The sequence below is a fragment of the Capricornis sumatraensis genome, chromosome 11, assembly GCF_032405125.1.
Source record: "Capricornis sumatraensis isolate serow.1 chromosome 11, serow.2, whole genome shotgun sequence".
NCBI classification, from domain to species: domain Eukaryota; kingdom Metazoa; phylum Chordata; class Mammalia; order Artiodactyla; family Bovidae; genus Capricornis; species Capricornis sumatraensis.
In genome coordinates this window covers 43,814,682-43,886,770 of record NC_091079.1, presented here as the reverse complement: position 1 = coordinate 43,886,770, position 72,089 = coordinate 43,814,682, and the positions used below count along the sequence as shown (strand labels likewise).

The following is a 72,089-nucleotide window of genomic DNA, read 5'->3' as shown; positions in this document are numbered from 1 at the left end:
TGCAGTGATTTTGGAGTCCAAAAAAATAAAGTCTGACACTGTTTCCACTGTTTCCCCATCTATTTGCCATGAAGTGATGGGACCAGATGCCATGATCTTAGTTTTCTGAATGGTGAGCTTTAAGCCAACTTTTTCACTCTCCACTTTCACTTTCATGTGGAGAGGTAAATTCATTGCAGCCAATCCTTTAAAAAGATATCGTTTTCATCATAGGGGACTGGAATGGAAAAGTAGGAAGTCGAGAAACATCTGGGGTAATGGGCAAATTTGGCCTTAGAGTACAAAATGAAGCCGGGCAAGGCTAACAGAGTTTTGTCAAGAGAATGTACTGGTCATAGCAAACACCCTCTTCCAACAACACAAGAGAAGACTCCACATATGGACATCATCAGATGGCCAATATCAAAATCAGATTGATTATATTCTTTGCAGCCAAAGATGGAGAAGCTCTATACAGTCAGTAAAAACAAGATCGGAGGCTGACTGTGGCTCAGATCATGAACTCCTTATTGCCAAATTCACACTGAAATTGAAGAAAGTACAGAAAGCCACTAGACCACTCAGGTATGAACTAAATCAAATCTCTTACAATTATACAGTGGAAGTGAGAATAGAGTCAAGGGATTAGATCTGATAGACAGAGTGCCTGAAGAACTATGGACAGAGGTTCATGACATTGTACAGGAGGCAGGAATCAAGACCACCCCCAAGAAAAAGAAATGCCAAAAAGCAAAATGGTTGTCTGAGGAAGCCTTACAAACAACTGAGAAAAGAAAAGAAGTGAAAGGCAAAAGAGAAAAAGAAAGCTATATCCATTTTAATTAGGAGTTTCAAAGAAGAGCAAGTGCCGGGAGCCACCACGGGAGATCCACCCATGACAAGGTCATGTGGAAGAGAACTGTTAAGCAAGGCTTCAGAACTCAACAGGCTCCCTAGGCTTTCTTGAACATCTACCCCAAAACCAGAATCTGTCTGTTTTACTGTTTCATGACTTTCACCAACTCCTCTGACATTAACAGGGGCTATTCCTGACCACCTTTCTCTGGAGAAAATCAACTTAGGGCTATAGCTAATAAGTCTCTTGGACATGAGAAGAATATTTCCAATCAAAACCCCTCTGTTAGCATTTTAGCTTGCTTGGCAGATATATTCAGACTCTTGCAGCTACGCATGTGATTATTTACAGCCTCCCAACTGTGAGAGGTGCAGAAAGCCTAAAACATAGAGCCTTTCAAAGAGTTAAAAGTTATTAGAGTAGTGCTAATGTAGGATTTCATTATTGGGCCAATGCTTGTTGCTAAGTTCCCATATCTCTTATCCACTGTGCACCTGGGAGTGCATTAGTTAACATAGTTGGAAAGTAAGAAAAACAAGTGTAGCCTTGAAATTAACCACATCAGACTTTTGAGCTAATTGGTTCTTTTTTGTCACTCACTGCACCTTTGCTTCCTGAGAATGTAACTCTATTTAATACTTTTTGAGGCTGACATAGATTAGAAATATAAAAAAAAACATTTCAAGGGAAAATAAGTTTTCTGGTTGAGAAGCCTTTATCAAAAGAGGGTCATAAAATGTTCACAGGCCTCCAAGGCCAGAAGATAATGTACACAATATTGTTTACGGGAAAGGTTTGCAGAAAAAATCCTGGTTTCGATAAAGACAAAACAGATGTAATGTTTGGGCTGACTCTGTATGACTTTGCATCCTTCATTTCCCTCTATGTACAGGTAAAGTTATAAAAGACCCTTTTGAAAATAAAAACAATGGGCCTCGCTTGAAGAAGCTTGGTCACCCCGTGTTTTCCTTTTTTCTCTTTTTTTTTTTTTTCTCTCTTACTTTCTTTTTCAGGCTGATCTCTTGGAGCATAGAGGCTCCCTGCGTTCACTTATCTGCCTGGATTTCTAAGACCTGAATGGGAAGACGTTTTGCGTCTTCACTCCCTTGGGAGAGCGGGAAGGCACCTGTGGCCTCCTTGAACAGGGCAAACTTCTTGTCTCGAAGTTTTATTGGCTTTCTGTGTAAACCAAGGAATATCAGCCTCTTTCTCTCCTCTATTTTCTTATCTACAATAGTCTTTCCTTATCTCTCCCTAAGTCATCCGCCGACGCCATTTTTCCTTCAGGTTCCCCTGGATCCTGCGGGGCTGGACCCCGGCAAGCAAGGAGAGATAAGAAAGCCTTCCTCAGTGATCAATGCAAAGAAATAGAGGAAAACAATAAAATGCAAAAGACTAGAGACCTCTTCAAGAAAATCAGAGATACCAAGGGAACATTTCATGAAAAGATGGGCACAATAAATGACAGAAAGGGTATGGACCTAACAGAAGCAGAAGATATTAAGAAGAGGTGGCGAGAATACACAGAAGAACTGTACAAAAAAGATCTCTATGATCCAGATAATCATGATGGTGTGATCACGAACCTAGAGCTAGACATCCTGGAATGCAAAGTCAAGTGGGCCTTAGGAAGCATCACTATGAACAAAGCTAGTGGAGGTGGTGGAATTCCAGTTGAGCTACTTCAAATCCTAGAAGATGATGTTATGAAAGTGCTGCACTCAATATGCCAGCAAATTTGGAAAACTCAGCAGTGGCCACAGGACTGGAAAAGGTCAGTTTTCATTCCAATCCCAAAGAAAGGCAATGCCAAGGAGTGTTCAAACTTCCACACAATTGTATTCCTGTCACATGCTAGCGAAGTAATGCTCAAAATTCTCCAAGCCAGGCTTCAACAGTATGTGAACCATGAACTTCCAGATGTTCAAGCTGGATTTAGAAAAGCCAGAGGAACCAGAGACCAAATTCCTTACATCTGTTGGATCATAAAAAAACCAAGAGAATTCCAGAAAAACATTTACTTCTGCTTCATTGATTACACCAAAGCCCTTGACTGTGTGGATCACAACAAACTGTGGAAAATTCTTAAAGAGATGGGAATAGCAGACCACCTTACCTACCTCCTGAGAAATCTGTATGCAGGTCAAGAAGCAACAGTTAGAACTGGACATGGAACAACAGACTGGTTCCAAATTGGGAAAGGAGTACATCAAGGCTGTATATTGTCACCCTGCTTCTTTAACTTATATGCTCAGTACATCATGAGAAATACTAGGTTGGATGAAGCACAACCTGGAATCAAGACTGCCAGGAGAAATACCAATAATCTCAGATACACAGGTGACACTACCCTTATGGCAGAAAGTGAAGAAGAACTAATGAGCCTCTTGATAAAAGTGAAAGAGAGTGAAAAAACTAGCTTAAAACTCAACATTCAAAAAATGAAGATCATGGCATCTGGTCCCATCACTTCATGGCAAATAGATGGGGAAACAATGGAAACAGTGACAGACTTTATTTTGGGGGGCTTCAAAATCACTGCATATGGTGACTGAAGCCATGAAATTAAAAGACGCTTGCGCCTTGGAAGAAAAGCTATGACCAACCTAGACAGCATACTAAAAAGTAGAGACATTATTTTGCCAACAAAGGTCCGTCTAGTCAAAGCTATCATTTTTCCAGTAGTCATGTATGGATGTGAGAGTTGGACTATAAAGAAAGTTGAGTGCTGAAGAATTGATGTTTTTGAACTGTGGTGTTGGAGAAGACTTTTGAGAGTACCTTGGACTGCAAGGAGATCCAACCAGTCCATCCTAAAGGAGATCAGTCCTGGGTGTTCATTGGAAGGACTGATGCTGAAGCTGAAACTCCAATATTTTGGCCACCTGATGCGAAGAACTGACTCAGTGGAAAAGACCCCAATGCTGAGAAAGACTGAAAGCAGAAGAAGGGGATGACAGAGCATGAGATGGCCAGATGGCATCATCAACTCAATGGACATGAGTTTGAGCAAGCTCTGGGAGTTGGTGATAGACAGGGAAGCCTGGTGTTCTGCAGTCCATGGAGTAGCAAAGAGTTGGACACGGCTGAGTGACTGAACTGAACTGAATCCTTAAAAATTCTGTGGGCCAGGGAAACATGCAAAACTGGAACCAGGGGATGCCCATGGTGGTGTAGTAGATAGGAATCTGTCTGCAAATGCAGGAGACGTGGGTTCGATCCCTGATCTGGGAAGACTCCACACGTCATGGAGCAACTAAGTCCATGTACCACAGCTACTGAGCCTGTGCTCTAGAGCCCAGGAGCCACTACTACCGAGCCCATGGGCTGCAACTTTGAAGCCTCCTCTCCTTAAGGCTGTGCCCCGAAACGAGAGAAGCCACCAGAATGAGCAAACTGTGCACCACAACTGGAGAGGGGCCTCTGCTTGCTGCAACTAGAGAAAAGTCTGAGCAGCAACGAAGACCCAGCACAGTAAAACAAACAAGCAAACAAACAACAGAATAAGAATGTGTGAACGTGAAAGTCACTCAGCCATGTCCTTCACGATCCCATGGACTATACCGTCCATGGAATCTCCAGCCTAGAATGTGGAGTGGGTAGCCTTTCCCTTCTGCAGGGATCTTCCCAACCCAGGTCTCCCGCATAGCCGGCGGATTCTTTACCAGCTGAGCCATGAGGGAAGCCTAAGGAATAAACTCTGACTTGGCTGTAGGAATGGATGCAGGGCTGGCGAAGGGCTGGGGTAAGGGGAGTAGGGGTAGGGAGGGGACTGTGGAAATCTCTGGGCAGGGCTGCAGCTGTGCACAAGGTCACAATGCAGTGAGTCAGAGTTTTCAGTATTTAGTTATCCGTGTGGGTTAAGTTGTCCAGCGTAACACCTGTGCCCAATCAATACCTGTGGTGGACCAGGTACAAAGAACCTCTGAAGTGATGAACTAGACAGTGGTGTGTCATAGTGAGTCACAGCACGCTAAATATGCATGTCACAAGGAAGCAGCGCTGATAAAAGCCAGATAATCAAGAGCAGGACTTCCCAGGTGGCTCAGTGGTAAGAATCCGCCTGCCAATGCAGGAGACATGTGTTCGATCCCTGGTCAGGAAGATCCCCTGAAGAAGGAAACGTCAACCCACTCCAGTATTCTTGCCTGGGAAATCCTATGGACAGAGGAGCCTTGGCAAGGTTGCAAAGAGTCAGACATGACTTAATAACTAAACAACAATTAAAAGACGAAAACTATCTCAGTTCTAGGGTCTGATATCAGAGACCCATTCTATATAATGATCGGAGATCTGCCCATGAATTTTCCACACTCTTAGAAGTATCAGTCCTTTGTTTTACTTCTAACCAGAGTGTGACTGAGGCCAAGCTCGCTCTGTTCGCCCCATGATAGGCCAATGAATCTGAGAGATGAGGTGTCAAGGCAAGGAAGAGACTTTAACCTGGGAACCAGCAGACCAAGAAGATGACAGCCTATTGCCTCAAAATAACTATTTTATCAGGGTTTGAATACCATGTTCTTTTATATATTAGAGATGACGGGAGGTGAGGAAGCAAAGTAAAAGCCTATTAATCTTGCAAATATCTCCTAGAATGGCAAGCCTCCGGCAGGGGATGTGTTAATTCTTCCTTCCTGCCGTCCACAGGTGGACAAAGTTCTGAAGAAAGGCACTTTAACAGTCAGGCAGAGGGGCAGGATTCTGAGGCAAACCATTCTGTATGATTATAATAACAAAAGCAATGAAAAGCAAGTCAAAGAAACAGTTCCAACACGGAGTCAAAACTGGCTTCCTCCCTGCAATAAGAGGTCTTCGATTTTTGACTTTTGCTGGTGATTCACAGCTAATCCTACAGGAGATCTGACTGGCTCAATTTGGGAACCCTGTCATTCTATCAATGCAACGTCTGAAAAATATCTGCCTTGCTGAAAGCCTAAGGGGCAGTGGGGGCCACATCATACCACTACTGGGCAGGTCTTACAATTGATCCAAAGAACAAGGAATGATGACTTAATGAAAGCAATGAATATCATTATCAAAATTGCTTTGAAGATCATAGCCTGAGAAGCTATGGGAAATACCCCCTGAATAGCTGAAGGAAAATCAGACACCTAGAAAGGAGAATTCGATATGTGGATCAACACTATTAGAGCCAGAAATAATATCACTGGGATCATTGGCTTAAAATGTAGATCATCTTTATCAGTTTAAACCAAAATAAAATAACGTCATCTACTGCTGTATAAAAAGTCAATACAATATAGAGAGTCCATAAAGTTATTCATTAAACAAACCTAAAGACAGGGTGGACACATTGCCTTATTAGTAACCAGTTTTTAAAACTCAAATGGTGATATTTAAGCAGCAGGGTAAACCACCCATGCATGACAGCCCTGCCCTTGCATATAATTATTTCACTGTTGCAGCTGAACCAGATAATGGCTGTCTTTCACTTCGTCTTGCCTAATGGCTAAATACAAGGATTTATCATGCCCCAAAGACAGCCGACAATTTCCAATCAATAAATGCTGAAAAGTAGACTAAGATAAGGAATATTTAGAAACCGCTTCACTAGCTAAGGTTTCTTGATGATCTGCCAAGTCACAGTACTTCCTTCATTTGGGGAAGAAAGGTAGAACACATAAACTGTCACTGAGGAGGGCAGTGCGTGTGAGTCGCTGCTCAGCCTTGTCCGACTCTTTGTGACCCCGTGGACTGTAGCCTACCAGGCTCCTCTGTCCATGGACTTCTCCAGGCAAGAATACTGGAGTGGGTAGTCATTTCCTTCTCCAGGGGATCTTCCTGACCCAGGAATCGAACCCAGGTCTACCACATCGCAGGCAGATTATTTACCATCTGAATTCCACACAATCTGAGACTATTCCCTTCCTGAGAGGAAGTTCATGTAAATTATAGCAAAGGAGGAAAAAAAAAATACGAGTTGTGTTGCTGAGTCATTATAGCATGCTCTAAGTCATGAAAATTCACACTTGCTTGGTGATTCGGACCACATCTTTTAGAAACTTGAAGAAATCTGTCTTCTAGTAGGGCTTCCTAGGTGCCACTAGTGATAAAGAACCTGCCTGCCAGCGCAGAAGACTAAAGAGACATGGGTTCAGTTCCTGGGTCGGGAAGATCCCCTGGAGGAGGGCATGGCAACGCATTCCAGTATTCTTGCCTAGAGAATCCCCTTGGATAGAGGAGCCTGGCGGGGTTGAGTCCATGGGTTTGCAAAGCATGCGACACACCTGAGCGAGTAAGCACACATTAGGAGTGGCAGTTTAAAATAGCTCATTTTTTTGTTCCTGAATAGCGGACATCTGCCAGTAGACCCACAGTGCCTCTCTTAGTTGTAGATTTCAGTTTGACGTTTTTGTGGGCAATTTAAGCCTCTCCCCTTCCATCTGAAAATGTCTGACCTGAGTTTGGAAACCTGCAGTGGAAAAGAGGGGTGCAGTGGCAGTCTTCTTTCTCCTCCCTGACCCCCACCCCCCTCACTGGATATTCGTTGCTAGTTCAGCCCCCACCCCACCCCCGCCCCACCCCTGACCAGGCAGGGTGAGTTGTGGGTGGACTTTATAGACTGGAATGGTGGTTATCTGGTGTCCCAACCTCCTGAAGTCCATTTCCATGCCTCCACACTGCTCATTTCCATGCCTCCACACGAAATGGCAACCAACTCCAGTATTCTTGCCTGGAGAATCCCAAGGACAGAGGAGGCTGGGGGGCTACAGTCCAGGGGGTTGCAAAGAATTGGACACAACTGAGTGACTTTCACTTTACTTCTGATGATGTTCTTTGTCTAATCTCAGGGCCCCTGTTCCTGGGGGGATCTCCTACCAGGAAGCCCCTAAAACAGGTAACCACCTTCAGCTCCTGTTTCTGAAGTCTCAACCCACTTGCACCCTTCCTCTGGAGTCCCTCTCCTCTCTTCGAGGCCATCCTTCTGGGCGTGTCCTTGTCAAGGTGACTTAGCCGGAGACTTTCTCTGCCCAATGCTGGAGGTGTAGGCTGCTTGCTGTGAGGCTGTCTTCTCTGTCAGCCCCCTGGCTCCAGCAAGTCTCTTAGCTGTGTCCCCCAATGCCAGGGGGCACATGAAGTCTCCTGGAGCAGTTCTTTGAAACCCTCTTGTTTAGTTTGAGGTGAGGAAAGAAAATGTCCTCCTCGTTCTTCCATTATCTGGGGAGCACTTAGTAAAATATCAGAGAAACTGTACTGCTGATCTCTTAAAGAATTTCTCATTTTCACTAAAACCCCTAAAATACTAGACAAAATAAAAAAAATTTTTAATGCGCAACTGCACAATTTTTTGTTAGTCCTTTCTCTTGGGATGCGGCTTTCTGAGGGTCAGTTACTAATGTACATGCAATTGGATGCCTAGAAAAAGGCAGGAAAAAATGGTCCTGGGCATACATGCTTTGGTTGCATGGTTCAGCTTGCAGAGAGAAATTCTGGTTGCTCCTCACCATTCTAATTTTCCATTTTCTGCCTCAGCCACAAATTCAAGCGGAGTCAGCTCGTGACCAGAAACATCCAAACCTTCCTACTGAAGCCCAATCCGCAGTACAGATTCTCTCCTTTCTCACAGTGAGTTTTTAGTTCCTGCTATCAAGCATGGATGAATTTAAATCTCATCATAAATAGATTCTACAAAAAGGAAAAAGAATATCAACCATCTTCAAGAAATAAAGTGTTCAAAAGATCCAGACTCAGAGATGACCAAGATGTTGGCACTGATAGGGAATTTAAAAGAACCGCACTAAGGGGCCCCTATGGACCTAAAGCCATTTTGCCTATAGCTCTTCTAACAATCAATTATTTTAATTTGCCTCAATCAATTGTTTTAATTTGTCTCTACACAGTCAGGAAACACGAACAGAGCGACATTTTTCTGCTTCACCCTCGCATATGCCTGAAAAAACTGCTGTTTGGGTTAAATGTCTTAATCAATGGTGGCCAGGAACACTTAAGTTCCTAGGCAAGGGATATTATCTTGTCATTTTAGATGATGGAACCGAGCAGTGGGTCCCACTCAAAAGAGTCAGAAGATGGACAGACCTTGCTCCACACCCCCTGACCGGTCACAGCACTAAAACAGAAATTGCAACAGATGCCTTCTGAGCCTCCTTATGACAACGTATCCTGAAAGAAAAAATCATCTGTGCCAGGGATGGACTGGTCCACCTGTAGAGGAAGGTTTAAAAAAGTCTCTGTTCACGCCAACATGACTTTGTTGACTGGAGGCCTCATGGACTCTTTGTGAATTGCTCAGAATCACAAGAAAATAATAACATCCGCCAATGGTATAATGTTTCAGCACCACATTTTAAGAGAACACAAACAGGACTCTAGCATCAACGCGATGAACTTTTGAACTGGTACAACGGAAGTCTTTCACCTCCCAGACCCCGGATAATCAGTCCAGTCCTGGGGCCTGAACACTGGCATCTTTGGAAAATTCCTGCTGGCTTGTCCCAGTTTAGCGACTCGTATGCTTACACACATGTTTCCATTCCACATGATTATACTATTGAGTATAATTATACCAGTTATGTTCATGCTTGTGTAAATGCGCCCTATCTTTTTGCTATTGGACAATTTAGGAGTAATGGCTCAATTCTGTCCTGTACTGTCATTTGTATACTTGTTTAAATCTTAATGTGCCAATTAATGTTACTAAAGACAGTGTTTTTTAGTCCGGCAAAGAACTGATTTGTGGGTTCCAGTTAAGATTTCTGAACCTTGGTCAGATTCCATGTTGTTGTCTTTTGTTCTGAGAGAATCCCTGAAAAGAAGCAAACGTTTTATTGGCTGGATTATAGCTACCATAGTGGGTATTATTTCAATTGTAACTGTCGGTACCGTTTCTAGAATGGCATTATATAATTCTATTCAAAATCATGATTTCATTACTGCTTGGAAAAAGGATTCTCATGATCTTGGCCCAAGAAGCTCAGATAGATCAACAAATACAAATCACGTCTACCTTCAGCAGCATTCCCCCTGTGTTATATAACACTGACTTCTATAATACACTATCTGCTAGTACTTCCTTTTTGAATCCAAAAAATTGAGAACCCCATACGATGGCTGCTTATGCGCTGATCTGTTTGTTTGTTACTGTTCTTACAGGATTCCGAACATTATGTGCTTGAGCCACCGCCGCCCAAAAAGCGGGAGTAACCATGGCTGCAGCAGTCCTTGCTCTTGAGAAAGAAAGGGAGGAAATGTGGAGGAGCTGGAAGGCTTTAAGCAAATACTGAAAATGTATTTGCTCCACTCATGACGAAGGTTGGAAGCTGGGACGAGCATAACAAAGGGTTATGAGCGTTCACTGAGTGCCCAAAGCTGGGAACGGATGACGAAGGGTCAATACGCCCGGCCTTGAGGCGTTCGAAGGCTTCCTTCTGACCACCTGTTTCTGAGAGCAAGGACTGTTGTTTCATGATAAGACTCCCTTTAGAGTTTCGCCAAAGCTATGTTATGGCTTGGGTGGTAGGAACTGTATTTTATGCTTGAATGCTTTAATGTTTATCTGGAATGGCTACGTGCAAGTCAGCCTTATGCTCTATTCCCTGAAAATTATAAAAGTACACAATTGGATAATAAACTTTGTCAGTCCCCTAGAGGCTGTCCCTGAGTGTCCTTTTCAGAGTGCGGTTCTCCAAGCCTTACAAACCACGAAAGAAATGTCAACAGATCTAGAGGCATGAAAGGACAGCAGACATGAACAGATGGGGAATTTCATTAGAAAAGGGGGAATTTCATTAGAAAGACGGAAACCATAAAACAGTCAAGTGGAGATGCTAGAAACAAACATGAGGTCAGAGATGAAGAATTTCTTCGATAAGCTTACTGGCAGCCTGAAAACTAGAGAAGAAGGAAATCAATGGACTTGAAAATAAGTCAGTAGGGATCATACAGACATAAGGAGAAAAAAATAAGGAACAACTATGGGTTAACAATAAAATGTTCTTGTTACGGTAACGTTGTTGTTAACTATGGGTTAACAATAAAAAGTCCCTTGAATTGCAAGGAGATCAAATCAGTCAATCCTAAAGGAAATCAACCCTGAATATTTATTGGAAGGACTGATGCCAAAGATCCAATACTTTGGCCACCTGATGAGAGGAGCCAACTCATTAGCAAAGACTCTGACGTTGGGAAAGATTGAAGGCAGGAGGAGAAGGGGACAACAGAAGACAAGATGGTTGGATGCCATCACTGACTCGACGGACATTGATTTGAGCAAGCTCTGGGAGATAGTGAAGGACGGGGAAGCCTGGCGTGCTGCAGTCCATGGGGTCAAAAAGAGCTGGATAGGACTGAAGTGACTTAGCATGCACGCATAGAAGAATAGTGACTATCTTCAGTGGAATCTTTCCACAGCCCTACAAATACATACAGGCCAACAGTGACGTCATCCACAACACAACCAGGGCAGCACGGAGCCTCCCTCTCCTGTCAGGAAAGAAAGCTCTCCCTCCTCTTCCCTTCTCCCTTTTCCACCTTCCAGGGCTGCATCACTGACTCAATGGACATAAGTTTGAGCAAGCTCTGGGAGATGGTGAAGGACAGGGAAGCCTGGTGTGCTGCAGTCCATGGGGTTGGAAAGAGTCGGACACGACTGAGTGACTGAACAACAAATGGGTTAACAAGCTAACATACATGTAACTGGAATTCCAGAGAAAGAGTGAGAGAGGGCAGAAGACTACTTGAAGATATAACGGCCAAGAGTTTTCCAAAAATCAGTGAAATAACAGAAGCCACAAACTCAAGGAAGGAAAAAAACCCTAAAAACATGCTGAGAACCAAAGTTTCAAAGGGAAAATCTTGAGTCAGAGGGGAAAGCACATCACACAGAGATCCAGGACCACAGGCTGATCAGCGTGAGTGACTGGCAGGCTGACGCACTGCTGGATTTCTCATCTCTGTCCACAGGCTACAGAGACAGAGAAGCTCATGAGGACTAGTCCTGGCGTCTCCGGGTTTGGAGCTTCTCCAGAGTCCTGCACCTTCATGGTCTTACCACCTTGTTTTTGAGAATACCAGTGCCTTGGCTTACAACAACAGAATGGAGGATCTCCAAGCCTAGGTTTTGCCGGCTCCAAAATGTGGGGTGTGAGACTGGGCTCTCTTTCTGTAAATTGGGTTTATGCGGTGCTTTCTACAATTCTAGTTCAGAGTTCTCTCAGGTGAGAGTTAGTGTTGCTTCTGGTTTCCTTAACTACAGAGGAAGTGTCAGTGCACATAGCTCTCCACTAGAGGGCAATATAAGCATTAGGTTTTTAAAACACGAGGCCACAGATTTCTAGCGAAAGCATACATTACTGAAAAAATTAATGAACTAAATAATACGAATTTAATTTTTCATATTACCTTTTGGTTTGTGCTATGGTTGGAACATGTCTAACATTTCTTAAAAATACACATTAATAGAGGAAAAATCAAGCACATGTAAGGTGAATGGTATTGCTAGGATGATAAAAGGGTTAATCCATCTAGAAAAAAGTTGTAAGTATAAATCCACCTAAAAGTTACAAAACACATGAATCAAAACTGACAGAATCTGAGAGAGAAATAGGCAATTCAACAACTATAGAGCCTTTGATACCTAATTTTCAATAATAGAACAGTGAGATAGGAGGCCAACAAGGATAGAAGACTTGAACAGCGGTGTAAGCAAACTAGACTTGATAGATGTACAAAGGGCAGGTCACACGGCAGCAACAGAATACAAAGTGCCCTCAAGTACGTGTGCAACATTCTCTAGGATAGATATATGTTAGGCCAGAAAATAAGTCTTAAGAAATTAGAAGTAGATTCCCCCCACTCCTCCCAGGGAAAGCAATTTGAGTTCTTCCCATGTGGACAGGAACTCCAAAATATCTGTGGAGCCCAGGAGGCTGGACCCTGGCCAGCTGAAAGATGAGACCACACGTTTCTCATTCTCAAAATCAAGGAAAACTTCCTGACTAGAAAACTCCTTGGAGGTCAGAAGTGGCGTGGTGCGAAGTCTACCCATAGGCCTCTTCACAGGAATACATCTTGGCTGAGAGATTTGCACGCATACAAGGGAGGATCCTGAGATGTTTGAAATATGGACTCAGTGCCAGGCAAATAAAAATGGTTGGCCAAAGGAAACCCATAAACCTGACTGACACCACCACGAGGGCAGACTCTCCCTCTGAGCCGGCCCATGTGTCTACCCACATGTACTCTTTCCTTCTAATGAACGCTTCTTTTGTTTCACTCTGTCTTTGTGGGAATTCTTTTCCGCAAAGCCAAAAGGTCAGGGCCTTGTCACTGATCACTGGTCTAGTGGCTAGGATTTGGTGCCCTCACCGCCTCTACCCGACCTTAATCTCTGGCTGGGAACTGAAACCTCCAGCTTCAAGCAGCAGTGGGCTGAGTTCACCTGAGATCATTACCACTCAACATCCAACTGGAAGCTACATACAGAGCAGCTGGGCAAGAAAAAGAAAGGAAAGACATACACATTTGAGCAGAAAACTCTCTCTTTTCAAAAGACATAATCTTGTATACATTTCCCTGGTGACTCAGTGGTAAAAAAAAAACTTGCCTGTAATGTAGGAGACACAGGTTTGATCCCTGGGTCGGGAAGATCAACTGGAGAAGTAAATGGCAACCCACTCCAGTATTCTTGCCTAGGAAATCTCAAGGACAGAGGAGCCTGGCAGGCTATAGCCCATGGGGTTGCAAAAGAGTTGGACATGACTTATGGACTAAAATAACAATACCCTTGTATACACTGAAAAGCCTAAAGAATCCACGAAAAAAACCTCTGAGTGCTAATAAACAAGTTCAGAAAATGTGAAACCAACACCGCTAAATCAGCTTTTTATATATATTAACAATGAACAATTTATAAATGAAATTGAGGGAAAAAAATTCCTTGTAAATTGCATCAATAAGAATAAAATAACTTCAGTTCAGTCACTCAGTTGTGTCTGACTCTTTGGACCCCATGGACTGCAGCACGCCAGGCCTCCCTGTCCATCACCAACTCCCAGAGTTTACTTAAACTCATGTTTATTGACTCAGTGATGTCATCCAACCATCTCATCCTCTGTCGTCCCCTTCTCCTCCTGCCTTCAATCTTTTCCAGCATCAGGGTCTTTTCCAATGAGTTAGTTCTTCGCATCAGGTGGTCACATCAGCTGGAGTTTCAGCTTCAACATCAGTCTTTCCAATGAATATTTAGGACTGATTTCCTTTAGGACTGACTGGTTGGATCTCGTTGCTGTCCAATAGACTCTCAAGAGTCTTCTCCAACACCACAGTTCAAAAGCATCAATTCTTCGGCACTCAACTTTCTTTATACTCCAACTCTCACATCCATACATGACCACTGGAAAAACCATAGCTTTGACTAGATGGACATTTGTCGGCAAAGTAATGTCTCTACTTTTTAATATGCTGTCTAGGCTGGTCATAGCTTTTCTTCCAAGGAGCAAGCGTCTTTTAATTTCATGGCTTTAGTCACCATATGCAGTGATTTTGGAGCGCAAGAAAATAGTCTGTCATTGTTTCCATTGTTTCCCCATCTATTTGCCGTGAAGTGATGGGACCCGATGCCATGATCTTCGTTATTTGAATGTTGAGTTTTAAGCCAGCTTTTTCACTCTCCTCTTTCACTTTCATCAGGAGGCTCTTTAGTTCCTCTTCACTTTCTGCCATAAGGGTGGTGTCATTTGCATATCTGAGATTATTGATATTTCTCCCGGCAATCTTGATTCCAGCTTGTGCTTCATTCAGCCTGGCATTTTGCATGATGTACTCTTAGGAATAAATTTAACAAAAGAGTGCAAGATTTGTAAACTGAAAGCTGCAAAACATCATTGAAAGAAATTTAAAGATGGAAATAAATGGGAAGATAACCCATTTAATGGGTCAGAAGACTTAATTTTGGTAAGATAACAATACTTTCTAACTTGATAGAGTGAATGCATTCCCTATCAAAATCCCAGGATTTTTTCTTTTTTTTTTTTGAAGAAATTTACAACTTCATTCTAAAATTCATATACAAATTTAAAAGACACAGAATAGGCAAAACATCTTTAAAAAGAACAAAGTGGAATGAGTCAACATTTCCTGATTTCAAAACTGAGTACAGCCTACAGTAATCAAGATTGTGCTTGGGACTTCCCTGGTGGTCCAGCGACTGAGACTCAGCACTCCCAATGCAGGAGTATGATCCCTGGTCAAGGAACTAGATCCCACATGCTGCAACTAAAGATCCTGCATGCTACATGAAGACCCAGCATAGCTAACGAACTAAATAAAAGACTTCGATCCTGGCATAGGGATAGACCTATGTATAGGCTCATGCTCAGTCATGTCCGGCTCTTTTCGACCCCATGGGCTGTAAACCCACCAGGCTCCTCTGTCCATGGGATTTCCTAGGCAAGAATACTGGAGTGGGTAGCTGTTCCCTTCTCCAAGGGATCTTCCCAACCCAGGGATAGACCCCTTGTCTCTTGCGCTCCTGCACTGGCAGGTGGATTCTTTACCATGAGCTCCACCTGGGAAGCCCAGGGATAAACCTACTGATCAAGGGAAAAAAGGAGTTCAGAAATAAACACTTAACTGTATGGTCAATTGGTTTTCAAAAAGGAAGCCAAGAGATTCACTTCCCCAAATGGTGGTGGACACTGAATATCCACATACAAGAGAGTGAAGTTGGATCCCCATTTCAGTTGCTCAGTCATGCCCGACTCTTTGCAGTCCCATGGACTGCAGCATGCCACACTTCCTCAACCTCATAGTAAGTGTTAAGTAAGTGTTAGTCGCTCAGTCATGCCCGACTCTTCGTGAAGTCATGGACTGCAGCCCACCAGGTTCCTCTGTCCATGAGATTTTCCCCAACCTCATACCATATTGAAAAAATAACACAGAATGGATCAAAAACTGTCTTGCTGTATCTTACTGGTTCGATGAATTCAGGGTAGGCAAGGCACGAGCTAGAAAGTGGATAGGAAGAAGCTGGAAGATGATGGGAGGAGCCGTACGAACTGCAGACGTGCTTGTTCTCTAATGGCTGGCACAGCAGCCGTAGCAGCAGACATGCTGTATATCCTCATGGCTGATCCAGTGGAGGCAGCCACAGCGCAGCCTCAAGGGCTTTCCAGGTGGAGCTCATGTATGCCGACCGAACAAAAGTGGCCCAAGGCCAAGCGGGTACATGGTGACAAGCATGTGCAATGCTGTCAGTGACCTCAGCTGTTGCATAATCATCCATTTACAGACTGTGGGGTGGGAGGCTGCAGCACGAGAGAGAGTGACCACTGCCAACTTGGCTGATTTGCCCTTTCCCTACAAGTGCCTATGTAGAAGAGCTAAAACCATATAACTCTTAGGAGAAAACACAGCCTTAAGTCTAGGATTTGGAATGCTTCTCAGATATGACACTCAAAGTGACCAAGAAAAAGACAGGTACAGCTTCCCTGTTGGTCCAGTCGCTAAGATTCCACACTCCCAGTGCAGGTGTCTGGGTTCAAACCCTGGTCAGGAAGCTAGATCCCACGTGCTGCACCTAAGACCCAGAAGAGCCAAATAAATATTTTTTTAAAAGATAGGTAAATGGGACTTCAACAAAATTAAACACCTTTGTTTATCCAAAGATATTATCAAGAAAGTGAAAAGACAATCAGCAGAATGGGAGGAAATGTATGAAAATCATGTCTGATAAGGGTATAGCATCCAGAATATGAAAAGAACTCTTAGAAGTGAACAAGAAAAAGACGAATACTGAGTAAAAAAAATGAGCAAACGGTTTGAGTATACATGTTCCAAAGATTTACAAAGGGCCAATAATCACAGAAAAACATTTTTACTCATTAGGGAAACGCAAATCAAACCCAGAATGAGGTATTATTTCACACCAACCAGGGTGGCTGTACTTAATAATATGGAGACAAAAGTAACAGTTGACAACGACACAAAGAAATTGGAACCCTCTTACCTTGCTGGTGGGAATGTACAGTGGTGCAGCCACTTTGGAAAATAGTTTGTCCGAAAAAGTTAAAAACACAGTATTACCGAACCAGGTTTGTTCGCCCAGCTCGCAGCAAGCCAAATCCTGAGACGCTGAGGTTTGCCCTCAGAGAAAGCACTTATTCAAGTGCTTTCTGCAAGAAAGCACTGCAAGACAGACATGCAGGAAATCTCAGTCCCACTTGCCCAGAGAGGAGGGGCTTGGGCTATTTATGGAATAACCCTTGGAGGGTGGGGAAAGGTGACTGAGGATAAGAAAAAGGTGAAGTTGTCCTGGTTGTGCAGGTACAACTGAGCTGCTTGCTTCTCCGTGGGATGCTCTGATGTTTTGGGCCATCTCAGGTCACAAGGTCATGATCAGACATTTGAGCCTGTGCAGTTGGAGGGTCTGTGGTCCCAACCAGAGTTTATTATAGGCTCCAACTCAAACTGGATGCACGTTCCTGGAAAAAAAACTCCCACAAGCCTCTTGTTTAGGCTACCGTGAAACTTCAGTTCGTCACCAACTCCTGGAGTTTACTCAAACTCATCTCCATTGAGTTGGTGATGCCATCCAACCATCTGATCCTCTGTTGTCCCCTTCTCCCATCTTCAATCTTTCCCAGCATCAGGGTCTTTTCCAATAAGTCAGTTCTTCACATCAGGTGGCCACAGTACTGGAGTTTCAGCTTTAGCATCAGTCCTTCCAATGAATATTCAGGACTGATTTCTTTTAGGATGGATTGGTTGGATCTCCTTGCAGTCCAAGGGACTCTCGAGAGTCTCTTCCAACACCACAGTTCAAATGCATCAATTCTTTGGTGCTCAGTTTTCTTTATAGTCCAACTCTCACATCCACACATGACCACAGGAAAAACCATAGCTTTGACTAGACGGATCTTAGTCGGCAAAGTAATGTTTCGGCTTTTTAATATGCTGTCTAGGTTGGTCATAACTTTTCTTCCAAGGAACAAGCGTCTTTTAATTTCATGGCTGCAGTCACCATATACAGTGCTTTTGGAGCCCTCCAAAATAAAGTCTGCCACTGTTTCCATTGTTTCCCTGTCTATTTGCCATGAAGTGATGGGACCGGATGCCATGATCTTAGTTTTCTGAATGTTGAGTTTTAAGCCAGCTTTTTCACTCTCCTCTTTCACTTTCATCAAGAGGCTCTTTAGTTCCTTCTCACTCTCTGCCATAAGAGTGGTGTCATCTGCATATCTGAGGTTATTGATATTTCTCCCAGCAATCTTGATTCCAGCTTGTGCTTCATCCAGCCCAGCATTTCTCATGATGTACTTTGCATATAAGTTAAATAAGCAGGGTGACAATATTCAGCCTTGACATACTCCTTTCCCTACTTGGAACCAGTCTGTTGTTCCAAGTCCAGTTCTGTTGCTTCCTGACCTGCATACAGATTTCTCAGGAGGCAGGTCAGGTGGTCTGGTATTCCCATCTCTTTAAGAATTTTCCACAGTTTGTTGTGATCTACACAGTCAAAGGCTTTGGCATAGTCAATAAAGCAGAAGTAGATGTTTTTCTGGAACTCTCTTGCTTTTTCGATAATCCAACAAATGTTGGCAATTCAGTCTCTGGTTCATCTGCCTTTTCTAAATCCAGCTTGAACATCTGGAAGTTCACAGTTCACGTACTGTTGAAGACTGGCTTGAAGAATTTTGAGCATTACTTAGCTAGCGTGCGAGATAAGTGCAATTGTGAGATAGTTTGAGCATTCTTTGGCATTACCTTTCTTTGGGATTGGAATGAAAACTGACCTTTTCCAGTCCTGTGGCCACTGCTGAGTTTTCAGTTTGCTGGCATATTGAGTGCAGCACTTTCACAGCATCTTTAAGGGTCTGAAATAGCTCAACTGGAATTCCATCACTTCCACTAGCTTTGTTCATAGTGATGCTTCCTAAGGCCCACTTGACTTTGCATTCCAGGATGTCTGGCTCTAGGTGAGTGATCACACCATCGTGATTATCTGGGTCATGGAGATAGTTTTGTGTATTCTTGCCACCTCTTCTTAATACCTTCTACTTCTGTTAGGTCCATATCATTTCTGTCATTTATTGTGCCCATCTTTGCATTAAATGTTCCCTCGGTATCTCTAATTTTCTTGAAGAAATCTGTAGTCTTTCCCATTCTATCGTTTTCCTCCATTGCTTTGCACTGATCACTGAGGGAGGCTTTCTTATCTCTCCTTGCTATTCTTTGGAACTCTGCATTCAAATGGGTATATCTTTCTTTTCCTCTTTTGCCCTTCTCTTCTTTTTCACAGCTATTTGTAAGGCCTCCTAAGACAACCATTTTGCCTTTTTGCACTTCTTTTTCTTGGGGATGATCTTAATCCCTGCCTCCTATACAATGTCATGAACCTCCGTCTGTAGTTCTTCAGGCACTCTATCAGATCTAATCCCTTGAATCTATTTCTCACTTCCATTGTATAGTTGTAAGGGTTTTGATTTAGGTCATACCTGAGTGGTCTAGTTTTTTTTCCCTACTTTCTTCAATTTAAGTTGAATTTGGCACTGTTTTCCCTACTTCCTTCAATTTAAGTTGAATTAGGCTATAAGGAATTGGCAATCTGAGCCACAGTGAGCTCCTGGTCTTGGTTTTGCTGACTGTATAGAGCTTCTCCATCTTTGGCTGCAAAGAATGTAATCAGTCTGATTTCAGTATTGACCATCTGGTGATGCCCATGTGTAGAGTCTTCTCTTGTATTGTTGGAAGAGGGTGTTTGCTATGACCAGTGTGTTCTCTTGGCAATCTTGAACCTTGAACCATGAACCTTGGCAGAAAAATCAAGCTTGATCAGTGAAGGCAGGTATCAGGACAATTAAATCAAACTTGCTATGAAGTTTATTATTTCTTTAGCAAGTTACAGTTTAACGTAGCTAACTGATGAGTACCCTTACGTTCAATACTCACCATATGATCCAGCGAATCCACTCTTAGCTCCGTGTTGTTCAGTCGCTAAGTCATCTCTGACTCTTTGTGACCCCAAGAACTGCCAGGCTCCCCTGTCCTTCACCATCTCCCAGAGTTTGCTCAAACTCACATCCACTGAGTTGGTGATGCCATCCAACCATCTCATCCTCTGCCACCCCCTGCTCCTCCTGCCCTCCATCTTCCCCAGGGTCTTTTCCAGTGAGTTAGCTCTTCCCATCAGGTGGCCAAAGAATTGGAGCTTCAGCTTCAGCATCAGTCCTTCCAATGAATATTCAGGGTTGATTTCCTTTAGGATTGACTAGTTTGATCTCCTTGCAGCCCAAGGGACCCTCAAGAATCTTCTCCAACACCACAGTTTGAAAGCATCAATTCTTCAGCGCTCAGCCTCATATAGGACCTTTAAAACCTATGTTCATGCAAAACATTGGATATGGATGTTTGCAGCAGCACAATTCATAACAAGTAAAAAGTAGGAAAAGGCTCAGCCCTCCTTACCTTCCTCCCTCTTTCTCTCTCTCTCTGTCTCGTTCCCCTGCTGCTTTCTCCTTTCTCTCTCTACCCAAGTTCCCTTACCCTCCGGGGAGGTTGGTTGGGCCCAGCGGGTCCAAGGGACCATGGTTCTCACTTCTTATCTCTCTCCAGTTGAGCTTCATGGATAAGCTCCAGAGGCTCAGCTGAAGGTGAAACTGAAAAGCGAAGCCAACCACTTCTCTAATTCTAGCCCTCAGACCTGTCTTTCCCTTGGGCAACAGGAGTTCCCCTGTGACAGGCCTGGCAGGGGCTGCGCTGGGACTGGAACCAGGACATTACAGCATGAAGCCACCCATAAATGGGGCAACTGTGTCTGATTCCATGTAGTAGTGTCGATTACATGAGCAAGCACGCGAGGATCTTGGCACAACATGTTGATGCACTGCCTGACCTTTTCTGGTCATACAAATGATGCTTTCTTTATCAGAAACCAAATAGTGGGTTTGTTCTCCTGTCAATTGCCTGTGTCCCCTTGAGCCTGCCTGTCTTACCTATCTCTGTATCTCCAGCACCTAAAAAGTGCTTTACAGCAAGTGGGTGCTAAGTTAACATGAATGAATGAAATGTTTGTTAAATCATCTATCCAGCTTTCCCTCATTCCCTAACAGGGCCTTCCACACACTTGGTGTTCAGAACATGTTTGATGAATCAACTTTACATTTGAATGTGCAGGTGGAGTGCTTATTCTTCCTTAATCTGGAGTCAGGCGCCCATAGGTTCTGAGCTATAAACGAGGAATGTGTGTGTACTCAGTCACTCAGTTGTGTCTGACTCTTTGTGACCCAATGAACTGTAGCCCACCAGGCCCCTCTATCCATGGAATTTTCTAGGCTTCTTGCCAGTATTCTTTACTGGAGTGAGTTGTCATTTCCTACTTCACAGGATCTTCCAGACCCAGGATCAAACCCTATTCTCTTGCACCTCCTACACTGGCAGGTGAATTCTTTACCACTAGCACCACCTGGGAAGCCCATCAAAGAGGAATGCTTAAATTCTGTTCAGAAGATCTGAGGTTGTGCCCTGGATTTGCCACTTACCTGGTGGCTCATATTGTAAAGAATCTGCCTGCAATGCAGGAGACCCAGGTTCGATCCCTGGGTTGGGAAGATCTCCTGGAGGTGGAAATGGCTACTCACTCTAGTAGTCTTGCCTGAAGAATTCCATGGACAGAGAAGCCTGTCAGGCTACAGTCCAAGGGGTCACAAAGAGTTTGACATGACTGATCGTGCAAGCTCACACACATACACACACATTCCACTGATGAATTAGTCTTAGTTGTGAATTCAGGAAAACGACTGGTTTGACTCAACTGTTTAACCATACTGACAGCTTATTTTATTTCGAACAATCACATATATGTAAACTGTGTTTACAGCGTTTCTCAATAGAAGGAACCAGTTATGCCATCAGCTTACATAAGCAGATAGCTTGAGCAGTTCTCTCTACTTTCTCTTCCTCTAGTTTGAGTTCCCAAGTTTTGTATGTCCCTGTTCATGGGATGGGGTGTTGGACTCGGGCTCTGTGTTTTGTGAGGCTCAGAATCAGCTCTTCCTCTGTACATCAGTGTGGACCCTTCACTACCCTATAAATACAGAGGAAATTGATAGACTACAGGGGGATTAGAGTGTTTATATAAGCTTGGTTCATGCTAGGCCTTCTGGCAGCTCAAACATCCTCCTTTCTGCATCAGAGCACTTACTTTTTGTCTTGTTGCTGTGGAAACCCCATAAGTCAGAGCCCATGCGGGACACACATGCTCAGCATGTGTGTGTGTGTGCTTGTAATAAAAACTCACAGTTTGAAACATAGCAGAGAATAAAAAAGTAAGTAAATGACTTTCCAATTCAGCTGGCATTTGCTTATTTTCTGATACTCTGATCACTGCGCTAGTCGCACTGAGATGCCGTGGCACCCAAGCCTGAAACTTAATGTGCTTGACTCCTCAGGAGACCTTGCAGGTATTTACCTGTAACCCGTGAATAGTTGTGATGACATAAGGAGCATCTCAGTCCCCACTCGGCAGATTAGAGATAGCGTGTTAGGGGTGTGACGGATCCTTGTGTGGACAGGACAGTAGAAAGAAGTGACATCCTAGAGGGAAGATGTAAACCACAAAGAAAAATACGAACATGGACATCTGTGTCTCTGCTTTTCCTCAGCCCACTGAAGAAAAGGGGGGTTGTGTGTCCTGGGCTTTTTTGTCTAGAAGAGGGACAGTGAGAGAAGAAGTAGGAGGAACAGATGAGGCTAAAGGGAATCCAGGTTATATGTGAATGGAGCTTCATGGTGTGCTGAGAGGGGATGGGGAAGGCAAGGCGTAAGAGCATTTTCTTGGACTTGGGAATGTACTTCTCCCTTAGCATGTTGAAAACATTCTAATTTTGACAAAATTATAAATGCACTGGAAACTTCAGATAATTTCTAGAGGCCCCAAGTGCCATTTTTTCCACATTTGTCATTTGTTTGCTTGAGAGGTGACTCCCAAGGGTTAAACTGGTTGGCTCTTAGGTTGGTGTTGACTCTGATTGTGACATTCTGTTGTGACAGGCCAGCTAATGTAAAGGTTTCACCTTTAATGAGTCATATAGAAAACAGACACAGGAATTCAAAAAGGCACACCAGTCTAAATGTATTTAATGGGTGCAATGCTCTAAAAATATCTAAATGGACTGAAAAGCCTATGTACTGCCACAGAATGGTGGATATTCATAATTATGATCACAAATCCCCCATGAGAAAATATTTGTAGTTTCTGTTCAAGGAGGCAAAAAAGCATGAAATGAATCTCTGGATTCTATAGCCAAGAACTGGAAACCAAGTACCCACCAGTAGAGAATCAGTTAACTAAGTAATATTACATTTAGTCAATGGATGACTATACACACAGAACAAAAATGAAGAGATCTTACAGATACAGATGCAATACATACAGATGTGTGTTGTCATGGGAAACATTCAAGATGTTCATTTTCTTGTGCTATATAAAGTCTTTAATGGAATCCCATCTTTGCATGTGTGTCTATGTGTGACTCACCAACTATCTCCTCGTTGTCAAATCCAGTGGTCCTTTCTCTGTCCTCTTCCTTGACCTTGGAGTAGCCTGTGATGTACTCATCTTTCTTCAAGGGCATCTTCCTCTTCCTGTGACACTGTATTCTCTCGGTTTTATTCCTACTGTTTCTTCCCCATCTCCTCTTCGTCGCTCTCTGACTGATCCCAAGAAATGGACTGCTCTGGGGTCTGGTGTTGGATTCTATTCTTTTCTTGGGCTTAATTGTCTCCCTGGACTTTCCTGTGGCTCAGATGATAAAGGATCTGCCTGCAGTGTAGGGCACCTGGGTTTGAACCCTGGGTCAGGAAGATCCCTTGGAGGAGGGAATGGCAGCCCACTCCAGTATTGTTGCCTGGAAAATTCCAAGAATAGGGGAACCTGGCAGGCTACAGTCCATAGGGTTGCTAAGAGTCTGTCATGACTGAGCGACTCACAACTTTCTATTTCACATTGTCTCCCAAGGTGATATGATATAGTTTCTGGGCTCTAAACACCATTCAAACTGATGACTTGTGATTCCTATTTCCACCTTTAACTGTTCTCCCTTGTTTCAAACTCAAGTTCAATTGTTAACCTGACAACACAGCAGTCTGTGTAGCTGAAGACACTGTTTTGATCTGCCGCCCTCCAAACTCTCTTTCGCTTCTCTCAAGCGTCCTGTATGTGACCGAGCTCTTGACTGTCTTTTGTCTTACATCTTAACCAAGCTTCCCCTCATTCACTCTGCTCCAATGTATCCTACATCCTTTCTGGCTCTTAGATAGACCAAGTTCATCCTTAACTCAGGACTACTGCATTTGCTCTTTCTTCTTGGATTTCTCGTCTTTCTAGTTTTGTCTTGGCTAATCCCTTGATCTCAGAGGAGCAAGTCACCACGCCTACAGTTGCTCTCATGCCCTGATAGCTCTCTGCACTTTGCCTTATTTTATGTCTTATATTTTATTATCTGTCTCTCGACTAAAATAATGCTTTCATTAAAGCAGGGAATCAGCCCATCTTCTTAATACCTATAGTCAGAATACCTTTAAAGAGTTCTTAGTACAAAATAGACGTTCAATTACTACATAAGTGTGCAAAGAAATAAAGTTTGGGAGGATATACACACCAAACAGTTAACAGTTCTGAGTGGGGAGGTGTGGCAGAGGTAAATTATGAATTGACTTTCCCTTTCTACTAAGATACATTTCAGTTAGTCTTGAATTATTTGAAATTAAGCTACACTTCTTTAGCAATCAGAAAAATTAATAAACCTATTTTCAATTAGAAAGAAGTGGTTGATAAAGTTTTGATGCTTTAAGATAAACTGTGTTGTGGGGAACTTGCCTGCTGGTCCAGTGGTTGAGACTTCGCCTTCCAGTGCAAGGGGGTGTGGATTCAGTCCCTGGTCGGGGAGGTAAGATCCCACGTGCCAAAAAGCTAGAACATAAAACAGAAGGAATATTGTCATAAATTTAATAAAGACTTGAAACACTAGACTGTGTTTAGCTGGAGGATGAATTTTTGTGGGATACTTTCTTTCTTGAGGGTGATAGGTAAGCAACATGTTACTATATATAGTAAAATACCCACGCTTTTGTAAAAGCACTGAAACGTGAAGCAGCAGAAACATTTCACTCAGTTCTCTTTCCTTTGAACTTTACAGCTCTCTCTCTCGTAAATCATTTAAATTGATTTCTTTTTAAAGGTAGCAAGATCAAATCATTAGCTTAGTGATAACTTGTACGTACTTTTCTTTGCCTTATTATATTTTACATCCCTATTTGATATGTTCATCTTGAACAGGTTTATTTGTTCTTTTCATAAGCGTACTAAATTTGTAATACTGGCTGTCATTCCCGGGTCTGAATGTTAAGTCAACATATGTTTGAGTGACCTTCAACTTATCAAGTATGGCAGGCCTCTGATTGTTTTGGAACCTCTTCTGATACTTGTGGACTTAGTTCAAGGCCAGTTATTTTATTTTATTTTTTTACCTAATAGGGATGGTTGTTTGCTTTGATCACTCAAGTGAAGCATCTTACCGTGTATAAAAAGTCTAGCTGGAGTCTGTTGTTACATCCTTACCTTTCTTATCGCAGACGCTCCTCCTCCGAGGTTTCACATTAGATTTGCAAAATGATGAGCCTCTCTTTGACCTGGGGGATTGTTATAGCAGTGTGCTGTTGTTTATACCTACTTCTTGGAATGAGAAGAAGGTAAGTTTTATCTTTAAATTGCATTTTTGTTCATTCATTTAAAGTTATTTAACTTTCATTGTTATACCATACAGTTGGTTTTCTGTACTTACAAATGCTGGCATTTTCTTCCTTAATATTTTTAAATTAAAAAAATTTTTAAGTATCTTTTTTATTAGATCTCACAAGAGATATAATGGCAATGTTTCCTTTTTAGTATTGAAATATATTAGTCTTAATGTAAAAATGGACAAACTTGTTAAACATCACTGACACAAACTTTGTAAGATCTGTGTGTGTGCGTATGTCTGTGTGCCCATGTGTGCATATAAAGTGCGGATGAGTAAGGATAGACGTGGTAAGTGGGATCCGCAGTTGCTATCTTGTAGGTTAAATAGATGCTCTGACTAAACAAATGTTCTCTTTTCAGCTAGTTCTTGTGCACTGTATACATACTCGGGCTAAGCTGGACAAGAGCATAGAGCCTGCAGTGAGCATCCTGTTCTTTCTTTAAGCTTCCTTGTATTTACTCATTCAGTTTTAGCTTCACTTGGTCTTTGCTGCTGCGAGGGCTTTCCCTGGCTGTGCTGAGCGGGGGCTACTCTTTGTTGCAGTGCTCAGGCTTCTCATGGCAGTGGTTGTTGTGGAGCACAGGCTTTGGTGCTCAAACTGCATGGGCTTCAGGAGTTGTGACGTGTGGACTCAGGCGTTGTGACTTGCTGGTGCCAGAGCACAGGCTCAGCAGTTGTGGCACATGGACTTAGTTGCTCCGTGGTAGGTGGGATCTTCCCAGACCGGGGATCAAACCCATGTCCCCTTAACATCAGGGTTAAGACTTGATTACTATTACTAATGATAATCAATCATGGTGAATTGGGAAACTGCCAAATACATGAGACATTACTTATTTGTGTGCATCATTTACAACTGGTTGAAGAAATACAATAAAGTCAGATACATCCACCATAATTATTTAACTTCTGATTGGTTCAAAGAACATTTGGGGGAGGGCATATAAATATTCTTGACTATGTCAGTCTCCAAAACAGAATTACCCACTGCATATCTTCAGCTATGTAGGCTGCTATGGGTTGTCCACCTTTTAACAGGTTTTTTTTTTTCGTTTTCAGTATTTTAATTCAGGCTTGGTAATTTCTGTTTTTAATTAAACTACTTACCTGCAAACTATGAAAATAAAAATCATTATTTTATGCTATATTATTCTACAAAGAGGGAGAGTGGTTTCTGTTGGAAAATATATGTTTATTTTATTAAATGAAAACATTTAAAATAGCATGCGCATTAAATTATAATGCTAGACTATAAGAAAGAGCACTAAATTATAATCAACAACCATGTCAATACCTATCTTATTCAATTTCACTCTATAATGTGCTAATTTCTCAGATTCCCTCTTCAACTATCATTACAGAATAATAAAATGTTTAAACTATGAAGATTTTTAAAAACTTCAATTCTGCAATCCTTTCTGTCATTCAGTATGCTATATACCTTTAGAGAAGGCAATAAAATAAAACATTTTGAGATACTCAGGCAAACAATGCTTAGAAACAAATATAAACACTACAATGTAATTTCATTTCTACATTGAGAGCAAAATTCTTGTTGGCCTTGGTTGACCCTTTTATCCTCCTGATTGGGAAGAATGAGCAGCATATATTAGACATTCAGTAAGGGCTTCTCAGGTGGTGCAGGGATAAAGAATCCCCCTGTCAATGTAGGAGATGCAACAGATGCGGGTTTGATTCCCTGGGTCAGGAAGATTCTCCTGGAGATGGAAATGGCAACCCACTCTAGTGTTCTTGCTTGGGAAACTTCATGGACAGAGGAGCCAGGTGGACTACAGTCCATGGAGTTGCAAAAGAGTCGGACATGATTGAGCATACCGTACACAAACACACATGTGCACACATACACATATGTGTTTGCTGAATGGATGCATGGATGGATGGATGGATGGATGGATGGATGGATTTATCTATCATTTTAACCAACATATCATGTTACTAAGTTAAGATGACTCATTATTTTAGTAAAGGAGCAGGGCCTCACCAACCAAAAAAATATCAATAAACTATAGAGTTTGAAATTTGACATCAGTGGTAGTAAACTTAATATAAATAAACATAAACAAAGAACTATGTACAGTTTTCCATATTTACCATCTCTGTTTCTCACAGGCAGATGGGCGAACCACCTCTGGAGAATGGGCTGATTCCGTATCTGGGTTGTGCTCTGCAGTTTGGTGCCAATCCTCTCAAGTTCCTCAGAGCGAATCAAAGGAAACACGGTCATGTTTTCACCTGCAGACTGATGGGAAACTATGTCCACTTCATCACAAATCCCTTGTCATATCATAAAGTACTGTGCCATGGAAAATACTTTGATTGGAAAAAATTTCACTTTACTGCTTCTGCGAAGGTAACCAGATTTGCATTTACATAACATTAGACTTGTTTATTTTCTACCTTTTCTATGTCAATCTATTTAATCATTCTGATGTACTCCAATTTAAAGACAGATATGTTGAAGAGAGCTACCCTTACATGAAGATTCTTAGAAACACAATAAACCAAATTGGACATAATCTGTTGGTACTAACCATTTAAAAAGTTGAAATAGGTATAGATTTGTCATTTTCTAACCAGTTTAGGAGGGTGAAATAAAAACTAAATGTTTTACTGGACTAGATGGTACTGTATAAGACAGTTTAAAAACTCACTCATGTCAATAATTTCTACACAACACCCAGAGCGCATGTGGGAACTTAACATTCAATAGTTGTTTTACCACACTCATGCCACACAATTGTTTAATTTTGTTAAGGAATTGTCCAGATATTTTGGCATCACTTTAAAAGGCTCTTTTACAGAGCAAAATAAATCAATATTAACTGAGTTTCTGCAAAGAAATATTAGACCTGGTCTCTGCCCCTAAGTAACTTAAAATCTGGTTAAGATATATCTAGAAGGAATATGAAAGAGAACCAATGATTAAAAAAAAATTCTTTGGAATTCCCTGGCGGTCCAGTGACTAAGACTCTGCACTCCCAATGCAGAGGGCCTGGGTTTGATCCCTAGTCAGGGAACTAGGTCACAGACACCTCAACTAAGAGTTCCCAAGTACTCTAACCAAATAAATAAGACCCAGTGCAGCCAAATAAATAAATAAACATTTTAAAGAAACACTCTTGATTAACACCAAATTAACATGCAAATAAATGCAGAAGCATAGAAAAATAAGAAAGAGAAGAGCACAGTAGTTGTGAAGGAAGTTTCACTGATAATCTGGGACTTGAAGTTGGCCTTGAAGGATGTGATTTGGCCATTTATTTGAAGTGGTATTTCAAATACAACTGCTATGAAATTTCAGGTGGGAAGGCTGGTTCCCTTCCCCTCCCCTTTTTTAACAAGTAGAGAATCATGAAAGAATCATGCTGTTTACCAGTCCTGTTGCTAAGTCACTTCAGTCGCATGACCCTATGGACTGTAGCCTGCCAGGCTCCTCTGTCTACGGGATTCTCCAGGCAAGAGTACTGGAGTGGGTTGCCATGCCATCCTCATTTACTAGTCCTGGGTCAGGCTTAATTTCTTTCTTCTCCCACATTTCATTTCCCATCAGGCATTTGGACACAGAAGCATTGACCCGAGTGATGGAAACACCACTGATAACATAAGCAAAACTATCATCAAGACCCTGCAGGGGGACGCCTTGAGCTCCCTCACAGAAGCCATGATGGGAAACCTCCAGCTTGTCCTGAGACCCCAGGGGTCACCACAGCCCCCCACGCCTGCCTGGGTGACCGAGGGGATGTACTCCTTCTGCTACCGGGTCATGTTCGAAGCTGGCTACTTGACGCTCTTTGGCCGCGATCTTGCAGGGCAAGATGCCCAAAAGGCACTCATTCAAAACAGCCTGGACAACTTCAAGCAATTTGACAAAATCTTTCCCGCCCTGGTGGCTGGCTTCCCCATCCATGTGTTCAAGACAGGACACTACGCCCGGGAGAAGCTGACGGAGGGCTTGAGGCTCCAGAAGCTCAGAGAAAGAGACCACATCTCAGAGCTGGTCAGGTTTCTGAATGACACATTCGCCACCTTGGATGACACAGAGAGAGCCAAGTCACTCCTCGCAGTCCTCTGGGCATCACAAGCAAACACCATTCCAGCCACTTTCTGGAGCTTGTTTCAAATGATTAGGTAATCAGCAGATTATCCATTTATTTCTTTATTTTAGTTGAAAGCAGAAATTCAATCATTGTAACTAAAAAAAAAAAAAGACTCATGGTACCTTCTCATGCTGTCAATCATGAATGTGGCATTTACCCTTGTAAATGTTCAATAGTTACATCGGCTTATCCGACCCTCTAAAAATAGCTATGACCCCTAAACACATCTTTATAGGAGCAGAGACTGATCGTCCTGGGGAAAGGAACATACTGGTACAGGGTCAATGAGGCTGTCTGCACCCAGAGCCCTTCTCCTTAAGGCCAGGTTGTTCTTCACGACGCCTGTTTAAGTGCATGAATTTGGTCTTTATAATCATAAAAATATCCTTATGTGATTGCTGATGTACTGTCAGCAAAAAGGACAGTGCGTGCATGCTTGCTAAGCCGATTCAGCCTGCCTACATTAGCTGCTTTTTCACTCAGTTAGTGGTTGCTGTAATACTATTTGACCAAATCTAATACCTATGAATCAATCATAATATACTGTTATTGATGGAATTTAGCTAGATTTTGCCTTTTAAACACTGTATATAAAAAAACTTGGATACAGCATAAACTTTGCATAACGTGATTTCTTTCCCAAAGGTTAGTCTTTGAGGAATTTGACATTCAAATGTTTTATTGAATTATTCCAGTTAAACTGGATGTTTCACAGACACAAAATTACTATGCAATTGGATTGGGAATGCCAAAGTTCTGTTGAGGGCTGCCAATTTTATGTCTTTAAAATATTATTTTTTAATTTCAGATAAAAAACTCATCTGTCTCAAAGATTAAGTGTCTTCTAAAATGTTTACTTCGGAAAGCTCTGTCTGGAGTAAATTCATATATTAACAGCAAGGTTACAACAGCAATTTTATATCCTATAGTAATAGTAGCCATTTCCTGATAGTCATGCAAAGACATCAATCAGATGTTTCTGAGACTTAGTTAACTGCGATCCTGTTCCATGCGCTGAGGATCCAGTGAATGTCAGTGCCCTAAAATGAAGTCGCATTCATTTCAGAGGTCCAAGTGTCAGAGGAATAAATTACCATACAAGTGGAAAAGCTGCTTTATGTGGAATCAGGGATTTTAAGAGTAAATTTAAATTTCCTTTGGCAGTTTAGCTAGTACTTTAGAATCGTTATCTTGGAGGCAACTTTGTCTCTCACTTGCCATGTAATGACTACTTTGATCATTTAATCCTTATTAGAATCACTTATTTAAAAGTCTGGCCCAAGTTTTACTTTTACGTAGTGAGACCCTTTCATCAGTTTTTGCTGATATCCAAGGACTTAAAATACTACAGGGATTTCCCTGGTGGTCCATGGCTAAGACTCCATACTCCTCCAGGGAAGGGGGCCCAGATTTGATCCCTGGTCAGGGACTAAGAGTTCACAACTAAGAGTTCACATGCCCCAACTAAGACCTGGAGTAACTATAAAAATATTTTAAAAGCACAACTATAAAACAGAGTAAAAAATAAATGGGAATGTCCCTTTATCACCGTCTCTGTATCTTGACCTGTATCTGATTAAAAGAAGGAGGAAATGCCTTTTTGCAGACTTTTTGGTAGAGAAAAAGCTTATGCTCTGTACATCTTTTCTTTTCTCTTAACTTTTCATAGAAACCCAGAGGCAATGAAAGCGGCCACTGAAGAAGTAAATAAAACACTAGAGAACGCTGGTCAGAAAGTTAGCTTTGACGACAGTCCTGTTCATCTGAATCAGATACAGCTGGACAACATGCCTGTGCTAGGTGTGCTTGTGTGCGTTGTTACATGTTAATTTCTGTGTCCTCCTACCAGCGGTCGTCAGCTCACATCACACACTTACTTGTTGCAGGCGTTATGTCCCATCTGATCCTCCAGCAACCCTATGCCTGGAGACTAGTACTGTTTCTATATAACAAGTGAGGAGACAGGCATTTAGAGGTTACATCACAGCCTGGGATGGGATGGAGGAACCAGTGACAGCCTGACATGGAGCTCTTGACCCTATGCTCTCAAGCTCTTCTCTGCACTTCCTCGCTTGTTACTGCTTTTACCACTCTTCTTATAGTTAGTACATTATTCGTGTGCATGAAACGAAAGGGGAAAAGGTACCACCATGAAACCACAGTTAGCTGCATGGGTTGGAAGATGGGGTGGACAGTTATTTCACTGAAAAATGTTTGATTCTCTGGATTTATAGAAATACAGAAGTACTATGTTTTTAAGTAAGAACAAAGTTTTCTCTTGCTTTTCTTATGTTTCTTTAGAGGCAAGAAACCAGTGTATGCTTTCAGGGGCAGTGTGTCCTAGCAGAAGGGACGGGGAGACAAGAAGCACGGGCCCCATGGGAGGGCTCTGATTTGCTGTGGAGACCTCGGACATGTCATTTCACTTTCAGTTCAGTTCAGTCGCACAGTCATGTCCGACTCTTTGGGGGCCTTATTTTCTCATTTGTGAAATCAAGTGCTAACTTGCTATGATTTTATGCACAATTGTGTGATGAGCACTTAAAGCATGACAGTTAAAAGGACAGAGACTGGAAGGTCTCATCATATTTAAGCTATTCTCAGCATGTTCTTTGTGTCCCTTTATGTCCCTACAAGAATGCAGGGTGTACTCACACAACCCCAGGCAGTGTAATGATAAGTACAGGTTCTTATAAACACCGAATCCCAGGGATGGAGGAGCCTGGTAGGCTGCCGTCTCTGGGGTCACACAGAATCGGACATGACTGAAGCGACTTAGCAGCAGCAACAGCAACATAAACACCGAAGTGAAGCTGCATCTTGAACAAATATTTCCATATAAAAGTGTTAGTATATTAAATATCAAAAGTGATACACTGAATAATTCACATAAAAGTTATTTACTGATTTTTTGCAATTATTAGATGTCTAGTATCATGTAGAAATAAGATTATTTTTCTGTAAAATTATGAAAGTCTAGTTTCCATTGATGATCAAGATTATATCAAGAGATTATAACTCAGATTATCGGATTAAAAATACACTAGGCACAATCGGATCATTTATCACAGCACATAAAAAAGTTTGAGAAATTTGGATCTGGCCAGCTTCCCCTAGTCTATTTAGGTTTGTGTTACTGGCTGCTAGGGGTATATCAGACTCTAGATTACATGGCCTTTATAAATACTTTGTTCTTTCTTCTTCCTTTTCTCTCCTCCTTTATTCCTCTTAAAATCTTTAGACAGTATCATCAAGGAGTCTCTGAGACTTTCCAGTGCTTCCCTCAACATCCGTACGGCTAAAGAGGACTTCACTTTGCACCTCCAGGATGGTTCCTATAATATCCGCAAAGATGACATCATAGCTCTTTATCCACAGTTAATGCATTTAGATCCAGAAATCTACCCAGACCCTTTGGTAAGTGACTGTTCATCAAAGTTCAGTGTCCCGGTGATGTGTACCCAGACTGAAATAAAAAGGAAATTTACCACTGCAGAATTCATTTGATCATTGAAATCACAGGGATTGTCTCTTTTATTAATGTCAAATATTCATATTATATTTTGGAGAATTTGGGTGATGGCTGAAATTTTAATTTTTATTCTTGGTATTTGCCATCATATCTCTACTAGAGGCTTCCCTGGTGGCTCAGCAGTAAAGAATCCACCTCCCAATGCAGGAGAGGCAGGTTCAGTCCCTGGATCAGGAAGATCCCCTGGAGGAGGAAATGGCAACCCACTCCAGTATTCATGCCTGGGAAATCCCATGGGCAGAGGAGTCTTTTGGGCTACAATCCATGGTGTTGCAGAAGAGTGAGACGTGACTTAGTGACTAAATATCGACAACAACAATCTCTAATAGATTATATCTGCAGTTGCAATAATAAAGCTGCCTCCTTCCTTCCTTAAAAAGTGCCTCTTCCCAAGTCTAGGAAATTAGAGGCTAATATACTGACTCCTCTAATTTCTGATCTAAATCCTTCTTTCTCGTTCTGCCTAAGGGAGGGAGGAACTAGTCACCCAGGTGGGATGGGAGGTATAAAGCTTTCCCATTCCCCTCACTTTTCTTTAAATTCCTATTTCTTATTACATTCTGATTCAAGGTGGGGTATTTGCTATGTTACTCATAGATTGGATTAAAAAAGAAAATTACCCTTTGGAACTTCCAGATTCAGAAAAAGATTCTTTTTAAACTAGCTTATGCATTTGTTTCCTTTGCATCTTTATTGCAGACTTTTAAATATGATCGCTATCTTGATGAAAATGGGAAGACAAAGACCACCTTCTACAGTAATGGACTCAAGTTAAAGTATTACTACATGCCCTTTGGGTCAGGAGTCACTATATGTCCTGGAAGATTATTTGCTGTCCAGGAAATCAAGCAGTTTTTGATCCTGATGCTTTCTTATTTCGAACTAGAGCTTGTGGAGAGCTGTGTCAAATGTCCACCTTTGGACCAATCCCGGGCAGGCTTGGGCATTTTACCACCATTACATGATATTGAGTTTAGATATAAATTCAAACATTCGTGAACATATGCTTGGAGAAAGAGGCCCCCTGATGCTGTTACAAGTCTGCGGCGCACCATCACTCACCAATGCCCTGTGGACAGACGTGTTTAGTGGCAGTGGAACGGTGCAGCAGGTTCGTTCTGCTCACCAGTGCTTGCTTGTGAATCTTAACATTTTGGTGACAGTTTCCAGATGCTGATTCAGACTCTGCAAGTGAAAAACAAAACAAACTAGTTTCTAGAAACACAATAATTTGTTTTCATTTGAATAAGTCTGTGGAGTGTTCACATTGCCAGGGACTGAACTTGATTATTTTCAGAGGAAAAAGTCTTTTTTTTGTTTGTTTGCTTGTTTTTTCCCAGAATATTTGGCAAAAGTTCTTCTTTTTTTGTTTTCCTAAGGAAACTGCTTTATTTTTATATAAACCTCCCATGGTTATGCAAAAGGTACACATTCACGTTTTAGTGAAAATGCATGACTTTCTGATCAGATATGGGGCTCTTTGGGTATAGATGTATATTACAGAGGGTATTTTAAAGGATTATATCATGCCTTTTAATAAAAATTTTTTTCAGCTTTCCTTATATCTAGTATTCATGGCTTTTAAAATGACTGTCTTAATATCTTGAGAACATTAAAGATGGTTTTATTATATTCTCTTTATATTTAATTTATTTTTGCTGGAAACTGTAATATCTGTGTCAGGTTTCAATCATTTTACCTACACTTTTATTAGATTTCATATTAATTGGAAGATTTTTTTTCCAGAAAAGGCAGGTTTTGTTCTGATATTATTAACATGCACCTATGAAAACAATGTAGCTCTCATGTGATATATTTTAAAATTAAAATTGGATGATAATGACCATCTGAAAGTTTTAGATATGAAACTGCAAGGAATTCATTAAATTGGCATTGTATTTTATTTGAAAACTTTTTATCTTTAAACAAGTTGTAATTGAAGGAAATATAGTTTAGGCTATAGCACAGTGTTCAGCTACTGTGTACAACAGTGCTTTAGTGAAATAATTTAAGTATTGGAGTTATGAACTGTAATACTTTACTGATATTTCTTTATGTATATATTATAAATTATATTTAACTTTTTCCTTGCACTACAAATACTAAGATATATTGTAATCTTTGCTAATGTTGAAATGATTCACTTTTCAGAAATAAAAGTGTGAATTTTTGTTTTAAATTTTTAAGTATTCCAAATGTTTAAAGCGATCACCTACTAAGTTACAACAATTTTGCTCATTTTTCATCTCATAGAAAGAGCAAAATAATTATTCACTCAAAAATCTTCTCCATACTTTATAAAATTCATTAAAGATTTTAAATATTTCTATTTAATTTATTAGTAATTGAATTTATTAATAATATAACCATGGGATTATCTCCTGTGTAAGTTATTTTTCATATCAAGAAAATTAAACTCATTTACATGTGGCCCAAGATTAACAAAATCCCCTTTTGCAAAATATTTGTTTTAGACTAAATTTCTAATATGATTCCCTAATATATTTCATATAGACACATCCTGGAGATATAATGGGTTTGGTTCCAGTTCAGTTCAGTTCAGTCGCTCAGTCGTGTCTGACTCTTTGCGACCCCATGAATCGCAGCACGCCAGGCCTCTCTGTCCATCACCAACTCCCGGAGTTCACTCAGACTCACGTCCATCGAGTCGGTGATGCCATCCAGCCATCTCATCCTCTGTCGTCCCCTTCTCCTCCTGCCCCCAATCCCTCTCAGCATCAGAGTCTTTTCCAATGAGTCAACTCTTCGCATGAGGTGGCCAGAGTACTGGAGTTTCAGCTTCAGCATCATTCCTTCCCAAGAACACCCAGGACAGATCTCCTTTAGAATGGACTGGTTGGATCTCCTTTGGTTCCAGACCAACCCAATAATGCAAGTCACATGAATTCTTTGGTTTCTGCTGCTACTGCTAAGTCACTTCAGTCGTGTCTGACTCTGCGACCCCATAGACGGCAGCCCACCAGGCTCCCCCATCCCTGGGATTCTCCAAGCAATAACACTGGAGTGGGTTGCCATTTCCTTCTCCAATGCATGAAAGTGAAAAGTAAAAGTGAAGTTGCTCAGTCGTGTCTGACCCTCAGCGACCCCAGGGACTGCAGCCTTCTAGGCTCCTCCATCCATGGGATTTTCCAGGCAAGAGTACTGGTTTCTGAGTGTCTATAAAAGTTATGTTTTTACAGTATATTTTAGTCTATTAAATGTGCAATAGCATTATATCTGAACAAAAAATGTACATACCTTAATTAAAAATACTTAATTGCTAAAAAGTGCTAATCATCATCTGATGGTTTGAACTTCTTTCAGAATTGGAGGGAGGCCTCTCAAACCCTGTCACTGCCTTAGCAACTAAGTTTACATATTCTCAGTTCTTCGTTGTCACTTCAGCTACTTTCACGGCATCTCCACCAGGAGTAGATTCCATCTTCAGATACCACTTTCTTCCCTTATCAGAAGAACTCATCATATGTTAAAGTTTTATCCTGAGGAGGCAGCAACTCACTCACATCTCTAGACCCCATTTCTAGTCCCCCCACTATTTCCACCACATCTGCAGTTATTTCCTCCACTGAAGTCTTGAACTTCTCAAAGTTATCTATTAGGGTTTGGAATCAACTTTCTCCAAACTCCTGTTAATATTGATATTTTTGACCTCTTCTCATGAAATATGAATGTTCTTAATGGCACCTTGAGTAATGAATCCTTTCCCTAAGATTTTCAAATCACTTTACCTGGGTCTAGCAGAGGAATCACTGTCTATGGTAATATATATTTCTTATGAAATACATATTTCTTAAAGAATAACACTTGAAAGTCAAAATTACTGCTTGATCCATGGGTTGCAAAATAGATGTTATGTTAGCAGGCATGGGAAGAGCAATTAACCTAATAGTTCATCTCCAGCAGAGCTCTTGGGTGACCAGGTGCATTGTCAAAGAGCAGTAATATTTTGAAAGGCTCTTTTTTTCAGCGTGGTAGGTCTCAACAGTGGGCTTAGGATAGTCAGTAAACCATGTTGTAAACATACATGTTGTCATCCAGGCTTTTCTGTCCCATCTATGGAGCTCAGTCAGAGTATGTTGAGCATAATTCTTACGTGCCCTGGGATTTTCAAAATGGTAAAGGAGCATTGGCTTCAACTTAAAGTCACCAGCTGCATTAGCCCCTGATGAGAGAGTCAGGCTGTCCTTCGAAGTTCTGAAGTCATGCATTGACTTCTCCCCTCTAACCAGGAAACCCTGAGATGGCATCTTCTTCCAACACAAGGCTGTTTCTTCTACACTGAAAACCTGTTGCTTAGTGTAGCTACCTTTATGATTATTATGATTAGCTAGATCTTCTGGGTAACTTGCTGCAGTTTCTACATCAGCACTTGCTGCTTCATTTTGCACTTCGATGCTATGCAGATGACTTCTTTCCTTAAATCTCATGAACCAACATCTGCTGGCTTCAAACTTTTCTTCTGTAGCTTCCACACCTCTCTCACCCTTCACAGAACTGAATAGAGTTAGGACCTTGCTCTGGATTAGGCTCTGATTAAGGTGAGCTGCCGTCTATGGGGTCGCACAGAGTCAGACACAACTGAAGTGACTTAGCAGCAGTAGCAGCAGCAAGGGAATGTTGTGGCTGGTTTGACCTTCTATCCAGGCCACTTCTCCATATCAGCAAGAAGGCTGTTTCACTCTCTTACTGTTCCTGTGTTCACTGGAACAGCACTTTTCATTTCCTTCAAGAACTTCCCCTTTGCATTTACATCTTGACTAACTGGTATAAATCTGTATGCAGGTCAGGAAGCAGCAGTTAGAACTGGAGATGAAACAACAGACTTGTTTCAAATAGGAAAAGGAGTACATCAAGGCTTTATATTGTCACCCTGCTTATTTAACTTCTATGCAGGGTACATCACGAGAAACGCTGGTCTGGAAGAAGCACAAGCTGGACTCAAGATTGCCAGGAGAAATATCAATAACCTCAGATATGGAGATAATGCCACCCTTATGGCAGAAAGTGAAGAACTAAAGAGCCTCTTGATGAAAGTGAAAGTGGGAGAGTGAAAAAGTTGGCTTAAAGCTCAACATTCAGAAAACTGAGATCATGGCATCTGGTCCTATCACTTCATGGCAAATAGATGGGGAAACAGTGGATATAGTGACAGACTTTATTTCTGGGGTTCCAAAATCACTGCAGATGGTGACTGCAGCCATGAAATTAAAAGATGTTTACTCCTTGGAAGAAAATTTATGACCAACCTAGACAGCATATTAAAAAGCAGAGATATTACTTTGCAAACAAAGGTCCGTCTAGTCAAAGCTATAGTTTTTCCAGTAGTCGTGTATGAATGTGAGTTGGACTATAAAGAAAGTTGAGTGCCAAAGAATTGATGCTTTTGAACTGTGGTGTTGGAGAAGACTCTTGAGAGTCCCTTGATTGCAAGGAGATCCAACCAGTCAATCCTAAAGGAAATCAGTCCCGAGTATTCATTGGAAGGACTGATGTTGAAGGTAAAACTCCAGCTGATGTGCCACCTGATGCGAAGAACTAACTCACTGGGAAAGATCCTGATGCTGGTAAAGACTGAAGGCAGGAAGAGATGGGGACGACGGAGGATGAGATGGTTGGATGGCATCACCGAGTCAATAAACATGAGTTTGAGGAAACTCTAGGAGTTGGTGATGGACAGGGAGGCCTGGCGTGTTGCATGCAGTCCGTCAGGTCCAAAGAGTTAGACACGACTGAGTGACTGAACTGAACTGGTATAAGAGCCCTAGCTTTCAGTCTATCTCAGCTTGGACATGCCTTCCTCACCAAATATCATCATTTCTAGCTTTTGATTTATGAGAGACATGGGACTCTTCCTTTCACTTGAACACTTAGAGGCCATTGTAGGGTTATTAATTGGCCTAATTTCAATACTGTGGTGTCTCAGGAGATAGAGAACAGCCAGCAGATGGAGCAATTAGAACACACACAGCATTGATTAAGTTCGTCCTCTTGCATGAACATGGTTCACGGTGCCTTCAAATGGTTACAATAGTAACATCCAAGATCACAGATCACACCATAGCAAATATAATAATAATGAAAATGTTTGAAATATTTCAAGACTTACCGAAATGTGACACAGAGACCAGAGTGAGCAAATGCTGTTGGAAAATGGGGCTAGCACACTTGCTTGATGCAGGGTTGCCACAAACCTTCAGTTTGGTTTTTTTTTTTTTTAAAGCAGCATCTGCAGAGCAGAAGAAAGGGAAGCGCAACAGAATGAGGCATGCCTGTCTCTTGCTGAATGTGTCCACACATCTTTCCACATCTTTATTCTTGTTTACTAGGGGTTGCCAGTCCATGGCACTGTGGGCCAAAGGTGTCCTGTTTGTGTATAGATTGAAACCTGAGTGGTTTTTACGTTTTTTATTGGTTGGACAAAATCAAGAGAATAATAATATTTTATGACATATGGAAATTACACAAAGCTCAGATTTCCATGTTTATAAGTAAACTTTTTTTAAAAAATTTATTTTTGGCTATGCTGGGTCTTTGTTGCTACCATGGTTTTTCTCTGGTTGCAGCGAGCAGGGACTCTCTCTAGTTGCAGTGCTCAGGCGTCCCATGGTGGCTTTTCTTGTTGTGGAGCATGTGCTCTAGGGCACATGGACATCAATAGTTGCAGCGCACAGGCTCTATAGCGTGGGCTCAGCAGTTGTGGTGCATGGGCTTAGCTGCTCTGCAGCATGGAACCTTTGAGGACAACAGATCAAACCCATGTCCCCTGCACTGGCAGGCAAATTCTTAACCTCTGGACCACCAGGGAAGCCCCCAAAGTGAAGTTTTATTGCCCATTTATTAGTGCTCTTGTCTAGGCCTGCTCTTATAATGCAATCACAAAGCCGTGTAGTTGCAACAGAGACCACATGGTTGCAGAACCAACAATATTTACTATCTGGGCCTTTATGGGAAATGATTGCCAATTCCTGCTGTAGAGCAATCCCAAAGGTTATTTTGTTCTATAATTTTTATTAAACTTCTAAAAAGTGTACTAGCATATGAGATTTTTGTTTTTTCATTTGAAAAAAGAAAGTATGTGAGAGGGCTACATTAAAACAAAAACCAGGTATAATTTTCTTGTAAATAATCTTATTTTAGAACTTTCTTAAAGGCTAAATTTTCCCATTTAGCCAAGAGATTTTTATTATGACTCTAACCATGACCCCATACAGTACTGCAATGTTAAACTATGCCCCACCTCTCCACACAGGAAGGCCTTCCCCCAACTCACCAGCAGTTTGGACTTGTTAACTGTGGAATCTCACGTTGCTCTCAGGATTAGTCTGAGTCATTTTTGCAGTTAGGATCAAAGCCTTGGTCTCATTAATAGAAGATGAAATGCCAACACCATAGTCACCAGCCCCCTTCTCCATCTGCCTGGCCTGATACCAAGTCAGAGGCTCAAACCTAGAAAGTGACACCAAGACAGGGACACTGATGTTTCAAAGAGAATTGAAGATTCAAAATCACCTGTCCAAGCTCTCGTTTCAGTCAGAAACTGACATCTGGTGAAGAAGTGATTTTGTGAAGAAGCCTGCTCAGCAAGTTATAGAGGCAGGCTTGGGCCTGAAACTTCCTGTTTGCCAGCAAATACCACATCCATGAAATTAACTTGTCTACATTTAATATCAAAGATTTCATGCTATGCATGCTAAGTCACTTCAGTCATGTCTGACTCTTCGTGACCCTATGGAACATAGCCCACTAGGCTCCTCTGTCCATGGGATTCTCCAGGCAAGAATACTGGAGTGGGTTTCCATTCCTTTCTCCAGGATATCTTCCCCACCCAGGGATCAAAACTGTATCTCTTACATCTCTTGCACTGGTGGGTGGGTTCTTTATCACCTGTGCCACCTGGGAAGCCTAATATTAAGGAACCCACCCTCTAAATCAAAATAAGAGAGACCACAGAGTCAGAGACCCCAGCGTCAGAGACCACAGAGTCAGTGACTTTTATAGGTCAGCTCACGGGTCAGCCTATCATTTCACACTTAGGTTCTTACTCTGTACTAGGATATCTCCTATCTTTTCCTCCTGAACGGACAGCAGGCCTGTCATGTTCCTGCCCTGACTTCACACAGAACCCAGTTCTCCAAACTGACATAGTTGATGTCCGTGTTGACAGTCTAACCATTCTTGTTGACTGCTTATTTAACTCAATCTCCCCATTGTTGTTGTTACTGTTCAGTTGCTAAGTCATGTCTGACTCTGCGACTCCATAGACTGCAGCACACCAGGCTTCCCTGTTCTTCCCTATCTCCTGGAATTTGCTCAAACTCATGTCCATTGAGTCAGTGAAGCTATCTAACCATCTCATCCTCTGCTGCACTCTTCTTCTTTGGCCCTCAATCTTTCCCAAGGTCTTTTCCAGTGAGTCGACTCTGCATCAGGTGGCCAAAGTATTGGAGCTTCAGCTTCAACAACAATCCTTCCAATGAAAACTCAGGGTTGATTTTCTTTAGGATGGACTGGTTTGATCTCCTTGCAGTCCAAGGGATTCTCAAGAGTCTTCTCTAACATCACAGTTCAAAAGGATCAATTCTCCGGCACTCAGACTTCTTTATGGTCCAACTCTCACATCTGTACATGCCTACTGGAAAAAGCATAGCTTTGACTGTATGGACCTTTGTCAGCAAAGTGATGTCTCTGATTTTATGTGATGTCTTGGTTTGTCATAGCTTTCCTTCCAAGGAGCAAGCGTCTTCTAATTTCATGGTTGCAGTCACTGTCTGCAATGATTTTGGAGCCCAAGAAAATAAAACCTATTGTTGTTTCCACTTTTCCCCCATCTATTTGCCATGAAGTGATGGGATTGGATGCCATGATTTTAGTTTTCTGAATGATGAGTTTTAAACCAACTTTTTCACTCTTTTTCACCTTCATCAAGAAGCTCTTTAGTTCCTCCTGTCTTTCTGCCCTTAGAGTGGAGATCATCAATCTCCCCATAATTAGTAACAAAACTAGGAAAGTGAAAGTGAAAGTCAATCAGTCGTGTCTGACTCTGCGACCCCATGGACTCAGCTGATGGAATTCTCCAAGCCAGAATACTGGAGTGGGTAGCCTTTCCCTTCTCTAGGGGATCTTCCCAACCCAGGGATGGAACCCAGGTCTCCCACACTGCAGGTGGATTCTTTACCAGCTGAGCCACACCATAGCAATATCCTAACTTCCTCCTTTTGCTTTGTAAACCAACAGAGGTTCCTAGAGGTTCTGACACTCCCAAGATCATTGCCACAGTTAAGTGATGGCAGAGCTGTAACTAGATCTGGTCTCTCCTTTCCCCAAATTGGGTGAATTCAAGATGACTGTCATTAGCTCAAAGGGGGAATCTGGTAAATAAGCTCACATAGCACTCAGTTATCATTGTACCATTGTTTTCTAATAAATGGTTTCTATAGTTCTATATATATATATATGTATATATATGGACATCTATACAGGGAACAATTTTTCTCCAGAGACTTTCTTCGCCTCTGGGGAGAATGTGGTTAGGGAGGAGGTGCAGGGAGCTTGGTGATGGTGTCCCCTAGAGTATTCAGTGCTCAGGTAACACGGCCTGCTGTCAAGGGTTGTCCCTGGGGCTGTCCCTGCCCCGAGCAGTGAGCGCAGGTGTCCCTGAGAGCACTCTGGCCCCAGAAACTTGACTGTCAAGCAGAGTCAGCAGTTTCTCAGAAACTTGGCCATAAGGGCCTTTGCTTCATCACTTTTGGGGAGTGATTCCAGGAATGCCAGCCCCACATGAAGAGCAGTTCTCTATTGTACTCAGGTCTACAGTTCAGGGAAGCATCTAGCTGGCACCTTACGCTTAGTAGAAGCACCCACATTTGAAAACCGCGACGAAGGGAAGGAATGACTTTTGTAAGGAGGCAGAGGGCACCCTGAGGTCTCTGTTTTTTGAGCCCAAGAGCCAAAAAGTTGCAAACAATTTACTTGGCTGCTTTGTGGGCAGACCTTTCTGCTCCTCTCTATTGATCTCCCATCTAATGAAATATTGGGAAAGAGTTACACACCGAACTGAGAACACAGATGTCGCGTACTCAGGCCTACACTGCATGATAAGGCAGGTTTGTTCTCTGCCAAAATCAGGTGGATGATCTTGGAGGCAGAAGTGGAGCAGAGGCTGGCAGGAATCACAGAGAACTTCACAGGCTCCTATTCAGTCATTAGTTTACCGAATACCCCATGTTTATACTCTGTTTTGTTACTCAGTGAAGTTGCAGAAATGTGCGGCCTGCAGAGCAGCTGGGCCTAGTTTTGGTTTTAATCAGGCCTTTGCTCTTGGCCTGGTGAGGGAACCCACTCATTGTACAGTTTTCTAGACTGGAGGATGAAGCTATAATGCCAGTCACCTCTTAGATGACTGTTCTTATTATAATTAGGTCAAGCTAATTGTTTCATCATGATAAAAGTGTACTGCCAAAAAAGAAAAGAAGTCAAGATTAATACTTCTTTCATTCAACTATGTTTAAACAGTCCCAATGTATAAAGGGAGAGGGCAGTGGCACCCCACTCCAGCACTCTTGCCTGGAAAATCCCATGGACGGAGGAGCCTGGTGGGCTGCGTCCATGGGGTCGCAAAGAGTCGGACATGACTGAGCGACTTCACTTTCACTTTTCACTTTCATTCATTGGAGAAGGAAATGGCAACCCACTTCAGTGTTCTTGCTTGGAGAATCCCAGGGATGGGGGAGCCTGGTGAGCTCTGTGGGGTCGCACAGAGTCAGACATGACTGAAGTGACTTAGCAGCAGCAACGTATAAGGAGTGGGTTTCCCTGGTCACTCAGACAGTTAAGAATCTGCCTGCAATGCGGGAGACCTGGGTTCGATCCTTGGGTTGGGAATATCCCCTGGAGGAGCGCATGGCAACCCACTCCAGTATCCTTGCCTGGGGAATCCCCATGGACAGAGGAGCCTGGTGGGCTACATTCCATGGGGTCATGAAGAGTCAGACACACCTGAGCGACTAAGCACAATACAGCACAATGTATAAGGAGTATGTTCCAAAGATTCACTTGTGACTAGAAGGTTTGGAACGCTGAGCATATTTTGTGGAAGAAACTATGTTAGAAAAGGGACTTAAATTTCCAGAGAAATGCGAAAACCTAATTTAGTCTGTCACATCCTGCCGGTCATTCTGTTCTGAATGATTCTGCAATGCAAGGAAAAACAGGAGAAAATGCTCAAATCAAGTAAGAAATAGTATTAATTTACCCTGAAAACAGAGGTCTCAAAAGAGGACTGGAGATGGGACACGACGTCTCTAAAGGGGTTACCTGGGTATTTCTATAGCAGGTGGTCAACATCATGGCGTCTCCAGGTTATGGACACTCACTTTGTAGCTGAGGGAAACAAGAGGCAGAAGGTTACTTATCTTACTGTGAAGCTTAACCATTTTCTTTTCTTTCTGCTTAGCTGTGTCAGAAGTGGGGGACACAGCTAACAGGACATGAGGAAGAATGTGAGAAAATGGGATGGACCAGGCTGGGTGACTTCAACGGTTCTGGAGGCTGGACATCCAAGATCCAGGCACAGGCAGGTCTGGCTCCCCTCAGCCCTCTCCTTGGCCTGCAGACCTCACGGTCTTTTCTCTGTGCAGTCACATCGCTGCTATCTCCTCCTCTTCCTACAAGGAACCAGTGATGTTGGATTAGGTCCCCCTCCACCTCTTACGGCCTCATTTAACCTTAATCATATCTTTAAAGTCTGTTTTTCCAAATACAGTCGCAATCTGAGGTGCTGGGCATTAGGGCCTCCACGTATGAATTTTGGGAGGACACGGTTCAGCTCATATGAGCAGAGAAAGGAGAGGAAGCAAGAAGAAAGTCAGGGAGGCCGTAGGGCTGCCCGTGGTCAAAGGGTTGGGGCAGGGCCCACAGAGCTGTGCTGGGACGGACAGAGCAGGGTCTGTCACAAGGGGTGGGGGCGGGTGGGGGAGTGAACACGAGGGCTGGGCTCCTGGGTCAGCCTCCACCACGCTTCCTTCTGTGTGTGTTTGTGTGTATATGGGCATGTATGGGGCGGTTGACTAAGAAGCCTTGAGTCTTATCACCTTGAATTTTACTTTTGCCTTTAGGGCCCTAAATGCCAATGCCATCACACATAGCCTCCATCAAGGGCACTCTCATCCCATGTTCAAGGTCTTGAATGGGAGGCTGGCTGAGATGACTCTGTAGCTCCCAAGGAGGATCTCCTTCCCAGCTCCCATTTCAGATATGCAGATAGCCAAGAAGCCCCCACCTGGTGCTGGAAGATCTTCACTGCGTCTCACAGGAGTTTCAGGATGTCCCCAGGGCATCTGGGAACCGCTGTCTGCATCCCACTCTTCCCCAAGAACAGAACTGGTTCCTTGCACTTATCTAGCTCTGCTCCAGCCTGGTTCCTAAATTCTCCAGGCAAGAATACTGGAGTGGGTAGCCATTCCCCTCTTCAGGGGATCTTCCAGACCTAGAGATCAAACCCGGGTCTCCTGCATTGCAGGCAGGTTCTTTTCTGTCTGGGCCACCAGGGAAGCCCCGTTTTAGCTCAAGAAGGGAGCTGCTCTGAACTGATCAGAAAGGTGGATAATTGCGGATAATGACATGGGCTCATCAGTTTCTGTTCATTGTCCTCTTAACCATCAACTCCTGCCTCTCGCACAGTTAGGCTGGGGCCACTCGTCTGGTTCTACCTAACAGGACAAGGCCCCAGCACTGTGGACACTCCCAACCTGGCCTTGAAAGACTCCCTCCAAGATCTGAAGCTGCTCTCACCTCTGTCATGGTGACCTCAGGTGATGGTGAGAGACGAGCACATGATGGGGAGAAGCCACCTGGAGCCTGCATCGATGAGAAGGAAATCGGCATCGTGATCAATTACTGGAATACTGCTGCTGCTACTACTGCTAAGTTGCGTCAGTCATGTCCAACTCTGTGCGACCCCATAAATGGCAGCCCACCAGGCTCCCCCATCCCTGGGATTCTCCAGGCAAGAACACTGGAGCAGGTTGCCATTTCCTTCTCCAATGCATGAAAGTGAAAAGTGGAAGTGAGGTCGCTCAGTCATGTCCAACTCTTAGCAACCCCATGGATTGCAGCCTACCAGCTCCCAGCCTTTCTGACACCAAGGCTGCCTCACTGTTTCCTTGTTTCTTCCCTTGTTTACTTCCCTTAAGATCTTCAGTATTTACTTTCACAGACATTTTGCGTTTGAAATTCTAGCCCATCACATGTGCTATAACTCACTTCTCACAATTCCCCCCACAGCTTGCTCTCCAAAGCCTTGCACAACTTCTGAGGCAGCAGATACGAGGTTCACTTCCCAGACCTCAGCCCGCTCTCCTGTGTGCTTCTAGCATCAGAATCAAAGTCAGACCAGTGGTGGCTCAGCTGAGCAGCTGACCCCCGAGGGTCACAATGAACCAAGTATTTGCCAAAACTGCTCTCCGGAAAGCACTGATGAGCCGCTGTGATGCGGGTGGGGTGGAACCATCGAGGAGGGGCACATTCCAGAACTGGCTGGCACCTGCTCTGTTGCTTTCTAGGAAAAGGAACTCAGAATCCTGAAATCCAGCTGATCCGTTCAGGATGAAGAAGGAGAGGCTGAGAATCCCTTTCTCCCCTTTGGAGCTTAGGGCTTTGATGGGAACACGGATTTGGTCTGATCCTGATCCTTGCTGGGGCTTTCTTGGTGGCTCAGATGGTAAAGAATCTGCCTGCAGTGCAGGAGACCTGGGTCCTCTCCATGGGTTGGGAAGATTCCCCTGGAGGAGGGCATGGCAACCCACTCCAGTATTCCTGCCTGGAGAAACCCTAAGGCAAAGGAGTCTGGTGGGCTAAAGTCCAGGGTGTTACAAAGAGTCAGACACGACTGAGCAACTAATACACACAGATCCTTGTTACTGTGTGATCAACTTACCACTCATTCACCACAACCCAAGGGTCAGAAACAAAGCATAAACATCTATGCATGCGGAAGCCTCTCCCTGCTCAGGTTCTACTGGGTAGGCAGGTGATGGCAGGACTACAGGGACCACAGAGCAAGCCTCAGCCTCACCTGTACCTTGTATTACCCGCAGGCAGTGGGTCCCTTAGGAGCTAGCAGATAACCCATACTGCAACTACCCGAGCCTACAGCATTCATGTGACTGGAACTGTGGAGCCCTAGACCAAGGTCACAGGTGCAAGGCCTTCAACTAAGGCCACAGATGCAGAGCCCTACACCAAGGTCATCTCAGAAATGATTGAGTCCCATAGCAACTGTTGCCATAAGCCCCTGTGATCTAAATCAGAGGGCAACCTGACCCCATATTAGGTAAAAATACCCACCCTGACCAATCACCTCATGCCACCCTTCCAGCAGGAATTTTGGTTTGAGGCTATAAAAATTGGCTGATAATCCATTAAAGGTGATCAGCTCTCCCTGGTCTGTCAGGAGGTTGGCCCACTGTGCTTGCAATGCCCTCAATACCTTTGCTTTTCGTTCTTAATAGACTCACTTTTTCTGAAATATTCTGTGTCTGGAAATTCCTTTCCAAACTGTGCTTAGACCATGGCAAGAATGACCTCCACTGAACTTCTGGACAAACCCAGTGTTATTTGAGTCTGATGCCTGAAAACTAGGCAAAGAGAAAAGTATAGATGAGGTGTATCTTTGGTGACCCTTACTCACCTCATGGCGTCCATCTTTCATGCATGAGAGAATGAAGAGCTGCTGGGGTCAGGAATGGTGATTTATAGGAAGGAAAAGTCTCAGTTCCTGCCAAAAGGCAGTTTAGTCTAATCATGTCAGAAGCCCTAGTGGGTCTAGTTCAAACACCCACAAACCTAAGGGTGGATTTTTTTTTTTTTTTACTTTATTTTACTTTACAGTACTGTATTGGTTTTGCCATACATTGACATGAATCCACCACGGGTGTATACAAGCTCCCAATCCTGAATCCCCCTCCCACCTCCTACCCCATATCATCTCTTTGGATCATCCCCGTGCACCAGCCCCAAGCATCCTGTATCCTGTATCGAACATAGACTGGCACTTCGTTTCTTACATGATAGTATACATGTTTCAATGCCATTCTCCCAAATCATCCCACCCTCTCCCTCTCCCTCAGAGTCCAAAAGTCCGTTCTGTACATCTGTGTCTCTTTTGCTGTCTCGCATACAGGGTCATCATTACCATCTTTCTAAATTCCATATATATGTGTCAGTATACTGTATTGGTATTTTTCTTTCTGGCTTACTTCACTCTGTATAATCGGCTCCAGTTTCATCCATCTCATTAGAACTGATTCAAATGTATTCTTTTTAATGGCTGAGTAATACTCCATTGTGTATATGTACCACAGCTTTCTTATCCATTCATCTGCTGATGGACATCTAGGTTGTTTCCATGTCCTGGCTATTATAAACAGGGCTGCAATGAACATTGGGGTACATGTGTCTCTTTCAATTCTGGTTTCCTCGGTGTGTATGCCCAGCAGTGGGATTGCTGGGTCATAAGGCAGCTCTATTTGCAATTTTTTAAGGAATCTCCACACTGTTTTCCATAGTGGCTGTACTAGTTTGCATTCCCACCAACAGTGTAAGAGGGTTACCTTTTCTCCACATCCTCTCCAGCATTTATTGCTTGTAGACTTTTGGATTGCAGCCATTCTGACTGGTGTGAAATGGTACCTCATTGTGGTCTTGATTTGCATTTCTCTGATAATGAGTGATGTTGAGCATCTTTTCATGTGTTTGTTAGCCATCTGTATGTCTTCTTTGGAGAAATGCCTATTTAGTTCTTTGGCCCATTTTTTGATTGGGTCGTTTATTTTTCTGGAGTTGAGCTGCATAAGTTGCTTGTAATGACATGATCCTTTTAAATTTGGAAAACTCAGCAATGGCCACAGGACTGGAAAAGGTCAGTTTTCATTCCAATCCCAAAGAAAGGCAATGCCAAAGAATGCACTCATCTCACATGCTAGTAAAGTAACGCTCAAAATTCTCCAAGCCAGGCTTCAGCAATTCGTGAACCATGAACTTCCAGATGTTCAAGCTGGTTTTAGAAAAGGCAGAGGAACCAGAGATCAAATTGCCAACATCTGCTGGATCATTGCAAAAGCAAGAGAGTTCCAGAAAAACATCATTTCTGCTTTATTGACTATGCCAAAGCCTTTGATTGGGTGGATCACAATAAACTGTGGAAAATTCTGAAAGAGATGGGAATACCAGACCACCTGACCTGCCTCTTGAGAAACCTATATGCAGGTTAGGAAGCAACAGTTAGAACTGGACATGGAACAACAGACTGATTCCAAATAGGAAAAGAAGGACGTTAAGGCTGTATATTATTACCCAGCTTATTTAACTTATATGCAGAGTACTTCATGAGAAATGCTGGGCTGGAGGAAGCACAAGCTGGAATCAAGATTGCCGGGAGAAAATCAATAACCTCAGATATGCAGATGACACCACCCTTATGGCAGAAAGTGAAGAACTAAAGAGCCTCTTGATGAAAGTGAAAGAGGAGAGTGAAAAAGTTGCCTTAAAGCTCAACATTCAGAAAACAAAGATAATGGCATCCGGTCCCATCACTTCCTGGCAAATAGATGGGCAAACAGTGGAAACAGTGAGAGATTTTCTTTTTGGGGCTCCAAAATCACTGCAGATGGTGACTGCAGCCATGAAATTAAGACACTTACTCCTTGAAAGGAAAGTCATGACCAACCTAGACAGCATATTAAAAAGTAGACATTACTTTGCTGAAAACGTCCATCTAGTCAAAGCTATGGTTTTTCCAGCAGTCGTGTATGGATGTGAGGGTTGAACTATAAAGAAAGCTGAGCACCGAAGAATTGATGCTTTTGAACTGTGGTGTTGAAGACTCTTGAGAGTCCCTTGGACTGCAAGGAGATCCAACCAGTCCATTCTAAAGGAGATCAGTCCTGGGTGTTCATTGGAAGGACTGATGTTGAAGCTGAAACTCCAATACTTTGGCCACCTGATGTGAAGTGCTGATTCATTTGAAAAGACCCTGATGCTGGGAAAGACTGAGGGCAGGAGGAGAAGGGGATGACAGAGGATGAGATGGTTGGATGGCATCACCGACTCAATGGACATGAGTTTGGGTGGACTCTGGGTGTTGGTATTGGACAGGGAGGCCTGGCGTGCTGCAGCTCATGGAGTTGCAAAAAGTCAGACAGGACTGAGCGACTGAATTGAACTGAACTGATCCTTTTTTTCCAGGGCAGGGAGGTATTTAGAGTGTCACCTCTACTTGCAGAATGAACAGACTCCATTCTAGGCAAGAGGACCTGCAGGCACAGATGGGCAAGACTGTTCTAGAAGGGTGCTGTCAGGCCTGGAAACAAACCCTCATTGATACTGGCCCAGTCTCAGGGACAAGATGGCTGCTTCTTCTCTCTGATTGCTCACTTACAAAACGCCAAGGGTCGTTTTCTGGGAAGCTGTTTTCTTTATTCATCAGAATTCTTGCACCCTTAACAACACTTGTATGATGTATAAATCCTGCAAAAGAACTTTGGGGCTCAGTGCTCCAAACTGAGAACTCTCACTGGCTCTCTTCCAATGCTGTCTCATTGTGTTTGAAATTTTGGCAAGGGACTGAGGTCAGTAGTTGTTTGCAAAGTACTTGCTTTGGTTACCTCTGGTGAAATGATGTAAACATTGCTGTATCTTTGGTAAATCAGGTATCCTTTAACTCTAAAGTCATTTAAGGGCAGTGGCAGGGCTGATGGGTAAATGTAGAAACCCAACTCTTGCCCAAATATGGCCTGGATGAAAAGAACATACACACACACTCACACATGTATGCACACACTCACACATGTACATACACACACATGCTATTAACTAATGCTTTGCATCCATATAAAATTCGGCTAGGAAAAAATATTTTTAAATAATGAAATATCTTGAAATTAGATAGTAAACTGAAAATGATGCAAGGCAAGGAACTCTGAGAAGAAAGAATAACAATAAACAGATTAAGTGCTTCCTTGGCACTTACAGATGTACTTTTAAGACGACTTAAACTTAACAAATTTACAAAACCAGGCTTCCCTGGTATCTCAGACAGTAAAGAATCTGCCTGCAATGCACCAGACTTGGGTTCAATCCCTGGGTTGGGAAGATATCCTGCAGAAGCGAATAGCAACCCACTCCAGTATTCTTGCTGAGGAAATCCCATAGACAGAGGAGCCTGGCAGGTTACAGTTCATGGGGGTCACAAAGAGTTGGACACAAATGAGAAATTAACACTTTCACTAATACTTTCTTTCAAATTTACAAATACCATTGTGACATATAATTCCTCCATAAAACATATCTTCCACAAAGAATTAAGCTAAGACGGTGATGCTGGTTTGATGACCAGGTGTCTACTTGTGAGGTAAGTGCCTCACTCCTGTACATAAATATCAGCTGGCAAAACCACAAGTTACTAAATGACATAAGGTCTTACCCAATGGCTCAGATGGTAAAGAATCTGCCTTCAAGGCAGAAGACACAGTTTTGATCCCTGGGTCAGGAAGATCCCCTGGAAAAGGGAATGGGGGAAACAACGAAAACAGTGATAGACTTTATTTTCTTGGGCTCCAAAATCACTGAGGATGGTGACTGCAGCCATGAAATTAAAGGATGCTTGCTCCTTGAAAGAAAAGCTATGACAAAGCTAGATAGCATATTAAAAAGCAGAGACATTTACTTTGCTGACAAAGGTTCGTATAGTCAACGCTATGATTTTTCCAATAGTCATGTATGGACGTGAGAGTTGGACCATAAAGAAGGTTGAGTGCTGAAGAATTGATGCTTTCGAGCTGTGGTGTTGGAGAAGACTCTTGAGAATCTCGGGGACTGCAAGGAGATCCAACCAGTCCATCCTAAAGGAGATCAGCCCTGAATATTCATTGGAAGGACTGATGGTGAAGGTCCAATTCTTTGTGCACCTGATGCGAAGAGCTGACTCACTGGAAAAGACCCTGATGCTGGGAAAGATTGAGGGCAGGAGGAGAAGGGGGCAACAGAGGACGAGATGGTTGGATGGCATCACTGACTCAATGGACTCAAGTTTGAGCAAGCTCCAGGTGATTTGAAGGACCAGGAAGCCTGGTGTGCTGCAGTTACAAAGAGTTAGACACACCTGAGCAACTGAGCAGCAATAACTAAATGATATGGACCTTCCTGAATGTTGCAAACCATGAAAAGTGAAGGTGAAAGTGGTAGTTGCTCTGTCGTGTCTGACACTGCTTCTCCATAGACTGTAGCCCACCGGGCTCCTCTGTCTATGGAATTACTTCAAAAAGGGGACTATCAAGCACCAGCCCCATAGAGATGTTATGAGGAATAAATGAGTGCCTAAAACACTGCATGGCACTCAGGAAGCCTTACAGAAGTTCTAGTTATAATTACAGAGGTTTGCCTACTGCCCTTGGTTTCAGAATGTTCTGGGGAGTAAAAATGAGAACTTTCTGTATTAGTTTACATAGTAGGCAATACATTTAAGTGCATGAAATGTATTGGGATGAGGGATGAGACGGGACTGAGGGAAAGGTAATATAGTTCAACGTCAAGAATGACAGAGAATAGGCCCCCTTCTTGCGGGAAGGGCCTCAGATGAAAGGCAGTGCTGGACTGGAGAAGCCGACATCTCATCGTGAAAAGTCCTAGAATGCAGAACCCGAACAGTGGCATCTTTGAGCTGCTTCTGATGGTCCCTTTTAGCTCTATTCCTGGAGAAATGAGGAGATGGGGGAACCTCTTGAGTTTGCCCTGCAGAAAAGATATACTTGAGAACTGTCCATTTGAGCCCAAGATTATAGGATTTCAATTAAACTAAATTCAAAGTAAACATATCTCTGCTAGTTGCTTCTGACCTTTGAGCAAGGCTATGCCTCCCCACCAGGCCTGAAAAATGCCACTGCCAGTGTAGAAAATGCGAAGGGCACTCAGGAGGCACCTGGCATTGAAACATGTATACTATCATGTAAGAAATGAATCTCTAGTCTAGGTTTGATACAGGATACAGGATGCTTGGGGCTAGTGCACTGGGATGACCCAGAGAGATGATATGGGGAGGGTGGTGGCAGGGGGGTTCAGGGTTGGGAACTCATGTACACCTGTGGCAGATTCATGTCAATGTATGGCAAAACCAATACAGTATCATAAAGTAAAAAATAAAATAAAATAAAGGAGGCACCTGCCAGGCTGGAGGGGGCAGGGAGATGGCAGGTCAGAGGTCAGCCTTCAGCCCCTGTTAAGGGTCACACATAAGGCACAGGGGCCTTTTCCCAAAACATGTCTTCTTCAGGTCATGGCAGGGTGAGAATTCTAGATTTTAATGATCCTTCTCCATCCCCCAATCCATCAAGATAAAGGATATGTAAATCATGTTAGTTCTGTGCTGTGCTTAGTCGCTTGGTTGTGTCTGATTCTTTTCAACTCCGTGGGCTGACAGTAGCCTGTCAGGCTCCTCTGTCCATGGGATTTTCAAGGCAAGAATATTGGAGTGGGTTACCATTTCCTGCTCCTGGGATCTTCCCGACCCAGGGATTGAACCCACGTCTCCTGCATTGGCAGGCAGATTCTTTACCAGTGGGCCACCTGGGGAGCCCACATTTAACTAAGAGGGATGTAAATGAAAATGGACCATGAGTGGCTTCTAGATACCCTGATCTTGCTCCAGAAGGTCAAGTAAGTTTGTATCAATCTTAGAAACATCTAGAATCATCAATAGGTTAAACAAAGTGTGGTAAGGAAACCCAGTAGGGTGTTAGTCAGGTTTGTTTCGAGATTTTTTTTTTTTTTTTTTTGGATGTGGACCATTTTTTAAGTATTTACTGAGTTTGTTACAATATGGCTTCTGTTTTATGTTTTGGTTTTTTGGTCATGAGGCAGGTGCGGTCTAAGCTCCCTGACCAGAGATCAAACCTGTTCCCTCTGTGTTGGAAGGGGAAATTCAAACCACTGGAGCAACAGGAAATTCCCCTGTTCAGTCTTGAGAAGGAAGGAAACTCTGACGTCTGCTACAGCACACGTACACCTTAAGGACACTGCTAAGAGAATGAGCCCGCCACAAGAAGACAAATACGCATGACCCCACTTACATGGGGTACGTGCGCTTCCCAGGCAGAGTTAGTGGTGAAGAACCTGCCTGCCAATGCAGGAGACATAAGAGACATGGGTTTGATCCCTAGGTCAGGAAGATCCCCTGGAGAAGGAAATGGCAACCCACTCCAGTATTCTTGTCTGGAGAATCCCATGGACAGAGGAGACAGGTGGGTTACAGTCCATGGGGTGGCAAAGAGTCAGACAGAACTGAAGCAACCTAGCAGGCACACACATGAGGTACTCAGAGTAATCAAATTTGTAGAGATAGAAAGGAGACTGGTGGTTGCCAGGGACTTGGGACAGGAGGTTGGGAAGTTGTTGTTTAAAGAGTACAGAAGTTCAGTTTTGTCACATGAAGAGTGCTGGAGATTGACTGCGCAACAATGCGAATGTACTTAATACCACTGACCTGTAAACATAAAAATGGTTAGGATGGTAAATTTTTTATGTATTTGCCACCATCATAACAAAAAAAAATCAACTGGTAAAATGAATGCTATGGAACCTTGTTGTTAGAAAACAAATCTAATTATCGATAAGTTAGATGTTACACTAGATGACCTTTCACCCAAGATGCTTAAAAATTTGAGAATAGCTATTACCCACTATTTTTCTCCCATTCATGGTACACATGGAAAATCATTCTATTTTGGCATATGGGGGTGGGCTTCCCAGGTGTCACAGTGGTAAAGAATCCACCTGCCAATGCAAGATACTCTCATTCAATCCCTGGGTCAGGAAGATCTCCTGGAGAAGAAAATGGCAACCCATTCCAGTATTCTTGCCTCAGAGATCCCATGGACAGAGGAGCCTGGGGGTGGCTACAGTCAATGGGGTCTCAGAGTCAGACATAACAGGGTGAGTGAGCACAGTACACGTGAGGGTAACTGGAAGGGCCTGCTGGGAGCTGAGGGTGGTCTGGGGCTTCCCAGGGTCCCAGAACCCAACCAGTTCACCAGGTGCTGGCCCTCTCTGCCCTCCAGTCACCCTTTCACACACACATACTGGGGAGCCCATACCCACTAGGTCTGTTCACATGGTTGTTCACACTATTGTCTGTTCACATGTTTGGAATCAGTGGCTTGATTCCAAAGCTGACAAAGCATGTGGCGTAACCTGCAGTCTGAAAAGATGGAGCAGTTTTGCTTGGGTGGTTATTCTGTAGCTGACTTTTACCTGGAAAGCCTTGAACACCACACGATGTGTACCTCATAGCAGTGACTAGCTGCTATTAGAGGGTCCTCAGGTGTTAGTGGAGAGACTAGATTGAAAATAAGAATGCTTGGGGCTGGTGCACGGGGATGATCCAGAGAGATGATATGGGGTGGGAGGTGGGAGGTGGGTTCATGTTTGGGAACTCATGTACACCCGTGGTAGATTCATGTCAATGTATGGCAAAACCAATACAGTATTGTAAAGTAAAATAAAGTTAAAAAAAAAAAGGTGAAAAAAATCATACAAACATTAAAAAAAAAATAAGAAAATAAGAACAAGTGTTAGTTGTTTACTAAAGTAGATAAACCACAATTACCAGGCCCTGAGACATTATTTTTAGGGTTCACTATTACTTTTGGATATAAATATAAATATTAGTTGATTTCAGAAAAATTATTTCTTCTCCCTATCCAACCAGCCACAAATTCTATTGAAATAACTTATTCTAACCTGGAGTATTTTCTGAAGCTTTAATAACAAGGCAAATGGGTGCTCCAAGTAGGGCATTGGCATTGTTCTATATATCATTACATATTACATCACATTTGTGTGTGTGCTCGGTCCTTCAGTCGTGTCCGACTCTTTCCAACCCCATGGACTGTAGTCCTCCGGGCTCCTCTGCCCATGGGATTTGCCAGGCAAGAATACTGGAGTAGGTTGACATTTCCTCCTCCACAGGATCTTCCGGACCAGGGATCGAACCTGTATCCTCTATGTGTCTGGCATTGCAGGTGGGCTCTTTACCACTTAATTCCAAAACAAAGTCCTCTGCAGCTTAGACCAAATGTTGCCTCTGTCACTCTTAGAATCCATCTTGGCTTTATGAAGTGACACTTTAGGTAAAAATGTTTGTGGTGGTTTTTCTGGAAAGTGACATTGTGGCAGACTAAAGGTGATAAGTGGTCTTTGGGAAGTTGGGTTGATTCTCCCTCCTTTGGCCTGCGTGGACTCTGGGATTTGTTTGATTAGAAATGATGCTCATTATAGAAGGCTTGGTTTGAAGAAGCTTTGTTCACATTGAACTCTTGCTTTCTGCATACGGTAAATTAAGTCTATCTGTGAGCTTGGGCAATTTTGTCTAATTGAAAACTAAAACCAAAAAAAAAAAATTCAGGTATTTCTGAAAAAGCTAGGCAAATAAGGAGAATAGCACAGATGGAGTTAATCTGAGCTAAATATGAGACAGTTCATCCAAAGAAAGTTCAAATAATACTTCACTGTGGGCATAAATGATTAATACCTTATGTTTATATTTTATTTCTTTCCATTCTGGTCATAGTCCTCAAGAATTCTCAAAAGCATTTGAAAGTTGAAAGAATCTTCAAAGACCTGATCAACACTGATTTCCTGTTTGGGGAGAAATAAGTAGGCTCCTAAGTCTGCTTGTGGTTATTATAATCAAATGATAAGAGGAGTTTTGGGGGATGACTATAAGATTATGATAGTAACCAAGAGGGTGACTTTATTTTTCATCAAGTTCCAAATCATTTAAAAGGTACACAGCCCTTAAGATGTAAACAAATTTTAGCAAAAGGAAAAGGAATAATCCCTACTTCATAGATAGTAGTGAGCAAAGCAAGGCGACCTTGAATAAACAGATGGTAGATGCACTATAATTTATTATGTTGTATAACATTTTACAGGATTGGGTGGTTGGTCTAAGGTCTCTTAGTGGCGAATAAAGATGGTAAGTGGTGAAGAAAGACTAGGATTCAGGTTGTAGTCCTAAAACTGTAGACCACACAACTCCTATGGGAACACACAGGAGACATGTACATTTGAGAAATACACCACATCAAACATGTAATCCAGTGAGCTCATTGCCACATATTAACCTACAGAACTTAACTGGAAAGCTGACTGCAGCATCTGAAATCATGGGGGATGCTGTTTTTGTTCGCTGCGTAGCTGAAGTGCAGAGAAAGCAAGAACTTTCTCCATGTGCCAGCCTCCGGTTCACATTCAGTTCATCTTCTATGGGACACATACTAGGTTCTACAGGTGTTAAAAAACACCTATCTCAAATAAAACAGGGGGATCCAAAGTTATTTCTATTGAGATTGTGTTCATTGATTTAGTATTATTTTATTCCCTTTGTCTTGGTTCACTTTGATATGGCACACTTTTCAAAGCCTACAAATAATAGGCTGACACAAAGAGGTAAACTCCTAACTGTATCTAAGAAGGACAAAGAAATCTCAGTAGAGGTGAAGTGTGCACTTGTCTGTATGTTAGAAAGCTCAGAGATGGCAAGAACTGGCCCCGAAGAATCATAAAACCTCCAAAATCAACAGGAGCCACAAGAGGTTACAGACAGAACCCACTCAACTCTGAACCCAATAGCCAAGATCAAGGCCATTTACTGATAAGAGGAAACCTTGAACAGTATTTATTAAGCCCCCCTCCTTTTTTAAAGCACTACAGCTATTTGGGAACACCAAAACCAAACTGCATTTGCATGTAGCCTTGACCCTGTGTGTGCTGCTCTTCTTATGTTTATGCTGAGGGAGTCCTCTATTCTTAGGTCTATGAACTCGAGGTAAATGCCATTAAAAATTAACTGAGATACTATGACCACACTTTCATGATCATCCAAACCATTATGTAATGATGGGCAGCATGTTTTTCATGACCTCTAAGGAAGGCAAACCTGACTGAATTAACTGTCTACCAATTTCCAGTGAGGGCTTCCACAGGTCCAGCTGAGGGGTTAAGTTTAGGATTAGAGACAGAAAAGAAGTGATTTGCTCCACTTACTAGAGAGAGAATTTGGAGTTCCAGGGAGCACTGACCTCCAAACAGGGAGCACAGAGCTGGCCTGATGGCCTGAGTCAGAAAGTGCGACATGGAGCGAGGTGGCCACAGAAAAACCCCTAGGGATGGACAGGGAAAAGAGCTTTGAAAATAGTTGTTGAATGTTCGACTGAGGTTGTTTGTGTGGCTGAAAGATTTCATTCTCCTTTCCCTGCAGTCTCCTTTTTCTGGTGCTGGCTGAGGCAGAAAGAAGACCTTGTGTGGGGAGTTTTGTTTTTGCTGAGCTTTGATATTCTGGGAGGCTTGGGTGGGTGAGGAAACCACTGTCTAATCTGACATCTGTGTCAATGCAATATGGGACAGAAACCTCAAGTGTGGGGCGGCGGGGTGCCTGTGCATCAATCCAACCAGTTAAATGAAAGTAAGAAGACTCTTGAGAGTCCATTAGACTGCAAATAGATCAAACTAGTCAATCCTAAAGGAAATCAACCCTGAATATTCACTGGAAGGACTGATGCTGAAGCTGAAGCTCCAATACTTTGCCCACCCGATGCAAACAGCTGACTCATGGGAAAAGATCCTGATGCTGGAAAAGATTGCGGGCAGGAGGAGAAGGGGATGACAGAGGATGAGATGGCTGGAAGGCATCGCGGACTCAATGAACATGAGTTTGAGCAAACTCTGTTTGTGAAGATAGTGAAGAGACGAGGAAGCCTGGTGTGCTGTTCATGGGGTACCAGAGAGTTGGACACAACTTAGAGACTGAAGGGCAATGACAGATTATCTTGACACAACTTTTAATTTTCTCACCCTTGGGAGACATTATCAGCTTATATTTAAATTTGTAGATGAATACACAAAAGCTCAGAGTCACTTTTCCTGGGCCACTTAGGGATTAAACGGAGTCATTTTTCCAGGGCCATGTATGCATGCTTAGTGTCAGACTCTTTGTGGCCCCATGGACTGAAGCCTGCCAGGCTCCTCTGTCCGTGGAATTTTCCAGGCAAGAATACTAGCCACTTAGTGGTTAAACTGAGATCTGGTTCCAGAGTGATGTTTATCCCACCAGGCTCATGCAGGTGACATGGACCCCCAGAACTGTCATAAAGCATACTTACTCATACTAGGGGCGGGGAGAACCTCTGCTGACTTACATTCTAAAAAGCTTGGATTGCCATGTATTAGTGACTCTATATATTGATCTGTATATTCAGATCCCTAAGGATAGGAGATTTAAAAGGAATGAATGACCTTTGCCCTGTTGTTATTTTCATTTTATCTGTCAATAAGAGTCAGTCTTCTTGGGTGAACTGCCTCCAGAAAATAGAATGCTTCTGGTTCTTGTAACAGAGATTGTAGGAACTAGAAAGTAAATATAATGAAAACATGGAAAAGAATTCATTATGTGCAAATAAGGGACAAGTAGGTTGTGATCAAGGGGTTTCCAGGTGGCTCAGCGGTAAAGAATCCACTTGCAATGCAGGAGATGGGGGTTTGATCCCTGGGTCGGGAAGATGCCCTAGAGAAGGAGAAATGGCAACCCACTCTTAGTATTCTGGCCTGGAGAATCCCATGGGCAGAGGAGCCTAATGGGATACAGTCCATGGGGTTGCAGAGTTGGACATGACTGAGCGACTAAACAACAGGTTGCAATCAAATGAGAGAGTTCAGTAAGTTACTGGGAAACTAAAAAAGCCAGCTGAATATAAATTGTTACAGGTGAGACCAGACACTAAGCACGGGCAGCTGAAGAACATGAGCAGTGGCGATCACAAGGAAAGCGGATTGGGGTTTAGAAAAAGGAGGTTAAAGGAGACCTTACCACGGCTGTTTCTGACAACCAGGGGTGACAAAGTCAGAGCTGGAATTGGAGAACTGGAGGGTGGACACAGAAGCAACTCAGGGGCCAGCAGAGTACGTCAGGGGCAAAGTGGGCTCCGACTCCACGGAAGAGTGAGATACAGGAGGCATGGAGATAGCAGAGGTGTGGGGACACTGAGGAGAAAGTGGCCTCCCTTTTATCTCTTTGATGAGAGACCGAGAGAGAGGCACAGAGGGGGAGAGTGGGAGGAAAGGGAGGAAGGAAGGAAAGAGAAAGAAGATGGAAAGAAAGAAAAAAGGAAGGAAAGATGGATGGATGATCTTAAGAAATAAACAGCTAAAGGAGGTTATGAATTGCCAATAATAAAATGATACTAACCTAACAGTCACAAAGTGACCATGTGGCAGGGGCTTTGAATATTTTAGTGACAAAAAAGTTAGGAGAAGTGGATAACTATATCATCAAAGTACTCAATCGCACAGAGAGAGAGATAACTAGGGATAATTTCACGCTGAGTGTTCCTAGTACAGAGAAAATGAAAGAACAACGAGGGAAAATGACAAAATCAAGTGAAAGCTAAAAATAGTAAGGAACAATGAAGAGATTTTTTAAAAATGTAAATAGAAAAAAATAGGTTGAGCATCGGGAAGGAGGTGGCACTGTAGCTCATTGTTAAACTGTTGTTGTTGTTCAGTTGGTAAGTTGTGTCCACCGCTTTGTGACCCCATGGACTGCAGCATGCCAGGCTCCTCTGTCCTTCACTATCTTCTGGAGTCTGCTCAAATTCATGTTAAATGGTGCATGATCCCATATAACTCCTATTACCCATCAAAGGTAGGTATAGCATACAAGGTAACCAAGGCGTGGAGTCTGAATGTCTTGGCCAGCTGGTCAATGCTGAGGTCAGGGGTCATATCCAGGCCTATCTCCAAACCTGAACTTCACTATCCTTAGCTTTTTTGTATTAATGAGCATGAACATTTTTGGACAACTGCAGCACACATTAAATATGTATCTTTTTACATAGCTAAAAACATGATCTCATATCACAAAATTATCATTTCAACATACCCAGTCCATATTTCACAAGTCGCCCTCAAAATATGATAGGTCTGGTCTATCCAAATCAGGATCCAGTCTGAGTTACACCAGCCTAGCTGTATTCCTTTCTTCTCCTATAATCTAGAAGTCTTTTTTTTTTTTTTCTGTCTTGTAAAATGTTTCATCTGGGCTTGTCTGATTACTTCTCTGTGGTAGGCTTTAACTTCTTCTATGTACTTCCTGTAGACCAAAAGTTACATTTGAAGGCTTGACAGATTCAAGGTAAATCTTTCAGTTGAGAATACATACCAGGAGATGTGCAGACTGCAGGCAGTCTACCAGGGGATGCACAGTACCTGGCTATCCACCAGGACAGGTGCCAAGTCTGGCCACTGAATTAGTGTACAGATTGCTGTATTCTTTTTAAATTTCCATCATTATTATTTTAAATCTTATTTTATTTTTTTTGACTGTGCTGGGTCTTCGTTGCTGGGCCGGGCTTTACCGAGTTGCAGCAAGCAGGGGTCACTCTTCACTGTGGTGCCTGAGCTTCTCACTGTGGTGGCTTCTCTTGTTACGGAGCACGGGCTCTTGCCACATGGGCTTGGCAGCTGTGGTGCGTGGGCTTAGTTGCCTCAGGGCATATGGCATCTTCCCAGACCAGGGATCGAACCAGTGTCCCTTGCATTGGCAGGCAGATTCTCAACCACTGGACCACCAGGGAAGTCCTGACCTTATTCTTCATATTGTATGATTTTGGCCTCACTCCTTTTTCTCTGTTGTACAGTTAAGATCTCCTCCTTTGATGAATGTAATCTTTTTTGATGTTACTCGGGCAAGGCACACACAAAATTCACTTTGCCATCCACCTATCATCTAAAATTTTAATACCAATTGATAATCCTTGTTTGAGCCAGTGGTTTCATAGGGGACTGCAAAACGATGATTTTACTTTTCTATTTATCACCATCAAGCTCTATTAGCTGGTATTCTTCTTTAGGTACAGCTTTCACTATCAACTAGGGCTACTGGTTTTGAGATATAATGGTCTTTCTGGAAATGCAGAATAAATGCATAAAGTTTTCAAAGGAAGGGGTTGGTTTAATAGCTACATCAAATGGTGACAACGGGATTTTAGTGACTCATTTGATAACTGCAAAAGACTTATGGATTTTCATGAACTCAGTGTTTTTCAGTTACCTATGATCTTAACAATTTGGCTCAAATGGGGGCAAAATAGGCTGGAGAGAACTACAGCAACCTGGCTTTTGTACCGTTTTGACAGAATGCCGTCAGTCTTTTAAAGCTTCTTCACTTTTTGCCCCCAGATAAACTGGGCTCATCTTGTACTTCCCTTTGCCTCAACTGGAGGCAGTCGTTTCTTCAAGGGGCTCTGGAATAATATGAGAGATCAAAATTTGGGCTAGAAATAGTGAGCAGTTTTGCCCTTCCTAACTAAACTGTAATCCTACGGCAAATCTCTTCTAACTCTACATTTTTCTTATCATAAATTTTTTCATATCATTCTTTATAATTCTGCCACTCATGTCTCTGTTAGCGGCCTTATGTTTTATAAAGGGGCATGCACAGTTTTGTAAGTGGGAAAGATCAAAATAGAATTCACCATTGTAAGAGCTGGTGACTGCAGATAGAAAAGAGTAATCAAAATTTAGCTACAGAAAACAGGAGGGGCGATGGCATGGGTTAAAAAACAACAACAGGAAAAAGAGTTAAGAAAGTTTATGGCAGTGCATTACAACAGAGAATGTCTTGGTGGGAGAGTTGAGACCCTTCAGCTCAGTTCAGTTACTCAGTCTCCGACTCTCTGCAACCCCAAGCACTGCAGCATGCCAGGCTTCCCCGTCCATCACCAACTCCCAGAGCTTACTCTGACTCATGTCAATAGAGTTAGTAATACCATCCAACCATCTTATCCTCTGTTGTCCCCTTTTCCTCCTGCCTTTAATCTTTCCCAGCATCAGCGTCTTTTCAAATGAGTCAGTTCTTCGCATCAGGTGGCCAAAGTATTGGAGGTTCAGCTTTAGCATCAGTCCTTTCAATGAATATTCAGGACTGGTTTCTTTTAGGATTGACTGGTTTGATCTCCTTGCAATTTTTGGGACTCTCAAGAGTCTTCTCCAAAACCACAGTTCAAAAGCATCAATTCTTCAGCGCTCAGTTCTCTTTATAGTCCAACTCTCACATCCATCTATGACTACTGGAAAAACCATAGCTTTGACTAGATGGACTTTGTTGGCAAAGTAATGTCTCTGCTTTTTAATATGCTGTCTAGGTTGGTCATAGCTTTTCTTCCAAGGAGCAAGCGTCTTTTAATTTCATGGCTGCAGTCACCATCTGCAGTGATTTGAGAGCCCAAATAAAATGAAGCCTCTCACTCTTTCCATTGTTTCCCCATCTATTTGCCATGAAGTGATGGGACTGGATGCCATGATCTTAGTTTTTTGAATGTTGAGTTTGAATGTTGACACCCTTAGTGGGGCATTTTAAATGCTTTCCAGGGAGAACAGTCGGTGGGCAAGATGCCAGTAATGGACATCTAGGTCATTTTTAATGGGCAATATCGCACTGAAAAGCCCCAAGGCCCAATACATTTTGACACTAGCAGCATTTTTACGATTTAACATTGTTACATCTCTAACACCACTAATTATCTCTAGCCAAGTATTCCTGATCTGTGGGGCTTCCCTGGCGGCTCAGATGGTAAAGAATCTGCCTGTAATGTGGGAGACCCAGGTTTGATCCCTGGATCAGGAAGATCCCCTGGAGAAGGGAATGGCAACCCACTCTAGTATTCTTGCCTGGAAGATTCTATGGACAGGGGAGCCTTGTGGGCTATAGTCCACAGGGTCTCAAAGAGTTGGACACGACTGAGTGACTAGCACACATTCCTCATCTATAACGTGAAAGTCATAAAAAAGCAGCGCTAAATGATATTGATGCTTGGGTAATTTCTAGTTCTTAAACAACTAACTTTCATCCTCTCTTTATTAAAAAGTCAAATCACTATGTTATACACCTGAAACTAGTATCTGTTGTAAGTCATCTACACTTCAGTAAATAAACCAAGAACCAACCAGCTAAGGCAAAGATAACAATGATTCTTTCCCAGGGTCCACACGCCCCCTGGTGAAGATAATAGTAAGTAATGAGATTCCCACACAGATGTCCTAATGTTACCTTGGCAAAGGTAACTAGGAGATTTTACTATCAGTAAGTAAAGATTAACAGGGCCTGTGGCCTTAGATATTTATGCCAGATGATGACATATGAAAACATTTTTTTCTTCACTCACTGTCTGACCCCTCGTGGCTTCTCTCTGTACGTACACAGAGGAAGAAATGCCGGCTTCCTCCTCTGACATCCAGGGCTGCTAATTTTAAGACTGGAGTCATCTCGTGAAAAAAGTTAAAACTGGAATCAACAAGAGAATTTTTGATATTGTTGAATGCTATCAGACAATGATACCTACTGTAGCAAACACTGTGTCTTTGCCCCATGTTTTAATATACTAGATTTTTTAAAGGCTGCATCAAGAACTTTTCAGAGTTCTAGATTTAGTCATCTTTTTGGCTCTTTCAGGATAGTCTGGCTTATAGTTGCATAAGAATACTAGATTCTTGTACTAGATCAATGTAAAAAAGAATTTGATATTTATATCTACAGTTTAAAACACAACATAATATTTTTCTAGAAATAGTGTCAGATTCTTAAATTGCCTGCTTTTTCTGTTACATTATTCCTTTTTAAAATTAATTTTAACTGGAGGCTAATTACAATATTGTAGTGGTTTTGCCATACATTGACATGAAGCAGCCATGGGTGTACATGTGTTCCCCATCCTGAACCCCCCTCCCACCACCCTCCCCATCCCATCCCTCTGGGTCATCCCAGTGCACCAGCCCTGAGCACCCTGTCTCATGCATCGAACCTGGACTGGCGATCTGTTTCCTGATGTAATAAAACTGCTGGGAAGATGGCAAACATTGAGGAAAATAAAGCACTGAACTTCATTAGAATACTTCACACAAGAAATTAAATGGAATCAAAATTACCAAATTGTCAAAATTAACATTTCACCTGAGGATATTTCTGGTGGTAAAACTAAATACAAGTTATCATGTTAGCTGAATATTCTTTAGACTATTACTTCACATGCTGAGGATTAAGTGCTAAGCACTCGCACTTTTGCATACACTGAAACGCAATTATTTAGGTAAAATCTTAGCCTAGATTGGACAACCATCCATTTGAAAGTGGAGTTAGGGGTCCTATTTGTTAAGTATGAAACAATAGGCTTGTCATAAAATATAAAAATCTCTAGAAATGTAAACACTGCTTGTGATTTTACTTTCATTAATAGATTAAGGGGGATCTTCTTTTAAAAAATAACTTAGAGGAAGAAAAATTAGTTTGTGAACCGCCCAGTGGTCCTTTGCACCTGGGGAGATGAAACCAAATGAATTACGTGCCACATACTCACCAAGGCATGGCTGTGACTTGAAATCAAATATAGCCTTTTTGATGTTTTCATTACATCTGAAACCAAAAGGATTAAGAAGCCTATGGATACTGTTGCGTTAAAAGTCATTTCTTATTGCTAACACAGCACACAAAGAACCCACTTGCCTTAGCTTTAGTGCCATTTCTCATGTCAAATATACTTAAGATTTTGTATTTAGGTTAAAAAAAGAGAAACTTTGGCAAATTAAATAAGCACTTGTTGAGCATTTCAACTTACACAAAAGGCTTCTATTTAGGAATATTAAAATTAAGAGACTTTTATAACATCATTTCTTTCTGAGAAATAGTTTCAAGAACATTGAAACTCATACATGTTTGCAGAGATCACCCTTGTCTGTTTATAAAGGTAATTTGGAAATCTGTAACTCTGGGTCATTTCTGCCTTCTTTGCTTGCGTGGAAGATTGGGTAATGGGGTTAATTTGGAGAACAAGCACGATGTAAAATGACTAGTGAGTTTTCTTTGTAAGTTCAGCCAAATTGAGAGCATAGCCAAAGTCAACAGCTCCTCAAACCAGGTTGATTTCAAAGGCACAAGTGATGTGTGGCTAAGGCCTCTGGTGTCATCTGATTTTTGGCAGCTTTTCAGTTAATTTGAGTGTTGCCACATATTTTAGCCCACTCCTAATTTATTGTGATTAAATTTCATTACAACAACTTTCATGTTTTGGGGGTTTCAGTATTAAAGTAACACATGAGGATGGGGTATTACATCAAAAATAAAATGTCAGTGGCTAAACATTTTAAATAAATTATGTGATGTTAGTAAAATAAATAACTATTATAAGGCTAGCAACATTTTAATTCTGATATGAAGAGTGACCAGTGCAGCTGTGAGTAAGCAAACAGAACTGAGCCTGTTGAGGGAGTCCCACCAAGTGTTTATAGAACAGTGTTTTTCCTATCTCAAGACTTCTAGAATCACAGTCTGCTACTTAGATTCAGACAACTCCAGGCACCTCACCTCCTGCAGGATTCTCAGAAGTGAATTCTTCAGCCCAGTTTGACCTAGGGAACCGCCCGGACCACTTGCTCACAGGTATAGGTGCTCCCACTCTGGTACGAGCGGAGTCAAGGTATGAGTCAAGGCCACCATTTCAGAAAACGGCAACCCACTCCAGCATTCTTGCCTGGAGAATCCCATGGACAGAGGAGCCTGGCAGGCTACAGTCCATGATATCGCAGAGTTGGACATGACAAAGCAACGAACACTTTCTTTTTCCTTTAAACCCAAACAAAATGTATAAATATTTCCTATCACCAGTATCGACTATATTGGCACTACTAGGAATTTCTCCTTTTTAAAACATTAATGCATGCTTTTCCCATGTTCAGAGAGTCCCATTCTTAATTCACTGATTTATTACTTATGAACCACCTCCAGTGAGACTCCTAAATTTAAGTTATTGCTCTAGGTTTAAGGACACAGCAGTAAAGAAGAAAAACCCCTGCTGCTCACAAACTCACATTCTGAGAACCCAGGGTGATAAAGCTAACTTTTAGGGAGATTCATGAAATGGAGGCCGCCTCAGGGATAGCCAATGTCACAAATCTAAACCTCATAGCTTGCTTTTATGGGAAACACTTGAGAAGGAATCTTGACATACGCCAACCACAATCCTCAATTCAGCTTCAGTGAGCTCACCTCACCCTAGAAGATGGTATCTGCCAGCCTTGTAAGGAAGCCCCCAGCTCCTAACCAGCTTGCCCCCAATTCCCCATCACTGCTGGCGGGGCCTTGTACTCCCCAACATGGATCGTTTTCTCTTGGATAACAGACATCACACTCATCACTAAGTTGTTTTGGTTTTATAATTTGACAGAGGGAACGAACAGGAAAGATTGTCTCAATCTTAGAAGTTGGGGGTACAAAATTAAATAAATGGGACAAAAATCACTGGTATTGGCTTCCCAGGTACATCAGTAAAGAATCCACGACAATGCAGGAGGCACAAAAGCCTCAGGTTCCATCCCTGGGTCGGAAAGATCCCCTGGAGGAGACGGCAACCCACTCCAGTATGCTTGCCTGGAGAATCCCATGGACAGAGGAGACTGGGGGGCTACAGTCCATGGAGTGCCAAAGAGTTGGATTCGACTGAGCATGATCACACACGCTAATAGTAGCAGGGTAGTGGGAGTGAGAGAGACAAGGGGATGATTTTAGGTTGAAGCTGAAGTGGGGGGTGTGGGGCTCTCTGGAGAAAAATCATATTTAAGCTGAAGTCTGAGTCCATATAGTCAAAGCTATGGTTTTTCCAGTAGTCATGTACGGATGTGAGAGTTGGACCATAAAGAAGGCTGAAGGCCAAAGAATTGATGCCTTTGAACTGTGGTGCTGTTGAAGACTCTTGAGTCCCTTGGATTGCAAGGAGATCAAAGCAGTCAATCCTAAAGGGAATCAACCCTGAATATTCACTGGAAAGGCTGATGCTGAAGCTGAAGCTCTAGAACTTTGGCCACCTGATGGAGAGCGTTGACTCACTGGAAAACACCCTGATGCTGGGAAAGATCGAGGGCAAAAGGAGAAGAGGGTGGCAGATGATGAGATGGTTAGACAGCATGAATTTAAGTTAACGCCTCAATGGACATGAATTTAAGCAAACTTCAGGAGATAGTGGAGGACAGGGGAGCCTGGCATGCCGCACTCTATGAGGCTGCAGAGTCAGACACGACTTAGTGACCGAGCAACAACTGAGTGACGCTGTAACAGCGTGACACTAACAGGCCATATGCAGCATTCTGCCTTCCAAGTACAGAACTCTGCTCAGAGTGAGCCCTCAATACGTGTCAGACCCAAGTAGTTACCTCCAACATATGCAGCATTATCGCCAATGACTCACACACATGCTTCACATTAAAGAATATACAGTCAGGGGCTTCCCGGGTGGCCCCGTGGCCAAGACTGTGCTCCCAGTGCATGGGGCCTGGGTTCGATCCCTGGTCAGGGAACTTGATCTCATATGCTGCAACTAAGAGCTCACATGCTGCAACTAAGACCCAATGCAGTCAAATAAATAAATTTTTAAAAAAGACTATAAAGTCAATTAGTTTGAGTAGTCACAGGACACCGATGGACACAATACTTCAAACAGTTAACATTTACTGATTTACTAACATTATCAACATTTATGATAAGTTTTCAAAGGAAAAAAAGCTTCTCAGCCTTGGGGTTTTTATCATGTATTTACAACATACCAATATAAAACTTTCATTTGCATATAACTTCACTACATGAATAAAAGTGACCACTTCACCTCAGGGAATGTTAAATCTGACATTCATAGGAAGGATGAACATTTCTTTCTAAAGGATGTTACTTCACCCTGCTCCCACCTGGATTCAAAAGCCCAGACTCAGTTAAAAATTCCAGGTTGGAGGCACTTCCAAGCCTACTGATGTTGTGAATATTTGTAGCATTCATAGTTGCTACTTCCTAATCAACACAGACTGATAGGAAACCAAAACATACTTCCTACCATTCTTGATCCTATGATTAAAAATGGTATCTGTTAACAATATAAGAAACTAGCCTTTCCCACAGATGAAAAAATGAAAAACAAAGCAGGAAAGACATTAAAAACACAAACTACCATGTAGGAAATTTTATAATTAACAAAAGTTCTGAAAAGGACACTGAAAGGTGCCCTGTGTGGACAAAGAAAATACAAACCAAAACGCAGACATGAAGGCATAAAGTCAAAGGACATTCACTCATTTTAAGAACTCTTTTATCCCCAACGTTCAAGTAAGGAAAGTCACTGCTGTAGGTACAACTGTGTTGACATCTACACAAATAAACAGCAGGGCTGAGCAAATTCACACCCAAGGAAGGAAGAGGCAGAAGAGAATTTCTGGAGGGAAAAAAACCCAGCTGCCCCACATCTTTAATCTCATGGGCCTCGTTTATTGTTGCCTAACACACATACCGTCACTCAGGAGAAGTGCCAACTAAAAATTGCCGCTGGCTACCTGGCTTTACAAGGATAAAGTCAGTGGCCACTGCAGCCACTGACCTTCAATAGCCACTGAAAGGAATTAAGGGTGGAGATGAGGACTGAGGCAACTGCAGTCCAGGAAAAACTGGCAGAAAGGCCTTCGGATAGTTATTTTCAAAATAACATGTTAGAAACCCAAAGGCTTGCATCTCTTCCTATCTGGGGCTCGCATCTCTTCCTATCTGGGGCTTGCATCTCCTCCTATCTGGAAAAGCACTAAACTCATCAACAGTGACACATGCCCATGACTAGCAGCAAGCCTCTGCCAAAATACATGCTTGACTGTACGTAACCCCCTAAAACCATACACACACTGACCTTAACCCCTTCCACTAAAACCATATACAGATCTTAATCCCTTCACCAAAATCACATATACACTGACCTTACATATACACCATATATATATATACCCCACATATACACCAAAATCACATATACACATTCATCAGAGCTGAGGTGCTGCCTCCCAGCTATAGTGATTTTGCCCTAAGTATGTAACTCTCACGTTGTGCTCTTCAGTTGATAGAAGTCAATTAAAACCTATCACATTGCTGACTGTGATGTCTCTTGTGCGTGTGCTGTTGTGTCTGACTCATGCGACCCCACGGACAGTAGCCCACCAGGCTCCTCTATCCATGGGATTCTCCAAGCAAGATTACTGGAGTGGGTTACCACTTCCTCCTTCAGGGGTTCTTCCCGACCCAGGGACTGAACCACCATCTCCTGCGTCTTCTACATTGCAGGCAGATTCTTTACCTACTGAGACATCAGGGAAGCCCCTGTGACGTCTCTAAGTCCATGCTAGTAAGCTGGTAATTATTTCCAAAGAAAGCAAGAAATGCTGTGATCTGCACTTATTTCCATCTTTCCTGTAGCTCTCCTCTGAGTGGCCTAAGAAGTCATCTGAAACCACCTAGTCAGGACTCAGGAAATTTTAAGGTTGTAGCTTTCCAGAATGACTGAAGGTCTCTGCTACACATTTTGTGAAAAAACAAAATTCAAATGAATACATTGCAAAAATTTTGTGAGTTTTACTGAGTAATTGATGAATGGGCACCAGCTAATCTAGCAAACAGAAAGGAGCTCCTAGAAGCTGTTGAAACTGAGGAGTTTTTTAGGCAGAAGAGGGAGGGAACAGGAAGCTAACACTAGGCAAAAAAGTTATGGTAATGTCACTTTCTTGAGGGGGCCAGCAGGGTTTATCAGACAGATGACCCGTTTAGTGTTGATCAGATTATTGAAAGACTGATTTAAGATTCCATTTCTGGGAGGGCCTCTGCTGTAATTAAGTCAAGTCAACGTTTGGTGACAGGGGCCTTTATCATTTAGGGGTTCCATTATGGACTATACTCTTGTTTTTAACAATACAGAAATATTTGTCTAGAAGAAAATAAACCATCAAGTTCAAACTTCCTAAAAAAAGCCATCCTCCCCTTTTCTTCAGAGACTTAAAGCACAGCTATAAATTCTAAAGAGGCCCAATTGTTAAGTATTAAACTAAGTAAATTATAGCTAGTTGTTAGTTATGGGCCACATGAGTAATTTATACGTGTACACACACACACACACACACGTATGCAACAGGGCTCCTTTTACTAATGTTTACTTGGAGTTAAAAGATACTTTAAGAGGATTACAGAAAATGTTTCTTAGCCTTTATGACAACACTGGACACATTTATTTGCATCACTGGCCAGGGACAAAAACTCTTAAGGGGAAATCCTGAGGCACTTTATTAACAACACATATCATGACAATGTTTTCAGAGGTCCACTGTGGCGAAAGTGAAGAAAAATCTGCAGTTTCTTTTGGTGGAATGAAAACTGCATCAGTGATGGGACACAGAGATAACACTCCTACAACTCAGATCCTCCTGCTCATCAAAAAGATGCATGCGGGAAATGTTACTGATGTTTAAAATACTCCATTAAGTCACCTGAATAAAACTGTACATCAAGGAAACTGTGAAAAGGCTTCTCGATGACTTCCAGTGAAAACATTCTTTATTGGTAAGCACACATTTAAAACTTCCTTGATTACACACATCATGCAAAACTGACGTCACACATGGTTGTTTATTGTTAACAATCTCTTCTAACGGAATTATAAATTTTAAAAAGTTACAGTAACCGCAACAGTAAAAAGAATTCAGGAGAACTCTGAAGGAAGCAAATGCTTTGTAGAACAGGTGAAAATAATTTTCACCCCTCTGGCTGTTTAGTTCTCCCTCTCAACGAGAATCTGTTTTGGAAAACTATTATATACAAGAACGGCAGTCATTCATGTATGTGCACCTACAGGCACTCCACCTGA

At 42.5% G+C, this 72,089-nt stretch overlaps 1 protein-coding gene across 1 annotated transcript; it reads left to right on the top strand.

Annotated features, from left to right (window-relative positions):
• The first annotated feature begins 25,448 nt into the window (after window positions 1–25,448).
• CYP7A1 (cytochrome P450 family 7 subfamily A member 1) lies at window positions 25,449–35,265 on the top strand. Its single transcript, XM_068983852.1, has 6 exons — window positions 25,449–25,561; window positions 27,742–27,982; window positions 29,183–29,760; window positions 31,399–31,529; window positions 32,971–33,146; window positions 33,961–35,265. The coding sequence occupies exons 1-6, from the start codon at window positions 25,482–25,484 to the stop codon at window positions 34,258–34,260; spliced, it is 1,506 nt and encodes a 501-aa protein (XP_068839953.1). The 5' UTR covers window positions 25,449–25,481; the 3' UTR covers window positions 34,261–35,265.
• Window positions 35,266–72,089: the final 36,824 nt, after the last annotated feature.

Coding starts and splice junctions, on each gene's coding strand:
- CYP7A1 (XM_068983852.1), top strand. CDS start 25,482: ATGATGAGCCTCTCTTTGACCTGGGGGATTGTTATAGCAGTGTGCTGT. Junction 29,761..31,398: donor AGCTTGTTTCAAATGATTAG/GTAATCAGCAGA, acceptor AACTTTTCATAG/AAACCCAGAGGCAATGAAAG. Junction 31,530..32,970: donor GGACAACATGCCTGTGCTAG/GTGTGCTTGTGT, acceptor TAAAATCTTTAG/ACAGTATCATCAAGGAGTCT.